This window comes from Mauremys mutica, chromosome 4, assembly GCF_020497125.1.
Source record: "Mauremys mutica isolate MM-2020 ecotype Southern chromosome 4, ASM2049712v1, whole genome shotgun sequence".
NCBI lineage: Eukaryota > Metazoa > Chordata > Testudines > Geoemydidae > Mauremys > Mauremys mutica.
In genome coordinates this window covers 83,465,720-83,537,808 of record NC_059075.1, presented here as the reverse complement: position 1 = coordinate 83,537,808, position 72,089 = coordinate 83,465,720, and the positions used below count along the sequence as shown (strand labels likewise).

Genomic DNA, 72,089 nt, shown 5'->3' with positions numbered 1-72,089 from the left:
ACAGACACAAACTGGTCATTTAAACTTCATTATTACTTTTCCACCTTGGACATACTAAGGGTGTGACTGTGAATTCATGTTCTTCTTTATTGCCCCCTTTAAAAGAAAAAAGGAAATAGGAATCCCAAACTTGCTACTGTCTGAATGGACTCATTAAACTTACACAATTTTGGCCATTTTGGGGGATGATAATTATGCAGAAACTAATAAACACTGGAGCTAATTCACTGTGACTGTGTATATATATACAACTAAATTTTGATGTATCAAATCTTCAGACCTGTTTAAACCAACAGAAGCCTCTCATTTTTAAGTATACCTAAGAAAACACACTAGTGATTTGTTTGAGTGAACGGATCAAATACTATCTCTGGGATGCATTTATTGGCAATGGTCAAACTGAATCTATTTAGATATCTTTGGGGAAAGAGTTGGGGAGAGGTAGGGAAGGGAAAGAGGTAAGTTAGACCTATTTCAGATATGTCAAGATGTGACATGAGTTTAGATACAGATTGGCTTTTAGCTGGCAACATAGCACATAAAAAGCCCTTCCATACTTAATCACATCAATTTAATTTTGAAGGCACTTTCAATTTCATAGAGCTCTGGGCAAATTTCCCTTTGGAAGGTGGGTATGGGATAGGTCGGGTACAGATGGAGTGGCAGAGATATAAACCCCAAAATGTACCTATAATACCTACAACAATAGGTGATTATATACAGAGAGAGAATCCTGATGCGTAGTTAATAGTTAATTAAAGCCTTTACACAAAAGATATTAAATCATAAAGGAGATGAATAATTTAATATTTAAACTGTTTTGTAGAGCTCAATCTCCCTCCCCTCCCGCTTAAATTTTTCATGTCTTTGATTTAATTCAAGGGTTTGACAGATGGTTTATATTTATATAGCAAGGGAGACGTTGTACATTTAATAATAGGTGAAGGAACGTATCTCAAGTTATTGTATATAAGGTATCGTTTCCCTTTTCTCCCCTAAAAAGTTAGACATTTACTAGTACCACATTGCTTTTCCTCCTAATACTTGGTCTAGGGTGCACTTTGCCATGAATCAAAAATCAAACACATTCCTGTATAGCAGAAAGAGCATTAAAATGTGGATTATTCCACATTATTTGCCCTTATTAAAAAAAAAGGGGGGGGGGAGGGATAACATTCTAATGGCAGAGATAGGCCCCTCAAGGAATCATGGGAGTGGCTTTGTAGAGAGACCTACAGCAATGCAATCTGGAAGGGGGCCCAGCCTCTTGTCAGCATGGTGTCACATCAGAATGTAACTGATTGTCCGCCAATTCTTGGGACCCCCGTCACTTAGTTATGCCACATTTACATTAAATCCCTGTTGCCAGGATGGATGGCAGCGACTGACGAGAGACTAGGTTGAGACAAAGCATTTTTAAGATGAAACCTTAATTTAAATATGGAATATTCACCTACTGACAGGTTTAAGCAGTCTCAATCCCTTTTGTTTTTGCTTTTGTTTTATATTAAAATTATACATTTCTCTCTTTCTAACATAATTTTAAAGGTTTATGTTTTAAATGGTATATGATTCAGAGACTGCTTACATCACATAATGCACCTGATCTTGCAAATGCTTTAAAATGTGAATAGCTTTACTTGTGTGAGTAATCCTATTGATTTAAATGGGACTACTCACAGGAGTAAAGTATATTTATAAGTGTTTTCAGGATTAGGGCCCTAATACCCTAAAAATCCCTCAAAGGAATGATTAGCCTTTCAGGCCTTTCTCTAAAAAGTGTTTCTCACTCAGGTAAAGTTATTCATGTGCATAAGTGCTTGTGGGATTGGGCCCTATAATTGCCTATATTGTTAAATTACATTAGGAGGAATCTTTGTTTACATTCCTACAGCCTCTTAAGACTTATTATCTGGCAATCATATCTAACTCTTAGGCGTGACACAAGCAAGCTCATCCTAAAGAAATCAATTCTCTTTCCCCCCCCCTTCTCTCTTTAAACAGATGTTAAGTTTATTTCAAACCCACCTTCCATGATCGCAGCTGGGAGTGTGGTAGCAGCTGTGCAAGGCCTTCACCTGGGAAACACTAACACTTTCCTCTCCTATCAATGTCTCACACATTTCCTATCACAAGTTATCAAATGTGACCCGGTAAGTGATTCTTTCAATCTCTCTATCTTAGAGTTTTTTGAGTGCCTCACTGTAGTATATGATTTGACAGTAAACGCTGATCAAAGTACAAGTTGGCTGTGGTTTTTCAAATGTATTCTCTTTTGTTCTTCCCAGTGACTATTAGTCATCGTTATATACATTAAAAATCAGAGATTACGGTACTGCAGTTCATTGATATGAATACCATGACCAGTTCTAATGTTGTTAAGACAGACATATCAACAAAGCAAAGGAAACTCTTAAATTGGTTGAGGACAATTGCTGAGGCTGTATTCGGTTTGCAGGTTATTAAACCAGCAGCCTATGTAGAACAAAAACCTTCAAAATAAGACAATGAAATAGTTACTAAGATTGCAATAAATAGACTTCATGGTATCTCTGACCTTATCTTTGACCACTCCTGAGACCCTTTATTGTGCCAAGTGGTGTGAAATGCCTTTTTTAAGGGGGTTCTAATTATCTAATTTAGTTTATTACGTGCTAGACCTGCACAGTAGCTGGTATTGAATTCCCTTTTGGAACAAATGTTTGTCCCACGACTTTCTGACAAGGTAGATGGTCCTCACAGGACTCTCATTTTGCCCTGCAGCTTCCAGGAGATGCACATCAGTAACTAGTGAGCAATAAACCTTTCATGAGTGAATGGGCCAGGAAGGGAGCCTACAAGGAAGACCTAAAGTCAATGATCCATGTCATAATGGTGTGTGAAGTTGGGGCAGAGTTTAGCTTTGTTTTGTAACAATGTGGAAGACCAATAAATAGATGCTTTAAAAAGGTTCTTGTGAGGTCTCCAAGCTCTGGACAATGACTCAAATAAAGACAACCCTGTGGTTTGCAATAGAATCTTTGAGATGCTGTAAAACCCTTCATTTTATGTATTCATAAACTGAAGGTATATAATTATTCTAACAACCAAACAACTCACACCCAAGTTAATATAAGGGGCAATGATATGTAGAATTTTAAAGATTGTTAGCAAATTGTGAAAGCATTGTAATGATTAGTTCCCATATAAGGGAATATTTTTGTGATATTTGATAGATTTAGGTGATGCCAACACAGACAAATACTTCACTGCTGCTTATTATCTGCCTATCCTAACTAGTTCAAGATACTATACCACACAGTTCAGCAAATTATTTTTGCTCTAAGTATTACTAGAAGCAGAATTTAGTAGTACTGATTCAGTGCTGAAACGTTAAATGCTCTTAAGTTCTACAGATGCTTTAAGTATCCCACTGCTGAAGTGGTATGTACCTGTAATACTCTGGCTTCTTTGTTAGGACCATGCAGGTGCTTAAGTGTATACCTGAACTCTATCCAATTCAAGAAATTTGAATCAGGAACTTAGGAAGAAGCAAGCGACCTGCTATCAGCACCGATAGTGAATGTCTGATTTAAAAGAAAATACTATTTATAATTTTTTGATCTATAACCTGAATTAGATTGTATCACATGGCAGAACTCTATATCATGTAGAACTGCAACATGTCCTTACATGACTTGACTTGGTCAATGTCAGAGCTCTTTGAAACAGGAAAGTACTTTTAATTAGAAGTAAAAGCACTTTGGACACTGAGTTTTATTATTCATAAATAGTCTGCAAGGCCACAGTCTGTATGAACTGAACTTAAAAGGAAGATCTTTAAGGTGAGTGGGAGGGAAACTTTTTGGATAATTATGTTTATGTCTTAAAATAACAATAACTAGACATTAAGATTTTTACATAGTTTTCTAGCTAAAATAAGAAATATCATAAAGTTATATGTAAATTTTTTAAGGACCCTCAAAAAGGAAAGATCACCTAAATCTTTGTTGTTTCTTTCTTTGTCTTCTCTATTAACATGATTTCTGTTCCCATGTTTACAATAAAGGTGAAATATCCTCTGCTAATAATTATTCTGTGAATTAGACAATTACTTGATTGTCTACAAAGAGAGATCTCTGGCCTTAGAGCTTACTACACATTTTTTATGAAACAAATTAACTTAACTGATGGATCAAACACTAATCCTGATCTTGAAAGTTTTCTTAATAACTTTGTTTGGGTGGCTGATCCACAAGTGATAGCACATATTGCCATACATTTAATATCATGTGGATTCGGTTGTTTTGAAGTATTTACTAGACTGATGCATTTTGACAAAATGGTTAACACTTTTCCTGATTGTTTGCTAGCTGGAGCAGATGGTCTGTTGGATTTCAGTTTTCATACTGATAGTTTTTACCTTAGTCTCAAGCAAGTTGAGTCTAAAGTAAAATGAATATCACCTGACTGAAATTCTTTTATGGTTCATGTTTATGTTGGTAGGAGTCCAGTTTCCCATTTTGCCTTTGATCAGTGGTAATTAGAAGTCAGATAATCACAATTAGAAGTCTTGGGCTGTCTTCCATCATTCTGTTCCTGACCCCATCATCCAAATGGTCTGAATTTTGCCTGACATTCATTTCCAGGCCAGAAATTTGCTAAACTAGATTAGATTGGGTTTCCATGCTGGCTGTTAATACACTGGAATTTGCTTCTCTTGCCTGCCCACACCAGAGACGCCTTCAAACATGTGTCTTTTATTCTTAATGAACCAGGCAATAACAAAGGATTTCCAAATAGATTTTGTTGTTGTTTGTTTCCTTTAGATCTGACCTTAAGTGTTATGCTGTACTGAATTTCAATCTGATCATGTCCACTGTGTATGTTAAATAAAGGTATTTGACCACATCAGTAAGCTAGTAGGCCTTTTTTTTTTTCTTTTTTTCACTGAGAAGCTTAATTAATCCAGGAAGGGCTTATGACCTTGAACAAACTGTGGGCATTGAAAATTTGGGTAGTGAAGCAGAAAAGTTGTTGGGAGAAGTTATCAGACTAACACACAAGTTTTGTATTTGCTCCCAGTATTCAGCAGCTGTGAGTAGAATGGAAAAACAAAATAAGTGTAACACTGGGCATCAGTAATGTTATGCTAGTGATGAAAATGTACACAGTAAGTTTTTTTTGTATGTAGCATTTTTGAGAAATGTAATATCCTTGCAGAGAAGCTGTTCATTTAATATCAATGTGAAAAAATAATTTGAACAAAAACATAAAACATTTCAAACATCACGTTGTTCATTAAATTGCAATTTAGCAGACAGCCTGTTTACAGTAAGCTGTAAAGACTGTATGTTATTTAACAACATACAATCCGAACTCAATCCACTCCTGCAGTCTCAGAGTGAAGATTTTTATCAATACCCAAAAGGAAAAGAATAATCATTTATAGAAACCCCTCCTGAACTGTTTACAAAACATATTCATTGCTTGTTCAATTTTATGAGTAAAACTAGTTCACATTTCAGTTTTCAGAGTCAAACATGTATGTGAGAGTGTTTCCAAAAAAACAGAGCCAGTGTTGGAATTACTCTGAAACAACTGTGCATTGGCTTTCAGTGAGAAACTTGCCACCTAGTTATGGCTGAGTCAACCTGAAAGTGCCTGAACTTTTTGGAAGCGAAAAAAACCCCTGTGTCTACTTATTATTTCTATATATCTATTTATGTGTGTCATGGCATGCGTGCTATCAGGAGTTAAAATGGGTGTCCTGTGGGATCTGAAGTCAGAAATCATGTGTCATATCTTGGGGAGTCTTGTTAGAGATCTCACTGGAGAAGGCCAGAGGTATGTAGGAGTCAAAGGCATGATGACTTTAGGATATGAGGCTTTTCTTTTTGTCATTTAAAATAGTGTGTCTCTCTGTCAAGAGGAAATATTACACTAGGGTTTAAACCAGAAAAGGTCATAGGTTATGTGTTTTCAGTGAGCTGTAACTGATGGTCTGATCTGCTTAGAGGTAGGATTAACCTCCCCCTCTCTCAGAAAGGAGTTGCAGAGAATTGTTTGCTTGGGTTTCTAATCTTATTTTACCCCAAATGCCATGTGCCCTTATTGGTGGCAGAGAAGGTTCTTGTGGTAGTGGAATCAGTGAAAAGCTGGTAGATCACACAAGAAGCTTCTGAATGAAGGCAGAATTGAAACTGGGAGATAAAGAAAACAGCAGGCAGGTCACCCTCTCAGGAAAACAACATTCATTCTCAGTCATGCACATCCTAACACTTTTGACAGCAATTTATCATGGAAGACTGGGTTCACCGCAAGGGCTAACACATGTCATAGGTTAAATCAGAAAAGGCAATACTAAAAGAAAACTTCAAAGTCCTTAATACACAAAGTTAAATATGTTGAGAAAAGCTTATGATGTTCGTTATAAATATATGAGTAAATAATGTGCTGGAGGAATTTTGGCAATATGCTGCGTGATTGTTTTGCTTGTTTAAGGCACTCCAGGTCTATGCCCGTGCAATGGGCGTGCATGGCACTAAAGAATAGCTAGTCCTGCATTTGCAGGAAGATAGACTGGATGTTCAAACAGCTCTTTTCCATCTCTAATTTCTGTGATTTTGTGAATAAATAGATTTTGGATGCTTGATGTGCCGATTCCTAACTGTACACTTAGATGCCCGGGGGCGGGGTTCTTTTACCCATATGAAGTTTGAACCTGTGAGGTGCTTCGTGGTCTTAATTCCCATTGAAGTCAACGGGAGTGGAGACTGCTCAGCACCTTCCTGGAGACATGAGACGCTCAGCACTTAGCAAGATCAAGCTCATATTGAGCCATGAGTCAGAGAGATTTGTCTCACTCTTAGTTGGTCTCTCTGTCTGTGACGGTGAGTGCAGTGGCAAGCTAAAAGGTTGGCAACACTTTCTAAATCGTTGCCATGAGGTTACTGGCTGTTTGATGGTAGGTTGTGAAAGACCTGCATTCAGCAGAAAGGCATCCATTTTGGTCTTTTGGAATGCTGCATTTTTTGTTTAGACATTTGCAGAGTTAGTAATCAATTAGCTAACGTGATCAGGCCATTGCTGAATATAATCAGAATATTAGTTATTAATACTTTGTGTTTATAGAGCACCTTTCATCTGAAAAGCTCTTCTTAAAATTTTTTTAGCCATTCCTTAGCTAGGAAGCCATTGTTTATGAAATGGCCTATATCACTTCTATTGGATTGTAGTACCAAGGCATTTCTGTTGTAAAGATCGAAATTACATAGCACCACAGTCTTGGGCCTAATTCTTGATCTCACTCCAGTTTTATGCTCAGTAACTGCATTGACTGCAAGATAGTAACTCCTGATTCACACTGCTATGAGATCAGAATGAGGCTATTAGAATTTTTCCAGAAACACGGTGCATGAAACTCTCATACTAATGAAAGATGCCCAATTGACAGCCTTGGAGACAGAGCCCTCTACAGAACACTTATAGTACAGGCAGAAGTATCATAAGCTTCAACACATTGTCCCACCAATGTGACTTTAGGGATGGAGGCACCATTACCAGTGGTGACATTATAGTTTAGTCTCCATGGCCCATTCAGTCATTGGCTTCTTGCTGAGACTGACAACATTGGGCCAGTTAAGATTAGCTGTGGTAGCAATTTGTTGAGATGCACACTTATCCCACTGGGAGATGAACTGAGACTACACTCTCATTTGACATAATCCTCTGAATACCAGATGGCAAAAACCTGTAGCCCAGCCCCTTGAGTTATCCAGTCTTCATCTCTCTCTCTTTCCTCCCCCCCATGGTGATACATTTTTATTTGCCTTCAACAAAAATAGTATTAGGCACATGGTTTTATATATTTTCTAAAGGTTTATGTTCCCCCTCCCCTTTAATCTTCTCTAGGATTGTTTACGAGCTTGCCAAGAACAGATTGAATCCCTCCTCGAATCCAGTCTACGCCAGGCACAGCAACACAACATATCTTCAGAAACAAAGACTGTTGAGGATGAAGCAGACCTTTCCTGCACGCCCACCGATGTGCGAGACGTGAACATTTAAGAGGACTTCTACAAATCGGTTTGTTTGGCAATGAGAGCAGACAAAGAAAGGGCATCTGAGAAGGAATCACCATCAGGATCTCTCCCCCAGAAACCCTTTTCTCCAGGACATTTTTATATCAGAAGGGAAAGCTTCACTCTTGTTATTTTTTTCCTTGCTCTTTCTCCCTTCCATCTGTGACTTCAAACAAACAAAAAATACCCCAAAACTGTCTTAAAAAAAAAAAAAAGAAAAATAATATTTGCATGACCCCAAGGGGTTTGTGCTACAAAAAATAGAGGATTTTATACAATAATAATCAACTAGTTTTATGTTAAAGTGTTCTTGTCTGTATGTTGTAAAAATAGACATTAACACACAAAATGTCTCCAGGGGAGGTATTAGATTTGATTTCTTACATATAAAACAAACAAAACCAACCAACGAACCATTTTTAAAGTAGAAGAGGGTTTTTTTAAATAGAAAATGACATATTCTTTTTGTTTTTTTCCTATAAAAAGCATAGCTTTAACGCAGTTCTAGGCTTTTCTGTATCTTGCTTGCTTATGCATTTAGTCACTTTATAATTCATCTGTAAATGTTTATTTTATTTTCTTAGGTTTTTATCCTCTTCACCTTATAAATGGTTAACGTAACCCATAAGTTAGTGTATTTTAGTATACTGCATTATTATATGTTAATCTTTTGTACCTGTGGATTGCCTGTGCATAAGGCTTTTGTAGGGTTCCAGCTTAGCATTGTCGGGGAAGGGCCAACGTACTACTCATACGATACTCTATTATAAAGAGAAACCGAAATATTGACATAATATATTATATTTTTGTAATCTTCATATTTTTGTAGTTACCTGTGTATAAAATGCTGGTCTGACCCAACAGATATTCAGCCTCATTATGGTCAGGTTCAATCCACAGCCTAGTCTTTTTTTTTTTTTTAAATATTCTAAAACCATTCCATTCAAAGCACTTTCAGTCCATTAGATATAGGAAATACGTTCTTTTATTGTGGGAATTTTTTTTTAAATGGAATGGTTTGGAAATATATAAGTGCTTGTGCGCAAACTTTGAATTGCAAAGCAAGTGCATTTAACTATGGTGTTAGAGGAAAGGTGATTTTTTTTCAAAGGTTGTGTTTCAGTGAGAGAAATTGCATTCACAAATTGCCAGGATATCTTCCTATCCTTTTCTATAGAAAAGTTGAAGTTTAGAAATCCTTTGATGCCAACTCATGTTTGTAAATTAGGGGCCTTAAAGGTTCACGTATAGGACACATAGTTTAAGGATTGTCTCTAGATGTTTTACAACTGAAGGTTTTTAAACACTAAAATATATAATTTATAGTTAAGGCAAAAAGAATATTTATTGCAGAGGATGTTCATAAGGCCAGTATGATTTGTAAAATAACGCAATCGCCCCTTGATTAAAAAAAAAAAAAAAATCTTTCTACCCTTGATGTTGCAGTTTTAACACAGCTTATTAAAGAAAAAAAAAGACACTCTTTTCAAAAACAGTGTATTTGGCCCCTTCTTAGACATTTCCAAAAACTATCTAACCATGAGAAACGCCATAGTTAAAAAAGAATAGATTTGGTGTACTTGAAAGGAGTTCTTATTCCAATATATCCCCCAGTTGTTTTTTTTTATTTAGCTACAAATAGAAAATTTGCACATCTTGGCTATGTATCTTTTTATTATTATTTTAGAAAGTAGCTGAAGGGACGTGGACATAGCTGTTGAAGTTGATGCTCGAGGAGAATGTGATGGTGAAATGTATGTGAGAAAACTGCCGCTAAGGTGTTGATTGTAAAAAAAATTTAAAAAAGAAAAGAAAGGAAAAAAGAAAAAAAAGGAGTGGATGCTCCATTTTTATTGAGCTGCTATGGATAAATTCCCAGCATGGTTTGAAAAAAAATTAACATTGCTTTCTGTATCTTTGTCATTGTGTTTTGCTGCTATTTTATGGATCAGTTTTTTTTGTTTTTGTTTTTTGTTGTTATACAATGTCATATACTGCCATGTTATAGGTTTTAATTTTCTCATAGAAAATTATATTATTGACATCATTTTTTGTAGATTTTTTATGTGATCAATTTTTACTTAATGTGATTATTACTGCTCTATTCCAAAAAGGTTCCTGTTTCACAATACCTCATACTTCAGTTAACCATGTTTAGACCAGGTTTTAATGTTCGTACACAGTGCCTCATAGTTCTACTGCAAACTGAAATGCATTGAACATTATTCTGAATGGGTCTCGCGATTCGCAACTAGGTTGCATTAATTTAAAAACGACAGACATTTCAGAAGATCAAGTAATGTCAGTTTTTTGTTATGCGTTTTATAAAGCTGGATTCTTTGTCTGATCTGGGGTTTATTATCATAGTAGTTTTAAGATGTGTTATTAGCCACATTGATATATGAAAGGTGCATTATAATATAACTCTTATATGCCACTTGGTGTTGTTTCCCATCAGCTGGGACTCATCATTTGGTGTGATAGGTTATCTTCTGGAACTCTAAGTATTTTGTGTGTTTAATCTGTTATAATATACTAGGGGTTTTTGTTTTGTTTTTTGTTAATTATAGCATAATGCTAATTTAAAAAAGCCTGTAAATCTCATAAATAAGCCAGCTAACAGAGTTGTATGCTGAAGAATAATCTAGCTGTTGCCTGTATGCTGCTAAACCAAAACAGAATTAGAACTCATTTTGAGGGCAAATGCAGTTAAGATCCTACATAGTGTATAAATAAAGCATTGCAATGCTACTAGCAGTCGCAGGACCCAGGAGGACTGGATACATTCTGTCCAAATTTCAGGAACATTTCTTACTGCTTACCTCATGAACACTTCTGTTTGTGGCATCTCTGTGTCTCTGAACCAAACATGATTATTGCATTAGTGATTGTTGGTTATATGTGTTACACTGAGTGGCAGTGCATACTGCAAATTTCTTTAAATATGTATGTACTCAAAGGCCAAATCCTGATAAACAGGTTCATGTGCCAACAGAGATGCTTTATTTGTCACATTATTATAACAATCTATAGTAAGCAAGCAATTCAGATTTGTACATTTTTTTATATTGTACTTATTGGCATCACTGGTCTGAAATGCACATTTTCACCAACAGACCTGTAACAGACAAGTTTCCAGCAAAAGAACTAAAGTCTAGAAATAAAATTTGTAAAACCCAATGCCTGTGTGCTGTGTTTTTTATTAGCTTCATGAATGTAAATTTGCAGTTTAACAGCACACAGCAGTTTTTAATCAACTGGAATCTGATGTAGTGGGCAAACCATGTGGCATATTCTTGTGTTGACACTCCACGCTTTAAAGTTTGCAGTGTTTAAATAATTCATTCTTCAACATCTCTAGGAAGTGACAGGTATTTTGGCAATGGGTCAGTCAGCACAAATTCATAGAGATGTATATATTAAATGTCACCCTTTTTTTTTTCCTGGCTTAAAGATTTTCTTTTATGCCTCTGTCTCAACTAACCAGCTGTTTGGTAGATATTTTCAATAATAAGTAAAATAAATTGGGATTTTGATGCTACAAAATTATTTCTAGCTTTTAAGTTTACCAGAGTAATGGAAATGTCCCCTTTAGATAATGACTAGTGTGTTTCCAAGACAGTAGTGTTAGATTTTTATTTCCCACCTGCCTCCATTGTGTATTACTACTGTTAGTTCAAATAAAGTAGTAGGGTATAAAAGGTAAAAATACATATTTTTGTTTGCAGAGCTTAACACTAGTAAATGGGCAATATACAAAATAGGAAAAGAATTGAACTAGGCTTGAAAAAATAAAACTGGTAAATATGTGCTGGATCATTTAGCAAGTTAAGTGTGTGTGTGTACATCCAATGTATTGTTTATATATATATATGAATACCAAACTAAAATTAGGTTGAATTATATATGATCATTTCCCAATCTGAAGTCCTAAAGGAGAGTTCTTTTTATCCCAAATCTGTGTTTTGAAAATTGGGGAAGTTATTTCTCACTTTAAAAAAAATAAAATTGGAGATATACCAATCTCCTAGAAATGGAAGGGACCTCAAAAGGTCATTGAGTCCAGCCCCCTGCCTTCACTAGCAGGACCAATTTTTGCCACAGATCCCTAAGTGGCCTCCTCAAGGATTGAACTCACATCCCTGGGTTTAACAGGCCAACGCTCAAACCACTGAGCTATCCCTCCCCTCTAGCTACAGCAGTCAAAGGATCCAGACTAAAAGCAGATGTACATTTTCCCCCATCCCATCATGAAAACTTCTAGAGCCTGACTCATAAGTTTCCTGGGCAACTGGCATCAGTGCCAATTAGACTTCATAGCACACTACAGGTTTCATGCAATAACTACACCAAAACTTTTAAGAGGTGTAAGAAAGTTGTCATCTAATCTGGTAACCTGTTGCAAAATGATTTGGTCACACTGCAGTTACCCAATGCACAGGTATCCCCATCACAAAAATTGTTACAAGTGTCACTAGTTGGTTCCCTTACTGGCTCCCCTTACAGAGGAGAGACTGAATTATGTGGTCTACACTAGCACTTTCCTCTAGAAAGGGTCCCTCCTTAAAAGGATTAAGGCATGCTGATGGGTTGGTGGGGGGTATATTTGCATGATGGAAGAAGAGAAGACCTAAGCTAAATTCAGAATGAGTTTAAATAGATCTGAAGGAATCTAAACTAATGGTCAAACAGTACCTATTATTTTTCACAGGATTTTTTTTATCCTAACTTAATTTACACCACTTACATTCTCACTACTTAGAAAGTAAGATACTAAGTACATCTTAGACTCCCTTACACACATCAGCAAGTGGGTGTAAATGGATCTAGGTGTCTAGCTGAGTGGGAAGGAGTTAATTTATAGCACCTTCTATATTGAATCTGAATTTGGTTTAATATCTGTCAATCTACACTTAAATGCACAGACACTATTAAAAAGCATCTATTGTTAAACAGCAACTATCAAAGTTAAACATTTTTAAAACTGCAGGACCAGATAACTTGCACCCAAGAGTATTAAAAGAATTGGCCCAGGAGCTCTCCAAACCATTAATGTTGGTTTTTAACAGATCTTGGAACACCAGGGAAGTTCCAGAGGACAGGAAAAAAAACTCATGCCACAAAAGGAGTAAAAGGAGTAAATGAGTAACTATAGGCTGATTAGTCTGACATCAAACCCTGGCAAAATCATGGAAAGGAAGGTCTGGGATACAATGAGTAAAGAATGAAAGGACTGCAGTGTAATTAATGCCAATCACTGGTTTATGGAAAGTAGGTTTTGTCAGACAAACGTGTCATTTTTTTTTATTAGATCACAAGACTGGTTGATAAAGCTGATCGTGTTGACATAATATACTTAGATTCTTGTAAAGCATTTGACCTAGTCACCAATGACATTTTGATAAAAATAAATAGTGCTATCCAAAATCAATGTAACACATATTAAAGGATTAAAAAAAACAAATAGGCTTGATGCAGGAATTACTGGGTGAGGTTCTTGGACCTGTCCTGTATGGGAGGTCACATAAGATGATCATAATGATCCCTTCTGCCTTTAAAATCTATTGAATCTATGAACTCTCCCCATGAAAACCTAGGCTCAAATCGTTGGCCCTATTAAGGTCATTTTACATTGGCAGTGGCACTGACTGTACTGACTTTACTGACTGTAAAGCTGTGCTAATTGTAAAGATGTGTCTCCCCTGGTGCTGGGAATGTGTCCGAGTGGGATGATGAGGTGCTCCATTGATCCATGATCAGGAAATGACCACAGGGGACTGTTCTACCCAGCACAAGTCAGAGCAGCCCAGTGAGTGTTCTAGGTTGTGTCGAAAGCCAGTTCAATCTTCAGGTTGAGTTCAATGGGAGCAGGATCGGGTACCACTGTCACGACCCATGCTTCTCATACCCAGGTCTGAAGAGTTCCTGGGGGTCATCATACTCCAACCTTCCTTGCTGGCATCAGCTAGAACTGGGACTCCTTGAAACCCAGCTTAGATAGGAGACTCCACCTTGGGGCCCTGATTGGTGGAACACCGATGTTCATGACTCGCCTGCTCTCCCTACTTAAACCAGAAGAAGGAACATGAAGTCTGTAAAACTGGACTCACCATGCTTTGGACTGCTAACCCAGTGCAACTTGCTCTGGTCTTTTGGTTCTGATCTCCATGTTCCTGGGATCAGACTCGTGGTCCCTGGTCTCTTTCTCGCCTCCTAATCCTGACCATCCTGGTTTCTTGACCTGGCCTGATTCCTGGTATCTGTCTCTTGGTTCCTAATCTCAGCTCTTAACTCTCTGGTTCTGAATTCTGACTGTCTTACGGACCTTGCACTAAGCACTAGACCTGGCCATATATGTCCCAGTCCTGACAGTTTGTATGGACCATATAGTAATCCCCAAGAGGGTGGACACAGTGTGAGAGGTATGGAACCAGCAGCCCAACTACTGCCGCCCACCTCCAGGCAGATAACCAAGTCATGCAGCATACTTCTGAGGGTCGGCTGTTGAGGGATCAAGTAAGCCAACACTGCTTTGGACTCAGGCTACTGTGCCCTATCCTGAACAGGGGCCTGTGATACCTCTTTCAGAACAATTCAGTGGGAATTGCCAGCAGTTCTGGAGCTTCATGAACCAATCCACCTTCAGTTCTTGTTGCAACCCCCGATCCAAGCCTCTGACTCAGCCCAGGCAGGCTTGGTAATCAGCTGACAGGGCAGGCATTGGACTGGGCCTCCCCCTTGCTGGAAAGTAAACAGCTCAGTGGTCTCAAATTAGAATGCCTTCCTCCAACCTATATCAGCAATCTCTGGAGACCCGCATCATGCATGTCTGGCTGAGGCTGCTCTAAGCAAATTCTGGCAGGGGCAGGGTACTGTTGCTTCCTACACCGCATTTTCTGCCATCTCACGGTGAACACAGGGTGAAATAAGGCAGTGCAGCAGTACCAATTCTGGTGGGGTGTGTGGGAAGAGATCAAAGATGAACTGGCCCACATGGAGACACCCCCGGATCAGGACACCTTCATTGATCTCATCATCCACATAGATAATTAGGGGGATGGAGGGAGGGAGAGGGTCCCTAAAACCAACCTGTCCACATACTGTTACCTTGACACAGGTTCCATTCACTGAATCAATACAGCTGGATCTGTCTCATTGACAGATCACTCCTTAAGAAAAGGAACAATGCCTTCGGCATCAGCTATGCTTCCATTGCAGTGAACTTGGATACACTATTTCTATCTTTCATACATGAGCCCCAAGGAACTTGGGAAATGAGTTGTCTCCAGTTCAGTAAGGGGAACTGGGTTGGGCTCTGTAAGAAAAGAATTCCCTCGCACTTCAGTCCAGCCTGGGATATGCAAGGAGCTGCATTTGGGGGCTTCCCACTTGCAGGTGCCTATCCAGCTGTGCATCCCCAGGGAGCCTGAACAGATTCCCATCCAACGGGCCTTCATCGATTCAGGAGTGGCCAACAATTTCATAGATGCAGTGGCATCTTGGGGCCTGCAGATTTCTTTGCAATGCAAGGCAACTCCAGAACTAACGGAAACTATTGATGGGGCATCTCTGTCTTCATGTCCAGTAATCAAGGATACAGTTCTCCTGGAAGCTGTTATCCAGGGGCACCAAGAAACATTGTGATTCGGCATGATTCGATCCATGCACAGCACTTCCCTCTGATTCGTGGAATCTGCTGGCTGACCCTTCATAATCCCCTAATTCACTGGCAAAAACAGGAGGTCAGTTTCCCTTCAGAATTCTGTCAGCAGTATTGTCAGGAACAAACTAACATTGCCCCAGAACCTGGACCCCAGAGGGCTCAGGCAGAGATGATCACTCAGGCAAGGACACCTGCTGAACCTACATTGGAATAAATATCTCACCTATGTTGATGTATTAAATATCCCTTAAATATCTCACCTATGTTGATGTATTTAAAAAGAAGAACACAGAAAACCTCCCTCTGTGCTGATACCACAACTGTGCTGTAGAATTGCAGCTGGGAATGCACTGGGGTGGATTTATGCCATGTTGAAACCCAAGCTGGCTGTACTACATGAATGCCTCCAGCAGAACCTGGCCAGAGGGTTCATCTACAAGTCAACCTCACCAACTGGAAAAAAGATGGCAGACTCTGACTCTGTGTCAACTACCAAGCCTTAAGCCAGATAATGATCAGGAACTGGTATCCACTACCCCTGATTCTGGAATTATTGGACCAAATAGGAGCCACATGTATATTCAACAAGCTGGACCTCTGGGAAGCCTACAACCTCATGCACAGCAAAGCTGGGGATGAATGGAAGACCACCTTCTATACCTGCTGTGGCCACTTTGAATATTTAGTCATGCCTTTTGGGCTGAAAAATGCCTTGGCAATCTTTCAAACATTTTATTTACTTTGTATTAGGAGACATATTGGATCAGTATGTGGTGATCTATATGGAGAATACATTGGTCTTTTCAGACAACCCTCACCAGCATACTATTTATATCCGAACTGTCTGGAGCGGCTACATGATCTCTAGCCAAGCTCAAGAAGTGTGTGTTCGTATGAAAGTCTCTGCCAAAAGACAGAATTTTGCTTTTTCCAAAAAGCAGAGTATTGTAATGAGTTTTTTATTCTTTATATTTCTCTAAATCTCCTTACAGAAGCAGAACATTAAATCATAGTGCATGGAACTGGTTTGTAGATTAACCTTAAGTACCTAGGAACGTTAAGTTAAGTACATTTCTTTGTTAAAGATTCCTGAATAAATGCAATAGAAAATGGTGTCCCCAATTTATCCACCAAACAGGTTCACCATAGACAACAACATTGCAAACTTCTCTACCAATATGTAGGCTACTTCACTGAACATTTTTTGCTTCCCTCCCATTTTTGCCCAGCAAGAACCAGCCTTTTTATGGTAGGTGCAATTTTCCTCTGAAGCTCATGATATTTGAAAAAGCTTTCCTTTCTTATTGATTCTGTGTTCAAATCTCACCCCAAAAAAATGCTCTTATTTTTTAACCTTTAACTCTTGATTTCTCTCTTTTTCAATTATTATTTCTCTAACAGTATTATTTGATTCTTGTAAAGCGTGTTGTTGTAATATAGTTTGTACAAAAGACCTTATACAAAATAAAAATGTATTATACAGATATCATGGGCCAGATCCTCAGCTGATAAAAATGGTCATATTTCCATCAACTATAACTACTGAGGATCTGGCCCAGCACTTCAATTTATATAACCTGGTGTCTTTCATCCTCATGCCCCGACTCATTTCTGCCCTCACACCAAATCCTAAATTCCACTCATGCTCTATTCTCCATGCTACTCAGTTGTTCTAAATAGGTAGTACCAGAAAAATGTATTAAGACAATACAGATTCCTGATGAGTTTGACCCAAATTGAAGTCTCACAGACCACATCACACTGGAGGTTTCATTCAGGTAGCAAATACACAGCAGATGTAACTTCAGATTATTTTAAAAGTGGCACCATTGTCTATTCACATAGATCTGTTATTTGCATTGGACAATGAAGAATCCAGTTTTCCATTTTTTTTAAGTTTTAAAAAACTGGCAACTGTTTACCATGAATGAGTTGTGGTTTGTTTGGTTTCTTGTAAAGCAGGTAAAATAGGTCTCAAAAAATTCAGTGTGTCCGCACATATATTGTAAAAAATGCCAGTTAGAGAACAATGTAGGCATGTGTTTTTAAACTACCATTCGTGCAGTCTGGTCAGGACTGTGTGACACAGTATACAGTGTTTTGTCATCCAAGGAATGTCTTTGATCAAGAGTTTATGCAAGAAGGAAAAAAAAAAGCCATGAAAACCTAATCCGTTCCCACAGTCCAGTAAACGTGAGCTGGACAAACACTGGACAATAGCAGTAAAGCTTGCTGCTAGAACAATAGCTGCAACTAAAAAAATTAAAGGGCTGCTGACTCACAGTTCCTACATTCAAGAAAGATTCTATGCAATGTTGATTATTCCCTGGGATCCTGAAGATTAAATTTTCATTATATATAGTATTTAAATAAAGCAGTAAGATATGCTGGTATTGATCCTGTTTGGTACAAAGCCTAGATGGGGACCGTGTATAGGCATAATTTAATCTTTTTCTACCTAAACATTTTGCTAAACATGTGCAACCTAATTTGAAATTATGTTACAAACAATAATTGTCACTTTGATTATCTCTAGTGTCAAACTGTACAGTAAGCCACTGTCTTAGTTGCAGAGCAAATTCTCTATGAATGAAGTGGTACTTTCTACCTTTTCAAGACAAAAGCTACATGCTGCTTCTATAAAGTACCCTGAAATCTTGTCAACTTAATTTTGAAATGCCGAAGTGTGTGTACATGTTAGCAACCATATTTGTTAATTGCATGAGTACATGAAAGCCACAGAACATTTTAAAACAAACTTTGTATCATGCATTTTTAGAATCAATATATAATTAGTATGGCCTAATTTTCACCTTTCACACATTTCAGCTAAGAATGTGATTCCAAGTACTACCTGTTAATGAAAAACTTCCAAAATCTGTGTCTTTACTTCACACTTTTTTAGTCATGTCTCAGAGGAGCTTGGTGAGTTCTCCCCCCTTCCCACACTGTTGTATAGTGTGCTATGCATCAGTTGATTGAACCTCATGCTTCAAGGTTTAAACCAATCTCCAACTATTAGCGATCAGGATGAGATCGAATGTTGGGAGCAGATTACTTCACATCTGTGTACCACAAGGTTCTTACACTTTCATCTGGAATGTCTGGTACTGGCCACTGTCAGAGACAGCATATAGACTGGATGGACTAGTCAGCTCCAATTTGGCAATTCCTATGTGCCCACATATTTTTAACTATACTGTAATTCTAAACAGTATTTATAGAACAAACATCAGCATCACACCAAAATTATCAATGTAATCATGGTGGAAATTGTTTTGGGAGTAGTCACAATGATAAGGAGTCCCAACCCAGTACTGATAACCATCATCTTCATCTCCAGAAAATGCTGTTCATTCAAATCTTCACCATTCCCTTTTAAGTACACTTCAATATGTAAGAATTAAAACAACTAGTCAAAAATTTCAACAGGACATCTAGAATAACTGCACTACAGTACTGTATTATATTTTGGGAAAGAACCTGGAAAAATAACTACTACACCTCTGCCCCAATATGATGTGACCCAATATAACACAAATTCAAATATAATGCAGTAAAGCAGTGCTCCGGGGGGGGCGGGGCTCCGCACTCTGGCGGATCAAAGCAAGTTCAATATAACACAGTTTAACCTATAACGTGGTAAGATTTTTTGGTTCCCGAGGACAGCGTTATATTGGGGTAGAGGTGTATTAAATCACAATTTTGAAGTACTGTATATAATAAAAGATGTAGATTTAATTATTTCTTGTGTCACAAGGCCAGTATTAGATCCTGACATTAGTAGCGTAACTTTTATAAATATAAATTGAATTTAATACTCCTTTTTTGATATGCCTAAGTGTGGAGTCTGATATTATTTAAGTTTACCTTAAACTGCACACTGGAAAGTAAATTCCACATTTCGCATGGCAAATTCAGATGCACACATTTGGCATTTAATTCAGATGCACACAGAACAAAAGGTGTTGACAGTAGAATTTATGGATCTAAAATTTCAAAAACCTTGCAAATTCTGATCAATCTAATCTCTTTCTTAGGTGTAAGTCATATCCTTTAAAGGGTATCAGTTTTTTCCTAAAGCACTTTGGAACATTAGGGTGTGAGTGGATTTATTATTGATTTATCTCCATTTGTTCCAAAGGTGGACAGTGTATTTACAGATGAACTGTAAATAAGTACAAATACACTGTAAGTCTCTAAAGAAAATATATTTTAGTGCTTTAGAATGAGGATTCAAAAGTATAGCAGTCTTGATCTATTGTTTATAGAAACAAAGTTCAATAATTGTATTTCATAAGACCTTATAAATGTGCCCAATATATCTAGAAATAAAGTAATCAAATAATGATTATTTTTCTAGACATTCTACACAAGTGGTTCCCAATATGCTTGTTTATTCACCCAAAATACCCACAACAAACCCAGATATTTTAAACCAGAAGTCTTAATTTTCTTCTTCCAATAAGATGAAGTAATTCCAAAGAGCTAGGGATGTTAACTGACCAAGTTTCTTTTGCACAGGTTCCATGGATTTTCTTACTAGAATTTACTGCCCCTTGAGTTTTTACTTACTAGTAGTAATTTAATTTCAAAAGACCATGAGATAGAAAGCAGTATGATTGAACTGGCATTCTAAATTTTACTTACAAACCCAAAAGTAAGTTAGCATGATAATGCCAAGAGTTGTTAGCTTGTTTCAGATAAGACTGATTGGATCTGGACCAGCCTGGCCACTACTACTGTGATGCCCAGGAAGCAGGAAGGAGGAAGCAGCTTGCAGGGCTGGCCTTACCATGAGACGAACTGAGGCAGCCGCCTCATGTGCCAGACTGGGGGGGGGGGCACTAGGACCCAGAGTGTAGAAAATTGTGTCTGCTGCTGGTGCATATGTATTCTCTCTGCTCTAGATGCACAGAGATGGTGGAGTGCTGCGCTGGAGGAAGGAGGGCACAAGAGATAAAAGGAGGCAGGATAAAAGGAGAGAGGGAATAACAGAAAGCAGCAGGAGCTGCAGGGAGAGAGAGGAGGGGGAGCTTCTTATGTACCTTTCTAGCACCTCCAGGAGCCTGCACTGATTAACACCAGCTTCTCAGGGAGCTTCCGGTTTCCTGCTGCTTCTCTGAACCCACTTGAGGAGAACAGGCAGTCAACTGAAGTAGTAGGAGCCACTTAGGCCCTTAAGACGCTGATATCTTCCCTCACTCAGGCCCTGCTACTGCCTGCTTATTTGTTCCCTTCAACTAAATGTTGAGAGCCACTATAGCTGGCACAGAACAGCAGTCATGAGTAAAAGAAGAAAACACCCCTCTGGGGCAGCAAAAATGTTCACGGTGAGCCTTCCAGCCCCAATGAGGATGCGAGTGGTGAAGAGATGCCTGATCTTCCAGTTAGTCAGAGTGCAGGTGACTGGGCAGCTACTGCAGCATCCATATCTCCATCTCAAATGGCTGTAACCATGCACATTCCTGAAGAAAAGTGTAGATCAGAGAAGAGTGTGGTGGAGGTGCAAGAAACAACCGCTGCTGAGTTTAGTTCCTTAAGTCTAGATGATCAGGGACTGTGGACCCACTTGAGCAGTAGCCTGAGGGACTTCCTTGTACTGCATGGGCCACAGTAAGTGAAAAACTTCATGTTCCCCAAAGACAATGAAAATAGAAGTTTCCATCCAACACATTATTGGTGTGAAATCCCCAATGGTGACAAAGTGGAGAGGCCATGGCTTATGTACTCAAAAACCCAGAATGCTGCATACTGTTTTTGTTGCAAACTCTTCCAGTCTAATGTTCCAGCCACATTGGGTTCTACAAGAACAAAGGACTGGAAAAATCTGGCTAGAAATCTGGCATGCCATGAGAAGGCAGCAAATCACCAGATAGCATTCCATAGGTGGAAAGAGCTTGAGATGAGACTAAGGTTAAAGGCCATCATAGATGATCAGCATCAAGAGAAGACTGCATCAGAATCTCTTTACTGGCAAAATGTTCTGAAAAGGCTCATTGCCATTGTGAAAATGCTTGCTACCCAAAACCTAGCACTGTGTGGCACTTCAGATCAGCTGTATATGCCAAACAATGGAAACGTCCTTAAAATTGTGGAGCTGATGGCTGAGTTTGATGCTGTACTCCAGGAGCATCTACGGGTACGTCTACACTTACCTGCCAGTTCGACGCGGAGAGTTCGACTTTTTGGAGTTCGAACTATCGCGTCTGATCTAGACGCGATAGTTCGAACTCCGGAAGCGCCGCGGTCGACTCCGGTACTCCACCTCGGCAGAAGGAGTTGGCGGAGTCGACGGGGGAGCCGCGGAGTTCGACCCCGCCGCGTGTGGATGGGTGAGTTGTTCGAATTAGGGTACTTCGAATTCAGCTACGCTATTCACGTAGCTGAATTTGCGTACCCTAATTCGAACCCCCTTCTTAGTGTAGACCAGGCCTAAGAAGAGTCACCACCCAAGAAATGTACACACACCACTACCTTGGAAAAACAATTCAAAATGAGATCATACAGTTACTGGCAACAAAAGTCAAACAGAAGATTGTGGTAGATCTGAAGTCAGCAAGATATTACTCTGTTATTCTGGACTGCACACCTGACAATAGCTATATGGAACAAATGACTTTAATGGTGCGTTTTGTAACAATAGAACCTAGTGAAAATGTCCCTGCAATGGTGACTGTCAGAAAGCATTTTCTAGAATTTATTGACATTGATGATACTACAGGAGTTGATATGACAAATGTGCTTCTTAAAAAGCTGGAAGATACGGGAATTGCTATAGCTGACATCAGAGGTCAGGGCTACAATAATGGTGCCAACATGAGAGGAAAGAATAGAGAAGCGCAGACACAGATCCGAGAGTTAAACCCTCGAGCATTTTTTGTCCCATGCAGTTCTCATTTACTGAACTTGGTGGTCTGTGATGCAGCATCAGCTTCTAGTTTGAATTTGTTAATGTAATTCAGAGCATCTACGTATTTTTCTCTGCATCAATTCATCACTGGCAAATTTTGAAGCAACATCTGGGAACATCCTCTCTCACACTGAAACCACTGAGTGCCACATGATAGGAAAGTTTAGTAGAGGCAATAAAGCCTATCAAACACCAAATTGGGAAGACAGATGATGCCATAGTTGCCATTATGGAGGATAATGCTATGACAGGAACTGTTTGTGGGAGAACATGGCAGAGGAAAATGGAATCACCAGAAACATACATAACTTCAAATTTCTATGTGGCATGACATACTGTTTGAAATAAATATTGTAAACAAGAGACTCCAAGGTGTTGATCTTGATATATCTGGAGCAATGGAACAACTGGACAAAAAAAGTCATACCTACAGTCTTACCAATCAGATGAGAGATTTCAAAACATTCTGAAGAGCGCACAGAAGTTGGCAGAGGAACTTCACACTGAAGCTATTTTCCCACCCATTCAAGAATACAAGAGTCACTGAAGAAGAAGACATTTTGATTACAAGGCACGGGATAAGATCCCAAACAACAATTCAAAGTTGAATTCTTTAATCAGGTGCTAGATTGTGCAATACAATCAGTTGAAGAAAGTTTCATGCAGCTCAAGGAACACAGCAGTATATTTGGGATGTTGTACGATATTCCAAAACTCCTCATTATACCTGACGAAGGCCTACACCAGCAATGCAGGGCACTAGAGACAGTGTTGACAAATGATGACATGCGCAGTACTGATGCAAGTTATTTAGGTGATGAACTGAAAGCCCTTTCAAGATACATTTCAGCAGGATCAACTCCAAAGGCTGTTCTGGAGTATATGTGCACAAATAAGATGACCACCGTCTTTCCAAATGCTTTTGTTGCTCTGTGTATACTTCTAATACTTCCTGTAACAGTTGCCAGTGGACAACGCAGCTTCTCCAAGCTGAAGTTAATAAAAACACATCTACACTCCACAATGACATAGGAGAGGCTGGATCGACGGCCGCAGCTCCCCCGTCGACTTTGCTTCCGCCTCTCGCATTGCTGGAGTTCAGCAGTCAATGGGAGAGCGATCGGGGATCGATTTATCGCATCTACACTACACGCGATAAATTGATCCGCGATAGATCGATCGGTACCCGCCGACGTACCCTAAGGGAGCTCCTCCTTCCCCCTGGCTGTTTTGTGTAGAATGAGGTGGCATCTGATTGGGCCCCACACACAACTTAAGTGGTCAGTGCCCATCTTCCCCTGGTTTGTGAATCGCAAGCAGCCTGGACTTAGATGCCAAACTGACAGAGGGGTGGGGCTTAGTACCCTCCTCAGCATCATCTTCTATTGGCTAACTTAGGCAGCTCATCTGAGATGCTGGCTTTGTAGATCCCATTCTAAGGAACCTCTCTCTCCCATTTGTTGTATAGGGAGCCTAGGTACCTATCTCAGGCTTTGTGGATCACAGTATTCCTGTGATTTTCTAACCTAAATCCCCTTTGTGGATCCAGGGCAAAGATCCCAAAGAGCAAGACACATCTTGAAAAACATCAGAGGGGTAGCTGTGTTAGTCTGGTTCTGTAGAAGTAGCAAAGAATCCTGTGGCACCTTATAGACTAACAGACGTTTTGCAGCATGAGCTTTCGTGGGTGAATACCCACTTCTTCGGATGCAAGTCATGAAAAACATGAGTTCCAAGGGTCCAGCATTCCTTGCTATTTATCTCTGCAAATACCATGGTGCACAGGAACAGTAAGTTGACTTTTCCTTTTTTTTTCTTTTTTTTTTTCATACCACCAAAAAGAACTGGTTTCTGGATTTTTCATTGTGAGCATAATACAGGGATTGCAACCAACCACATTTTATAGCAGTCAAAATTAGTCACACAGCAAATGGTCTGCATCCTTTCATTCTTGAAGTCAACATGTAACAAACATGTAACAAACCTTTTGATTTGATTCCTGAAAGAAAATTGATTCACAGATGCAGTTTAAATTTTTTTTTTTTTACTGATATTGCAGATCTCATTGAAGTGGATATGAAGTTGAGATTTTATTTTCTCAAGAGTGATATTTTCCTTTCTCCCCAGTTAGTTTTGCTAATTTAATTTGTTTCTAATGCAGTGCTTCTGAAACTGTAGGTCAGGACCCCAAAGTGGGTCATGACCCTATTTTAATGGGGTTGACAGGACTGGCTTAGACTTGCTGGGGCTCAGGCTTCATCCCGAGCCCCAAAACCCTGGGCAACGGGGCTCAGGTTATATAGCCCCTGGCTTGGGCTTTGACTCATTCCCCACCTGGGGCAGTGGGGCTCAGGCTTGGCCCCCCAACCCAGAGCACTGGGACTCAGGTGGACTCAGATTTCAGTCCCCACTCCTGGGGTCATGTGGCAATTTTTGTCAGCAGGGAGTCACGGGGTAATGAAGTGTCAGAACCTCTGCTCTAATGTATATTAAAAGCTGAATAAATATAAGGTTAAAATTAAGCATTTTTCATGAGTTTGCACGTCACGACTGGATGTGGTTGCCAAAAGGCTGTTAGAAACTAAATAAAGAGGGATACCCTCAAACTGCTTGTCACAGAGTTTACTACTCATTGCTGACACACCTCCTTGTGGCTTATTTAGAGATTTGCTCCCAACCAGTCTGACACCCCTTTCTTTTGCCTCTAGCCCCTGGTCTCCCTCGGTCTTTTTGGAGTCAAGTTACATCCTCTCTAGGACTCAAGTTGCTCCCTCCTTGTGGCATGGCCCTCTGGCCAGCTCACTATAGTTCTCCCCTTCCGGGACATCAAAGTTTCTCTGGACAAATAGTCTTAGGCAGTCTTCTAATCCACTGCCCTGACTGTGCCATTTCCACAGTGGCTGGTAGGGGAACGAACACAAGCCCACCCTCTACTCCAGAGTCCCTATGCCCCAACAACCAGTCTACACACACTCACACCCTGTCACTGCTTCCCTGGGCTCCTTTCTTTCTTTTCTAGCTCTGCCAACCCCCCACCCTGCTTACCAGTGGAGCTTCCTCTGCTCCCTGTGACTATCTCCTCCACCCCAAAAGTTTTTGCCAGAATCTGTATTCCCAAGCCAAATCCCAGGGTTTATCCCCCCCCCCCCCCCGAACCATTCTTTGTCTCTTGCCAAATCTCCTCTAGGGAGAGGTTGCAGTGTTCCTTTCCACCAGCCTCTCCTGCTCACCTTGCTGGCTTAATACAAGCTTAGCCTGCCCCTACCCAGCTGGGCTTCATCCTCAATTAGTCGTTATCAGTCCTTGGCTCTCCTCCAGCAGCCTAACACATACTAAATTGACCCTTTTTACCTACTCAGAGCTTGTGTGGGGTAGTCACCCCATAACACTGTTTTATAAACCATTCTAGGATGGTACCATGCTTCCAAAATTTGTCAGTGAAAGATGCTGCAGGGCAACCAACCAAATACCCATGCAAAAAGCTTTTAATAATGTTAATTGCTGAACATGTTTAACATGCAGACCCCTTTTATTGATATTAACTGATCATCAATGTATTGTATGATAGCGCTTTCAATGTTTTCCATTGATCTGAAAAAATATTTGTTTTGAAACATTTACTTACATTCATAAACAAGATTAGACATACAATTCTTTCTGATAGGTTATAGTTATCTATTTTAGGATATTTTTCATTTTCTTTATGCATTAATTAAATCAATCCAAGCTGTAGCAGTATAAATACTTTAAGAAAACTATTTCAAAAGAAAAACTATTTTACACCATAATCAAAAATATTTAAAGATGAGTCACATGTATACATTTTATATAATCTCAATTTCAGCAGTGTGAAGATATATTTGTAATTTCTTGCACGTTTTACTTTTAGGTCTTATTTTTGAGTCGATGTAATATCTTCTTCCAGTAGGTGGCTCTAAAGCAGTTACTTTATATATATGATTTGTTGAAATGCTTCGCTATGTAAACAGATATTCAAACATGTCAAAATATGACAGTTATTACACGAAGCCTCTGTTTAGTGGCATATGTGTCAAAAAAAAGGTAAAGATTTGGTATATCACTTTTAGAATTCACCTTCTAAAATTGTAGTGCAATTTCCCCTCTTCATCTCTCAAATGTGAAAGCAGGATGAACACACACGTTAAAAGGAATGTTGTAATCCTCTTTATTTACTTTGTGTATTATGATGAATTTTGGTACAGTTGTATGTAGAAAAATTAATTAAAAAATGAACAAAGGAATGTTGCTCACTGACTTATAAATGAAGCAGCTCCACAGATATACATACACTACACTGTAGTGAAATTCTTTCTAGAAGTGATCACATTATATTCTATTTGTGAAAAGTTACATAAATATTCTAGCACCAAAATACAGAATATCTTTTGAACAAAATAATTTGTTTCTCTTAAACTAACATAGTTGAATATTTACTTACATATTCTGCCAGCATCCATTTTCTGAATGAAACTGAAAAATACATTTTCCATCTTGGAAACAATTTACCACTCAATTATTGCAGTATTTTTGGTCCCATGATGTGAGAGACACAAAGTGGGTGAAGAGGCCCAGTAAAAGATATTAGTTATTAGTTAGTTAGTTATTCTAAGCGGTAGATCTCAATCTTTTTTTTCTTTCTTTCTTTTAAATATTTTCTGCACTTTCAGCTGACAGTATATTTTTTCTGCACTGGATCAGACATCAGGTGTCAGAGCTCATGGAAATAATACAGAAAATCAACAACAGAGCAGCAATATTCTGTTTTGAGCTGTAGCTGTTTTGAGAACCATGTCTGTAATACACCTCCTCTTCACTCTTATCCCATCCTCTGTTTCATCCTTTCACCATCAAAAATAACATAGCTCTTTATTGTAAGCTCCTCAAGACAAGGAAAATATCTACCTATTTGTGTAAATATACATATTGTGTAATTTCGTAGTGATCAATACATGTTTTGAAATATCCATCCTTTGGATAATAAACAAGGGAGAAACATCATAAAACAAACCATCGTAGAAGCAACTGATTTTTTAAACAGGACATACACTGACTTTGCAATGAACAAATAAAACTGGGACACAGCAAACATTAAAGGGTGCCTTTCCACTACTGCTTAACTCTTCTACCCTCCTTTTTGTAAAATAAAAACCTGTTTATATTCTGACTTTATCTGCCTTTATTATTATTATAATCAGTCCCCCAGATATCTGTTCCTTAACGTTTCTTCTTTGTTCATATATGTTTATCTTCATCTGTTATGCTCAAAAAGTAAGTGCAGATCTTTCAGGATTGATTCTAAATTCAGATTGAATACTTAGCAATGAGCAAACCTAAAAAAAAAAAAATGAACACATAGGTGTTTTAAAATGTGTGTATTTCAGGTAAATTTGTAACAAGATACCCTCCCCATTTCTACTCTTTTCTCCTCTCCCTTCCACAGCTCTCTCTCAAGTCAGTATTAAATGGCTTTTTAGCCTTTTTCCTTTAGGATGAGTTTATTGCATTTGCTATGGACCGGAGAATTCAACTTATTTTGCACCCCCGTGCTAAGTTAAATAAACATTACATTTGTAACTGGTACAAGTAGCCCAGAAAGATTACATAAAAATAATTACTCTGAACTGCATAACTGCAGCTTTATATTACTGCCAATTTAGACTGCAGTCTTTCTGGAAATTGCTATTACCTTCTAAGATGACAACTAAATACTACAAACCTGTTTAAATTTTCCTCTGATTTTTTCCAAATCTTCATGAAGTTTGTCATAAGTGGGGTCTTCATAAGGGTATTTCTGAATCATTCCTATTAATGATTCCAGGGCCTTTATTTTTTTACTGCAAAAAATGAAACATTTTCTTATGGAGGTTCTGTTCAGCAGAAATAAGATTGTTTCAGTTGCCACATGAAGACAACGCTGAGTATTTAATATTAAAGTGTTACACTTCAAAATACATGACCAATCCTGCCACTGTTTTCTCACACAATGTTCCCCATTTCGGTCAATGAGACTACCAATGTCAATCATATGCTGTATCAGTTTTTCAATATACACACTGTGTGTACTTTGTGTTAAACGCATTTGTAAATATCCTGACAAAGATTTTTCCTTAGACTCATTAGAAAATATAGTATTAGGAAATATTTATAACATGTTTCCAGACCAGTGGCTGGAGGGAACTATGAAAATGCAATGTATTATTAAGCAGATTGCCAAAATTTCAAAGTTGCGTATGTGTGGTGGTGGCTCTTTAAGGTACCTTTACCACAACCTGACACTAGAAAATGTATAATGACCTATGGATATACTGTAACTCCTCACTTAAAGTCATCCTGGTTAACAATGTTTCGTTGTTACTTTGCTGATCAATTAGGGAACATGCTGGTTTAAAGTTGTGCAATGCTCCCTTATAATCTAGTTTGGCAGCCGCCTGCTTTGTCCACTGCTTGCAGGAAGAGCAGCCTGTTGCAGCTAGCTGGTGGGGGCTTGGAACCAGGGTGGACCAGCAGCCCTCCTATCAGCTCCCCGCTAAGTTCCCTGTGCAGCAGCTGCCCAGCAGGCTACCAATGGCAGCTATCCCTCCCCTCACTGCCATGTGCTACTCCTGCCCTCTGCCTTGGAGCTGTTCCCAAGCCTCCTACTTGCTGTGCAGAGGAGGGGGGAGAAGGGCGGGGGCTAACGTCAGGCTGTCCCCTTCCCCCCTGCTCCTACATCCTGCTTACCCCTTCTTCTCCATATAGAGCAGGGTGGGGACACAGATGGAGAGAGACAGAGAGAGCCTGGGGCAGCAGCTGCTGGTCTCAACTTCCTGATCCACTTAAAAAGACAATGGAGTGGGTCAGCTTACTTAAAGGGGCAGTGTGCATTTCTCTCTCTCTCTCCCACACACAAGGTGCGTGTCTGTCTCTGTCTGCTATGCTGTCTCCCCTCCCTCATGTTTGTGCTGCCTAGTGTGAGAGGCTACATTAACAACCTGTTAACCCTTGAGGGCTCAGCCCATGCTAGTTCATCATTTAGTACAGGGGTTCTCAAATTGGGGTCAGGAGCCCTCAGGGGGTCATGAGGTTATTACATGGGGGGGTCACAAGCTGTCAGCCTCCACCCCAAACCCTGCTTTGCCTCCAGGATTTATAATGGTGGTAAATATATAAAAAGGTATTTTTAATTTAGGGGGGGGTCACACTCAGAGGCTTGCTATGTGAAAGGGGTCACCAGTACAAAAGTTTGAGAACTACTGATTTAGCAGCAAGGCATTCCCTGGGAAATATCCCACCCTCTAACTTCTTCACCTCAACCAAGCTTCACAATCATCATAGCTGTGAACAGAATTGTTTCTTTAAAACATATAGTGTGTGTGTGTGTGTATTTTTTGTCTGGCAAATTTTTTTTCCCTGGAACCTAACCCCCCTCCCATCCTTCTTTACATTAATTCTTATGGGGAAATTGGATTCGCTTAACATCATTTCACTTAAAGTCGCATTTTTCAGGAACATAACTACAACATTAAGTGAGGAGTTACTGTACACATGGCAGAGTTAAAAAAAAAATCTACTTCCCACTTGGCAGGATAGGCACTAAGAAATTCAGACTCTTGTATCAAAAAGATTTTGCAAAGCATACTTGTGTTGCAGTAAGGAAAAAATAAAAGTAATTAAGGCATTCTCCAGGTAGGGCAAGAAGAGATTGCAGGCATTTTGGCACTACTTCTGGATCATTCATGAAATAGTACTGATGCCCTTACATCTCACTGGCTTGAGAAAATGATTCCTGACAGCTAAAGATCGCATCTAAAATGGAAACGGGAGCCTATAGTCATCGTTATTACTGACACTGTGTTCTAAAACACTCAAAAGTGCAATAGAGTTGTGGCATTCACATTAGACTAACATGCACTGCGTATGTCAGGTGAACAAGACAGCTGCAATTGGGCATCTGCGCAAACCAAAACTAATTAGGAGAAGCTGATCAGGGTTTTAGGTTGACTGGGTTTGTATCCACCCAGGTCTTCAAATGTTCTGGTATTGAAAGAAATATTACTCAGCATCTTTTTATAAATTTTATTAAAATACTTTAAAAATATCACCAAAGCTAAGCTACTATTACTATTAAACTACACCATCAAATTAAGAAAATAAATTAGTCACAAGACAGTAATGGAATTAAATAATCAAATTAATACTAAATTCTTAAAACCCAAGGAGGTGTCTAAAGTAGCAGCTGTTTGGTTATGAGTCTCACCTAAAGAATTTTACTAAATTCAACCACTGATGTTATAGATTTGATTACGTATTTTAATACTGAAACTAAATAATCATCTAATGTCTGGACCACAGCCTCAGAGCAAGTTATAAAGTTTCCATCCCAGATTTCAATTCTGATGTGGCGTCTAACCCTTTCCTCCTCTCTTCCCCCTCACCGCCCACCAAGGATCTAATAAGAGACTTTAACAGGACAATCTTGATCAGCAGATGTTAAACAACTCTTATTTACCAGAAATTATAGATGACACTCTCAAAGTCTCTTAGGACTTTTAGATGGACACAGAACACACTTTAATAATTTTTTGAGACAATATATGAGGCTGTTTAAACCTGGGGAACTTTTCTTTCAGGCACCTTCGCTGTGTGGACTTTATGGGTGCTCTCATACAAATGTGAATGCACAGCCACACATTTACTTCCACACCCAGAAAATAAAAAGCTAGGGTGTCTCCCAACAAATTAAAATAAAAAACAAACAAAAAAGATAGATAAGAAAGGGGATGCACACTTTTCAGCTCTTAGTCTTCTTGTCTCTTCTAAAATAGGATCTGGAACTGCAGTAAAGGAGATGGTGATGTTTTGCTGGCACAAAGCTTCTCACTAAAGGGGCTTCTTACAGTGCAAGGAGAGACTGGTCAAAGGCTGGAGCAGCCTGGTTGTTGATGTTGTGACTTCCTCTCCCCAAGGTGATCAGTCTGGGAGATTCTGGAAGATCAGTCCTTCTCGAGATGGCTTGTTGACCTGAAAGCTTCTCAGACTTCCATTTCATAGAATATTAGGGTTGGAAGAGACATCAGGAGGTAATCTAGTCCAATCCCCTACCAAAAGCAGGACCAACACCAACTAAATCATCCCAGCCAGGGCTTTGACAAGCTGGGTCTTAAAAACCTCTACAGATAGAGATTCCCCCACCTCCCTAGGTAACCCATTCCAGTGCTTCACCACCCTGCTAGTGAAATAGTGTTTCCTAATATCCAACCTAGACCTCCCCCACTGCAACTTGAGACCATTTCTTCTTGTTCTGTCATCTGCCAGCACTGAGAACAGCCTAGCTTCATCCTCTTTAGAACCCCCCTTCAGGTAGTTGAAGGCTGCTATCAAATCCCCTCTCACTCTTCTCTTCTGCAGACTAAATAACCCCAGTCCCCATAGCCTCTCCTCGTAAGTAATGTGTCCCAGCCCCCTAATCGTTTTCGTTGCCCTCCAATCATTTTGATTGTATTGGTTTAGAAACTTTGCTTTGCTCTGCCTTGCAATGCCTTTCCAGACAAATCAGGTGCAAGACTTAACTTGAAACTTGGCCCAATCAGGTTCAAATTAGGTCACCCTATAGCAAGCATCACTTTGGAAAAGTCATATTAAAAAATATTCTGTGTTTCGTATTACAGAGAGAGACCATTCTTCCCAACCCCTCCTCTCCCCAAAATAAATATAAACAATCCAAATACATGAGACCACTTTAGAGGGAGCTAGCATGGTCTTATCTGAGAGCAAGGTCTTAAGATGACATTATGTCACCAGTTTACAAAAAGTTCAATATAAAAATCTTTTTAAAAACAGCACCATTAAAACAGCCAATTTAGCAAACATTTAGCAAAATTACAAATAAATTCAAACTTATGATCACTTTCAACATCTCCATTTCTTCAACCAGGCAATTTCAATACCCTCCTGTTCTGAAACTGGAATATAGCTCAAACAACTTTACCTTCTGGAATCTTCATCTTGATAGAGAAAAGTTACTTTAAACCTTATCAAGAGAAAACCCATTTGAAATATTATACTTTAAGTTCTATATGAGGTCTGTATTTCCACATAAGCTATTCCCCTCATACACACTTAAGGTAAAAATCAGTTATGATCACAGCTGATACCTAATTTAGTGTCAGCCCTGATCAAGAATTATACCTAGTATTTGAACAAATGTTGAATGTTACAGTTTACTGAGCTAACTGGGTAACACAGGATGGATGGTGGAAAATCCATATTCCTGTTGTGTTCACTTCATTAGCTGTCTACATGAATGTGAACTGAATTTAAAATTATCTCTAAGAGCTGGTCTACACCAAAAACTTACAACAATATAGCTATGCCAACTTAACCCCAGATGTAGACTATGTTAGATCAAAAGAAGAATTTTTCTGTCAACCTACCTACTGCCTCTCAGGCCTTGGCTACACTTACAAATTTGCAGCGCTGCAGCAGGGTGTGAAAACACACCCTCTCCAGCATCGCAAATTGCGGCGCTGCAAAGCGCCAGTGTGGTCAAAGCTCCCAGCGCTGTACGTTATTCCCCACAGGGAGGTGGAGTACGGACAGCGCTGGGAGAGCTTTCTCCCAGCGCTGGCGCTTTGACTACACTTAGCGCTTCAAAGCGCTGCCGCGGCAGCGCTTTGAAGTGCAAGTGTAGCCAAAGCCTCAGAGAGATGGAGAACCCCTCCAGTCGCTGTAATGAGTGTCTAAACTGGCGTTTTAAGTGTAAACATAGCCCAAGGCTCTTCACTGAGGGGTTCCTAAATATCCCTTTACACCATCCCACTCTCTTAAGTCTACTCTTAAATATAGATTTTCTGAAATACAAAAATTCTGTATTTTGGCACCTGTTGCTCCAGTACTGGAATATTCCTACCCCACCACACATACTTTATGACAAGAAGACAACAGAAGTGGCTTATTTTAAAGCAAGTTTAAAAACATTTATGTTTAAGAAAGTTTTTGAAGCAACACTGATTTTATTTATGATTTTACATAGGTTTTAATTGTTTATACCTTGTATATTTATAGTGATTTGTTTTTAGTTGTATTGCAAAGTGTCTGTGATACACTGTTAGACAGGCATTACATGAATAAAATTATATACACAAGACTTGGAATAAAGACACCATATAAAATTTCTCGATACTTTAAATGACTGCTTCAAGGAGCAGCTGGTACGGGAACCCACAAGGGGAGAGGCAACTCTAGATTTAATCCTGAGTGGAGCGCAGGAGCTGGTCCAAGAGTTAACTATAGCAGGACCGCTTGGAAATAGTGACCATAATACAATAGCATTCAACATCCCTGTGGTGGGAAGAATATCTCAACAGCCCAACACTGTGGCATTTAATTTCAAAAGGGGGAGCTATGCAAAAATGAGGGGGTTAGTTAAACAGAAGTTAAAAGGTACAATGACTAAAGTGAAATCCCTGCAAGCTGCATGGGCGCTTTTTAAAGACACCATAATAGAGGCCCAACTTCAATGTATACCCCAAATTAAGAAACACAGTAAAAGAACTAAAAAAGAGCCACCGTGGCTTAACAACCATGTAAAAGAAGCAGTGAGAGATAAAAAGACTTCCTTTAAAAAGTGGAAGTCAAATCCTAGTGAGGCAAATAGAAAAGAGCATAAACACTGCCAACTTAAGTGCAAGAGTGTAATAAGAAAAGCCAAAGAGGAGTTTGAAGAACGGCTAGCCAAAAACTCCAAAGGTAATAACAAAATGTTTTTTAAGTACATCAGAAGCAGGAAGCCTGCTAAACAACCAGTGGGGTCCCTTGATGATCGAGATACAAAAGGAGCGCTTAAAGTCGATAAAGTCATTGCGGAGAAACTAAATGGATTCTTTGCTTCAGTCTTCATGGCTGAGGATGTTAGGGAGATTCTCAAATCTGAGCTGGCTTTTGTAGGTGACAAATCTGAGGAACTGTCACAGACTGAAGTGTCACTAGAGGAGGTTTTGGAATTAATTGATAAACTCAACAGTAACAAGTCACCGGGACCAGATGGCATTCACCCAAGAGTTCTGAAAGAACTCAAATGTGAAGTTGCAGAACTATTAACTAAGGTTTGTAACCTGTCCTTTAAATCGGCTTCCGTATCCAATGACTGGAAGTTAGCTAATGTAACGCCAATATTTAAAAAGGGCTCTAGAGTTGATCCCCGCAATTACAGACCGGTGAGTCTAACATTGGTAACCAGGCAAATTAGTCGAAACAATAGTTAAGAATAAAATTGTCAGACACATAGAAAAACAAACTGTTGAGCAATAGTCAACATGGTTTCTGTAAAGGGAAATTGTGTCTTACTAATTTATTAGAGTTCTTTGAAGGGGTCAACAAACATGTGGACAAGGGGGATCCGGTGGACATAGTGTACTTAGATTTCCAGAAAGCCTTTGACAAGGTCCCTCAACAAAGGCTCTTACATAAATTAAGCTGTAATGGCATAAAAGGGAAGGTCCTTTCATGGATTGAGAACTGGTTAAAAGACAGGGAACAAAGGGTAGGAATTAATGGTCAATTCTCAGAATGGAGAGGGGTAACTACTGGTGTTCCCCAAGGGTCAGTCCTAGGACCAATCCTATTCAATTTATTCATAAATGATCTGGAGAAAGGGGTAAACAGTGAGGTGGCAAAGTTTGCAGATGATACTAAACTGCTCAAGATAGTTAAGACCAAAGCAGATTGTGAAGAACTTCAAAAAGATCTCACAAAGTGATTGAGAAACAAAATGGCAAATGAAATTTAATGTGGATAAATGTAAAGTAATGCGCATTGGAAAGAATAACCCCAACTATACATACAATATGATGGGGGCTAATTTAGCTACAACGAGTCAGGAAAAAGATCTTGGCGTCATCGTGGATAGTTCTCTGAAGATGTCCACGCAGTGTGCAGAGGCAGTCAAAAAAGCAAACAGGATGTTAGGAATCATTAAAAAGGGGATAGAAAATAAGACTGAGAATATATTATTGCCCTTATATAAATCCATGGTATGCCCACATCTCGAATACTGTGTACAGATGTGGTCTCCTCACCTCAAAAAAGATATTCTAGCACTGGAAAAGGTTCAGAAAAGGGCAACTAAAATGATTAGGGTTTTGGAGAGGGTCCCATACGAGGAAAGATTAAAGATGCTAGGACTCTTCAGCTTGGAAAAGAGAAGACTAAGGGGGGATATGATAGAGGTATATAAAATCATGAGTGATGTTGAAAAAGTGGATAAGGAAAAGTTATTTACTTATTCCCATAATACAAGAACTAGGGGTCACCAAATGAAATTAATAGGCAGCAGGTTTAAAACAAATGAAAGGAAGTTCTTCTTCATGCAGCGCACAGTCAACTTGTGGAACTCCTTACCTGAGGAGGTTGTGAAGGCCAGGACTATAACAGCGTTTAAAAGAGAACTGGATAAATTCATGGTGGTTAAGTCCATAAATGGGTAAGAAATGGTGTCCCTAGCCTCTGTTCGTCAGAGGATGGAGATGGATTGCAGGAGAGAGATCACTTGATCATTGCCTGTAAGGTTCACTCCCTCTGGGGCACCTGGCATTGGCCACTGTCAGTAGACAGATACTGGGCTAGATGGACCTTTGGTCTGACCCGGTACGGCCGTTCTTATGTTCTTATGTTATGTTCTTATAAATGGAAATTTATAAAAATCTAGCAGGCCTGTCAATCATGTCATATTAAGAGGACCTGAATATCTAAGACTGCTGGCTAAATACAACTAGATGTATAGAACTTACATGGTTCATGGATGGCACAATCAGCAGATCCAAATCATGGACCTCACCAGATTCATCATGTACTAAAAGGAAGCCCTGGGTGGGCCAACACCACAGACTCCTTTCCTTAGAACCAAGATTTCAGCTCTGCGTTCCTCCTGTCACTGAAATTATAAATGCTGCAGAAGAACAGGCAATGGTAAACACAGGCAAGAAGGGATTCTGCCATTCCTCTGTGGCCTCACACTGATCGTAGCAGTCGCATATTGCCCCACAGCTGGGCAGAGAATTCTCCCAGTGCAAGCATGGTGTAGGAGGGCAGTACGACATCCTACTCGGACCCCCATCACAACTTCAGTATAGGGAGAGTGCCATGGCTGAAGGAAATGGACCTAAGAGATGCTGCATAGACTCTGACCCTCAATCTTTAGCAGTAAGAACTCAGTACACTTGCAACTAGTAGTTTCATTCAAAAATAATGTCTACAGTTATATCAATAATTTATATTTTTCTCAGCACCATAGCTGTGAAGAGGGCATCCTTGAAGGTATGATACTGTCATGGTTTCTACTTTGCTTCATTAAAAAAAAAAAATAATAACTACTCTGCCTGCAGTTGGCAAGTTTGATTCTTGTAATGCCAAGAAAAAAGACAAACTATCGGTTGTTCCTCCTGTATATTTCTTAAAGAAATGCCGGCCATTACTAGGGCACCTATAAAAATATTTTAGCCTCTCCTTAGAGAAAAGAAACTTAAATGCAGGGCAATATTAATAAATACTATTTTTTTTAAACATACCTGGGCTTTTCTTCTGCAGATCTGTGAAGTAGACGCTGCCATGTCAATGCAAACCCAAGATAGTATCCAATCTGTGAATTTATAAGAATTCAATTTAAAAAAATCCCCTTTATCTGTATTCATTTAAACAATAAATTTTAAAAAATACATTCTAGCTAAACACTAGCACATGACAAACTAAAATAGAAACATCTTGCTATGCTACTTCTAAAATCTGTTTTGCATCAGAGTGTGCTGAACCTCTTCAATTTAAACTGCAATGGAAGGTGCAGTTTTGCAAAACACCCCACCATATTTCATCTGCATTGATCCCTCAGAAATTTGTACCTCTATTGCCACACTTCTGTTTCATAATTACAAATCCAGCTGCATGGGGGGAGGGAGGGAAATAATGGCACTGAACTTAAGACACGGGTAACATTTTCAAAAGCGTACATTTTCAAACGTGATTTAGGCATTTAGGAGCCTAAGCCCCACTGACTTTCAAATGATACCTAGGGTCCTAAGTGCCTAAGCCACTTGGGTGTTTTTGAAAATTTTACTCCCTATAAATACCTGAGAGAGAAATTTGACAGGATATCTGTATCTAGCATCTTTTAAAATGGTTGAGCAAGTTCTGAGAGCTTTTGCATGGCTACAATTGTCTTGACTATCACTCTTTCGGTAGTCCTTTTTAGTCCTCTGAGGCAAGCCCATAACATGAAATCAGAAAGTTCTGCAGCCAACACTGAAAGATCAGATTCTTAGTGTAGTTAACTGTTTATTATATTGAAAGAGAAGGCTACCACTTTCAGTTCCATAACAGTCTTCATTCTAATGCCCAGTTTTCTGTCACTCAGTTTTCTGAAACCCTGATCTTCGGAACTGAATAATTCCTGAAAGTGAAATTTGAGCAAAAATGGTTAAAGCTTTCTTTTAATAATGAAAAAGAGGTGGGGAATACATAGCTCACATTATAAAATAATTACTGCAATTTTTTTTTGGTAAACATTCTACACCTAACATGTTGAGAGGGAGAAAGCTGAGAATTGGGGTGGATCCTTCACTGAGTGCATGGGAGGGTAATTGTTGTTTTTTCATTTGATTGAGTTATTCTTTCACAAAATGTATGTCCCAATCTTGCACAGAAATCCACCTGATCTCAATGAGACTGTGCAAGCAGATCCGGACCTTTAACTGCAGAGACAAGGTAGGCCGTACGGTAGTCTGGTTAAATTAGCATTACAGTACAAAGTGTGCTAAAAGTGAAAAACAAGTAGAAAGGGCAGTTCACTTTTTTTAAGGTATGCAGGTGGGAACCTAGATCCTGCACAGCTCCTGGGATGCACAGGAGTGGGTTTCTCCTCTTCTCTATTAAGATGCATAGAATATGATGCCCAGGTGGCATCTAGCCAAACTGCTCCAGATTTTGGAAATTACATCCTCTTATTGCCAATATGTACAAGCCAGAAGAGTTTTAATGTTGAGAGTAAAGGTCCTTGTTATGTTTTTATTTTTCTCTTTTTCTCGTAAAACAAACAATACAAACATATATTGAGAATGTTAAAGCTTCATGTTTAGGCACTTATGTGACAAAATACCTCCTTTAAGTGAATTTCACAGACGTTGCCTGAAATACAGAGTAGTGCATAGTAGTAAAAGACAACACATGTATATCTAGGATTGAAGGAAAAAATGTGAAAGTGTCTTATTTGAGGAACAGGATGTTATTATGTAATTAAAGACTGCACAACACACATGCACGTACAACCTCAACTGTGGCATCTTATGAATTTCAAGTGCTTAACCAAGCAATGCCGTGTTTTCTTAATATAGGTTTTTGTATGGGATTAAATGGTAGATTCACAACAGTTTACAAATCAGTTTTTTGTGTGTTCGTGGAATGAAGGCCATGGAGCAATACAAACAATACAAGACTTAGGTCACATGCTTTGCTCAGGCACTACTTCAGTACAACACCATCTAATCTCAGCAACACATTGATTTTTAGAAAGTTTTGACATTTACCTCGGACCCAATCTTGGCACCATGTAGTGCTCCATACCTCCTTCCCTCAATAACACCAACATGACTTCCTTCAGCATAACCTTCTTGATACCCTTCACCGTGAAATCTGTAAAGGGAAAAATAGATATGATTTTATTAGGATTAATTTTTTATATCAGCAAAGGCATAATGCAGAAATACTAGGCCATAAAAATACTGAATATTTTATTATTTTTACTGAAATATTGTCTTCACAATTCCAACATATTTCAAAGCAATTTCAGATGGTTTATTCATGAGACAAAGTGGAGTAACAATTACACCACGCTAACTGATATAAAGTGGTATTAGAAAGACAATGTAGGTGAGGTAATACTTACTAGACCAACTTGTTGGTGAAAGAGTTGTTGTTTAATATATTAAAGAATACAATTTAAAGATGACAAAATTTCTGTTAGATGATCCAGCTCTGGCTCAAATGCTTTGTTTCTCTCACCAACAGAAGTTGGTCCAATAAAATATATTACCTCATCCACCTTGTCTCTCTTATAGCTTGGGACCGACATTACTACCACTACACCGCATACAGTAGTATTTTGCAATATCTGATGTCTTGGTTAAGGTAGAAAGGCTGGGGAAGGGAAAGGAAAATCTAAAGGGGAGACTCTCAGGAATTAGTGTTAAAACAAAGCATTCAGATATGTAACATGGATGGTGGTAGACATCTTGTCTGCAATAATGGGGGCCAAAGTTTAAATCCCAATCAGTGCAGCACGCTCTTTCCAGCCCACACTTGCAAAGAAACTAACATAAAATCTTAATTTCGATGATTCTTTAACCTAATACATTAAAAAACAAACTCCCCTGCTTTGGTAAGGTAGGTGAGGAAGGGAGAGCTGCTGCTGCTTTAGGTATTGAGAACGTTTCCCCCTCACCAGACCTTCAGATCACACACGCCAGGGCAACACAGTCAGACAAATCTCTTCCTTACTGCACCTTCCCAGTGGGGCGAGCGCTAGGCCGAGCTTTTCACAGCTGTGCTTAACACGGTTTGCCGGGGCCCCGCAGCAGGCAGGTGGGCTCCTGGCTCGGGGCCGCCTCCAGCTTTAAACGCCAAGGGCTGCCGGCTCTCACGCACCTCCCCAGCCTCGGGCTCCGCCGCCTTTCCAGGCCTTTGTTATTGATCCACCTTGCACCGGAGCCGGCCGCAGCCCCGCGCGCAGCCCCACCTCAGCCGCGGGAGCGGCGGGGAGGGAGTCGGCGCGTGCGTGCCGGGCTCGCGGGAGCGGAGGTTGCGGCGGAACGGTACCGTAACCACACGCTACTTCCGGCCAGCTGAGGGCGGCTTCCCGTCACGGTGCGGCCCCCGCCCAGCGTACTGCGGCCGCGTCACGCGAAGGGGGCTCGCGCTCCGGCTCGGAGGGGAGGGGCGCCCGCGCGCGGCCGCCTGTAGCCGCAGCGGGCTAAGTTCGTTCCCCTCCGGGGCAGGGGGGGCTGTTCCCTCCCCCTCCGCCAGCCCCACCTCTCCTCGGCCATCACGATGGCGTCGAACACATCCGAAGCGCCGGCAGCCGCCTCCATAGCGCCACGAATCTCCCCGAACTCCCGCCGGGCGCGCAGGCTCCGCTCAGGGCATGCTGGGAAGGGACGGCGAGCCGAAGGACTCGGGGCCGAGGCGCTTCTAGTGCGCAGGCGCGAGGCGACGAGGCAGGAGCGTCCCTCGCTGGCCTGTCCCCCTCCGCGCCGCCGAGGCTAGTGGGCGTGGCTTTCTCCCCAGGCCGCCTCGCGTCGCTCGCGCTGCCCCCCCCCCCCGTAGGGGCCCCGAGCCCGTGGAGATCCCCGCAGCCCCGCCCCTCGGGCAGAGTGTTCGCTGCTCGGGCGGTGCCTGGCGCGGCGGAAGGGGCCGGCGGCCGCTCCCATGGTTCGGGCCCCGGGCTGGGACCCAGGAGATCCGCGTCTGCAGGCTCCCGCAGCGATCGCCTCGGGGGTCCCTTCCCAGGGCTGCGGCTTGGATGTTTCAGCCCGAGCCCTCGGGCTGGTTGGTAGAGCTGTGCTAGCCGGGAGCGTCTCCCTCTGTGCATGTGCAATACCCTGGGGTTACTTGGGGCCGCTAGGCACCGCTGTAACATAAATAAATACTAGTTATCACAACGGCTGGATCTCCCTGCGTTGCTTCTGTGCCTGCGCAAAAAGATCGGAAACACTTTAATCATTTGAGGATTATTCTGTTGTGTGACGCATCCACCTCCTTCCCTTTACTGCACAGCCCTGGCTTTAAGGGAAAAGCGATGTGGCCACAAAACACTGTTCTGGCAATTCACATTTGATTAGATGGCCTCTTAGGGACCATTATCAGGTGGCATATCTTTAGAGCAGCCCCCCACCACCCCCCCCGGTGCAGAAACGGCCAGCTAATCAGGGTGCTGACAATCCCCATCCGTACTGTACCTCAGTCTTGATTGCATTTAATTGCATTTGCCATTAGTTTAAAATTTAAACTAATAGCAAATGCAATCCTTGGGAGTCAGAACACATAATCACTAATATTATAATGAACGGAGTTGGCACATAATCGTCTTGTCTATTGTGTTAATGGCTTGTATCTTTTGCTTAGGCAGGCAATATTTTATCTCTCCTGTATATTGGAAGTGAGTTTGTTTGAATTTGGCTGTTGTCACTGCAGTATTTGCATTTGACTATTGTTAGTTAATTTTTTAATTTTAAGAAATTGAGTAACAAGACAACCACATCTACTTTGACAAATGGAACTCCAATTGCTGCAAAGGCAGGAAAAGGTAGCTTAGCTGACAAGAGATACAAGATGGGGGGAAAGTGAATTAATGGCAATTGAAGTTCACCTGTTAAAGTAATCAGTGGACACTAGGTGGCACAATAAACACCGGTATCTATCTTCACATTTCTTTTCTATTCGCTATCAGTTTTGTGGTTAACCACTAGAGGGTGCACGGGTGCTTTCCATTTATATAAATTAAAATATAAAGCAGTAGCACAAATTAATGAAGAAACAAGATTAAAAAAACAAAAGCAATAAACACAACAATCATGTTCAGATTATAAAAAGGGGCCATATATCCATTGTGACATTGGTAGTTAAGCCTAGGGTGTTTTATTTATATTTTATCTACTTTTTGTTTTGTATAAACTGCATCCAGAAATTAAAAATCAACCAAAAATATTCAGATTTCCAGCTGTGGGAAATTTTTGTAATGAAGCCCCAAACCAGTCATTACAAATCTGAAATTGAGTCCAGATGGGTTTAGATTAGCATTTGGTATTTTGTATTTTTAACCAAAACTCTGATATCTTGCAATATCAGGCAATAGTTTGGTTACTATTTTGAACTGGTTGAAAAATTGCCATCACCATGAAAAAAATCAGACAAAAAATGGTCATGAACATTGTTTTCTTGTTTTTCAGCTAGGAAAGAGATGAGTTACAGATATATGGTTACATGAGAGGTCATCTAAATTTTGTGTTCTAAAGTGAAGTTGAGTATTTCTGAGTGAACGTGTGTTTATTTATAGTTGCCAGTTGAATATGTACAAGACTCACAGAAACCAACACTGAATAAAAGATTTATCTGAACCCCTACAAACCAAGTCTTCATCTCTGCAGTCAGATTCACATGGGCAGATCTTCATGCCTACATGAAGCCAGCTTGAATATGACACCACCTTGGTGTAAGGATCTTCCCATGTAGATCAATTTGCAGTATTGGACCTGATTAGGGTCTCCTGGCTGCCCATTAGCACTCTCTGCTAGTCAGGCATCACATTGCCACCACTCCCTGTCTCCGTTTTCTTCCCCAGGGTGGAACTCCTTAGCTCTCCACACACTACTCTGTGGCGGAAATGACTTAACCCTTTCCAGGGTAGCAAAAGACCAAGTAAAAAGTCCCAGTAAACAAAGTTCTTCTGCCCTTTGGGGGCTTGTCTTCAACCTATCCTCTGGGCCCTGTTCCCAGCCCCTTCCTGAGCTACTTTGAGAGTCACTTTGGGATAGAGCACAAGCTGGTTCCCTTGGCATACCATTCTCAGGGTCTTCCATCAAAACCTACCCACTACTCTCAGACTGAGTTCTCTCAGCCCTCATGCAAGGCCCAAATGTTCATTAAACTATCATCTGATTCGCCTTAATCTTGCCCCCTCAATCTGGGAGGCAGCTAATTAGTTTTGCTACAGGTGGGCTGGCTGCCCCATCTCCCCTTAATGGGGTTGGTCACACTGTAACAGCCCTCCCCACAGAAAAACATAGCTCAGTTTTGCATAATTATATCTGTGAGTTAACTGGACAATTTCACCATTGATCTTGCATTTTTGGCTTTTTACACTGATGTAATCAGGGCCGCCCAGAGGATTCCGGGGGCCGGGGTCTTCGGCGGCGGGGGGCCCTTCCGTTCCGGGACCCGCCGCCAAAGTGCCCCGAAGACCCGCGGCGGGAGCCCCCCGCCGCCGAATTACCGCCGAAGCGGGACCCGCCGCTGAAGCGCAGCCCGGTCTTCGGCGGTAATTCGGTGGCGGGGGGGGGGTCCCCGCCGCGGGCCTTCGGGGGACTTTGGCGGCGGGTCCCGGAACAGAAGGGGCCCCCCGCCGCCGAAGACCCCGGGCTGCGCGGCGGCGGCGGTGGCGGGTCCCGCCCCCCTCAGCCTCTTACCCGAGCGCGTCTCCGGCGGGGCCTGAGCTCTGTCCCGCTCAGAGCCGCGTGGTGAGGGGGCGGGGCTGGGAGCTCCACGCCGAGCGGAGGCAGCTGCCCCGCCCCCTCCCCACGCCGCTCTGAGCGGGGCGGGGCTCAGGCCCCGTTGGAGCTCCCAGCCCCGCCCCCTCACCACGCGGCTCGGATCGGGGCGGGGCTCAGGGGCTCGGCCGGAGACTCGGCGCTTGATGCGCTGAGGCTCCAGGAGAGGGGCGGAGGCGGGAGCCTCCGCTCTTCTCTTGGGGGCCCCTGCGGAGCCCGGGGCCTGGGGCAAATTGCCCCCTTTGCCTCCCCCCTCTGGGCGGCCCTGGATGTAATGCTGTGTTGAATCATGCCACTAGTGTTCTTTTAATGACCATATATAGGCTTATGCTATATCTCATTTTAGACACTAAAAATTCTATTAAAATTATTTTTAATGTATAAAGCTAGACCAAGATGTATCAGGAATGTAATATTCTTTATAACAAACTCACAGACTACTGCTTTTATCTCCTTTCAGCTTGACTACTGTAACTCCTCCTTTATGACTCTCTCAAGTTCGGTTTGCCAGAAATATGGAAGCTGCAATCCATCTCCTTGCATGAAGTTGGTAGAACCTCACATCCATTATCAGAAATCTTCATTGGCAGGCTGCCCATATTGGAGTCCAAAATAACATTTCCATCTTCACTATTTTCCATGGAATTACTGTCTTCCACTTCATATCTCTCTGATTTCACCTATTTCTGTTCTGCAACCCGTTCCCTTATATTTTGCAAACACAAGATTTCTTCCTACAGGCTCCATGTGGTATTATTTTAAAGTTTCCATTACTAAGGGTAGGTCTATACTTACCGCGCGGGTCGACGCGGTGAGTTCGACTTCTCGGAGTTCGAACTATCGCGTCTAATCAAGACGCGATAGTTCGAACTCCCCACGCGCTCCAGTCGACTCCGGAACTCCACCACCGCGAACGGCGGTGGCGGAGTCGACCTTGGAGTCGCGGACTTCGTTCCCGTGGCGTCTGGACGGGTGAGTAGCCCGAACTAAGGTACTTCGACTTCAGCTACGCTATTTGCGTAGCTGAAGTCGCGTACCTTAGTTCGACCCCCCCCCCCTTAGTGTAGACCAGGCCTTAGGCTCCATTTTCCCTGTCCCTTAGCTAGCTAGGATGCAGAGAGTGGTGTTAATATCACCCCTTCAGCAGAGCTACTATGGCAGTAGAATTCTATTTGTTGGTTGCCCTACACTGTGAAAATAATTCCATGCTCATAACTGATGTAAACAGAATTTGATAATAGTTGAACTTGATAGCCTATCAGGTCTCTTCCAACCCAGACTTTTGTGATGCTCCTTTTGATGATCAAGCAAAAAAAAATAAATACAAAAACACTAACCAAAAATCTAGCAGCTCCCATCTCAAGCTAGGTGATAATAATAAATATTGAGCAAGAACATTGAAAATTAATCTTTATCTAAAACATATTTAATATAAAGCTACTGAAAAAAAATGAGAGCTGATCTGTTGGCTCTGGTGAGATCTTGTAGTTGTATTGAAAAGGAACAGAAGAATCTCTTTGAGGTAGAATCAGACATGATTAAAGACATGGAAGCATTCAGAAGAGTCTTGTACATTCTGAAATTTAAAAGATTAGGTTTCTTTAGGGCTAAATAATCCTCAGCCCCTAAGCAAATGTTTGAGGTCAGGAAAGGGGAGAAGTCAAAATAAGCCTCATCTTACCACGCTCCCCTGTTCAAAGACTAGGGACAATTGCTGTCCCTTCACTCTGAAGCTCAGAATCTGCTCCCTCTGTATGTCCCCAAGCGTTCATAGTGTTCCAAAATGGGCAGGGAAGAGGTGGGACAATGGCACCACCCCACCAGTCAGCTGAACAGGACCCCTGGAAAGTACATTGCACCACTCAAAAGAAAGGATGTACAACCTCTGGACCACAATCTCTCTCTCAGATCTGCAAGGGGTGAAGCACCCCAGCTCCTCCTCCAGTACAGGCCTTTGTATAAATCAGCCAGTCTGGCTCCTGGTCATTAAAAGAGAATCATAGCAGTGACATTATACAGGTGTACACAATTATGAGTAAAGGAGCTCAGTCAGGTGCTGCTGTTTACTTTTTCCCATATGACAAGAGGCCACTCAAGGAAATTAAGTTAATACATTTAATATGGATAAAAGGTAATGAATTTTTACACAACAAAAATTGTACAACTCACTGTCAGAGGCAACAATTGAGCCTCCTCAATGGTTTTGATTCACAGCAGTGTTAGATATTTAAAGAATAGAAAAGAAGTTTTGTTACTCTACTCAGGATTAAAATTGGAAGGTCTGTCAATCTTCATGCTCAAAGGAATAAACTAGGGTAAAGAAAAAATAGCACTCATAAACATGTAGGAATTTAGGATCTCTGCTCTGGAGCACACTGGGCCATCTAGTCTCATTTCATTTGGCCTATGCTGCACATATCAAAGGAAGGCAAACCTTCCTTAGTATTGCACAACGTCCAGAAGAAATGTCTCCTTTGCTCCAGTATTGCATAAGATCAGAAATAAATTTTCCCTTTGGTACAATATTTCATAAACTCTGGAAGATATTTTTCCCATGCTATAGTATTGCATGATTGTCAAGGTCCATGATGCAACATAGCACCTTCCTTTGAAGTATCCAGCATAAACCACATGACGCTTGACTAGATGGATGAGTCTGTTCCAATGTGATGATATCTATATTTCTATGTGACTATCTGAGTCATAGTTGATTGTCCCTGTATCGATTATAAATTAAACAGACTTCAGCACACTTAGATAAAAGCAATTAATTTAATCATTTACAACTGAATTATGAACTACTGCTTTTTGTAGCTGTCATGAAGCTTTCTGATATAGGTCTCACGTATGCCAGAGACAGTTTCCCAAATGTTATCTGCTCACCTCCCTTAAGATCAAAATAAGTAACAGGCTTTCCCTAAGGCATTGGTCCACTTCCTCAGCTAAGGTTCTGGCCTATGTTTTGAATGAGGTGGGGTGGGTGTTTGTAGCTATGTCATTATGGATTATGATTTAGTTTTCTTGAGCCTGCAACATTAATTGTCCTAAGGCAGCACTGTTTTTTGGCATCATCTGAGACACACTGCACTGTCTCTCATATAGTCATTATTTTTGTCCTTTTTTTGTTGTGTAGTTTACCTTAAATCTAAAATAAAGTCATTTAAACTGAAAGCCTAGGGTTACTCTTTGTATAGAGAAAAGCATAACACCAGATTTCACAAGGGTTAGGGGTAATGAAGGAAATTGACTTCCTATTGATGCACCATGCACAGGATACACTATTATTTTTATTATTTGTATTACTATAGCGCCTAGGAGCATAGGTGCTGACTTCCTGTGTTCCTGGAGGGGGCTTGACCCCAGCTCTGCCCCAGGCCCAGCCCACACTCCTCCCCTTCCCCCAAGTCCCCACCTCGACCCTGCCACTTCCCACCCCCGCTCCACCCCAGCCCCCAGCCCCACTCCACCCCTTTCCCTAAGCCCCCATCTCCGGAGCACCCATGGGAAGTTGGTGCCTATGCCTAGGAGATATAATGGACTAGAACACCATTGTGCTAGGCACTGCACATACAAAGAACAAAAGATGGTCCCTGCCCCAATACTAGAGTGAGAAATACCCTAAGGCAAAGGCTTTTTATTTTTTCTGACATGGCTGAATGTTTAGTAGTAGGCAACAGCATAATCAATGATGCAGTTAGCTATGTTCTTAAACTCTCACAAGGATATTGTCTTATATATACTAAAACTGGGTAAACTTCTTTATTATGTAATGTAGCTCAACCTGAAATTTGAATGATGTCATTAATTACAGTAGTTCACCAGTTCTCCTGAGTTTATTTCATAGGAAATATTACAAAACATAAAACAATACATTAAACTTTGTTTTAAATCGATAGTATATCAGGCTGGTATAATGGACCAGATTCTGATCTCCTTTACACTGGTGGAAATCCTGAGTAACTCAGTTGACATCAGTGGCTATGTCTACACTGAACACCAGTATTAGCGGCATGTAGGCTGGGTAGTTACACACTGCAGTGAAAACAAGCTACATCCACACTAAGGTGTGTAGCTACACATCAGTGAAAGGCTCTGGTGGGGGAGAGCGTGGAAAAGCTTCAGCGGCTCCCTGTTGCTGGACCTTTCCTGCCAGCCAGAGCCTTTCTCCGTTGCCAAAGTCTTTCACTGGAGTGAGAAAAGCCCCTGGCAGGGGGAAGTGCAGGAAAAAGCTCCAGAAGCAGGGACCTGGAAGAACATTTCCCTGCTGCCTTCCCACTGCCAGAGTCTTTCACTACATCAGGGAAAGGCTTCAGGAATGGGAGAGGCAGTAAGACACTCTATTGCTAAAAACAGCGGTATAGCCCAGGGATGCACTGCTCAGGCATGTAAAGAAGCATGTAGGATATATGCCTGGATACATACCTACAGGCTTCAGGCATGTCTTTGCTCTACTCACCTAAGCAGTGCCTCACCATCTACACTGCTATTTATACCTGCACTAGGGGGGCTAGCTGTGTATGTACGCTACACAGTGCCATAAGAAGTGTGCAGTGTACCACCTAATGTGGGTACTTCGAATTTACACTGGCATGAATGAGGTCAGAATCAGATTCAAGAAATGACAGTCTCAGGCCCTGCTCCAGAAAAGATATGTACATATGCTCACCTTGATTAACTGTGAGCAGCTTAATTGCTTTCAATAAAAAGGTTGAACTGTTTTAGCTGAACCTTTCCAAAAAAATCCAGACTGAGGCAGATACCTGTTCTGAAAAATTTCAGTCTCAACAGTTAAAGTTTGTCAAAGTTATAAGAGGTTGAAAACAGAGTCACATAATAGAAAGTGTTTGGTATGCTTAATGCTACCAGCACCATCTACAATTATTAAATGAGCAGGAAAGAGGGAGCGATCTGATTGGCTAATGAAGTTCTAACCTGTATAATTGTGGGTCAATAACTGAAAGATGTCAGAACTACTTAGACATATCACAATAGAGAAGCACTACACGAGTTTTCTTTGCTACAAACAATTAAATAAATAAGGCAACTGTGCCCAGACAAAATGGCAATAAATAATTCACATTTTCGTATGGAACCTATCAAGTACTTTTTTGTTTGTCAGTAAATGTAGTACTCAGGACTGGCACACCATTGTCATTTGTCAGCACAAGGTTCCCCACCAATCCTCTGCCAGTGTTGACTTCGAGAGATCACCAATGGAGGCAAGAGGGTAGTTCAGGCTCCATAGCAATTCAATCATTGGCATCTTTCCGAGTCTTTCAACAAGGGTACAAATTGAGATGGTGATTTTCATGGTGTCAATGCATGTCCACTGGAGTCAATTACATTCATTTCTCGCAGTCCACCGAACATCCATAAGCTGGTAATAGTTTTGGGACACTACTGATCTGGGCTGTATTGGTTTAAAAAGAGATGTGCTTCCCCTGCCCACAGTGCCACTCTTAAAGTGTCTATTTCTTCACGGAATTCATTCTGAAGATTTCAGAAGGTGATTTAATACATCTTTTTTTAATATCTTTTCTTAATCAAGGCATATCTCCCAATAATATTATATTATTTTTCATAATAAAGGGAGATTATTTGTACAGCCATGTTGGAAAACAAGGAGATGGTCCAGAAAACTATGTATCTATCTGTATGTGTATCTTAGGGTTTTTGATAGTGCTCATCACTGTGCTAGCTAGGTGCTTGGTCTTTAGGGCAAGATCTGGACTTGATGAGTCTTTTTCTCTTTTCCTCTGATTGGGATAAAGATATCTTTTTTTATTCTCTTCCCAATTCCCCATTAATTTTACTACTCTGTAAAAGAAGAAGGTCTCATAACATGCCCTGAAAGTGGTCAGACTTTTCTAGAAAAAAAATTAAGACCTTGGAGTTAGGATTTTTAAATTTTAAATCCAGGACTGTATGTCAACAGTTGATGAAGGAAGCCTAACCCAGTTAAACATGTAGGAAATCAGCCTACTCTTATCACAAATATTGGGGATATTACTGCATTGTTGGAAAATCTTGACTAATCGTAAAGAAGCTAATAGCACATTCAAAAGTATCTATGTAGATCCATAGAAATCTAAGATACTTCTTAGATTTATGTGAATAAAAGAAATTTGATACATTTGCACGGTTTAAAGACTATCAGCGCAGTCACCTGATAGTCAAAAATCAATATAATGGAATAAAAGAGTTTGCATAAATGTCCATCAATAGTCTTGTCATAGGTAAATCAGCAACATCTTAATGTCTTATGAAATTTTATAAGACTTACAAATATTTTCTGACTGGAAATATTGTGGTAATTCTCAGAATCTCCAATCAAAAATTATAGTTCTACAGTATTTTAATTTTACAAGATTCTTCTGCATGTAATGCTGGAATGTTTTTTGGCTGGGTTTTTTTGGGGGGTGGGTGTATAACAAAACATTTCTGAGTAACTCTCTGAAAGATACCAAGTGACTCAGCTTTATTTATGGTTGTCCTAAATAAATAAATAGCTGAGATTTTCAAAGCTGCTTAAGGAATTTGGGTGCTCAGTTCCCAAATGGGAATTTGATGTCCAGAAACTTTAAGCACCTTTACAAATCTCAATCTATGTAACTAATTCAAATAAATCTAGTCTTTTGGCTTGGTTCTTCTCCCCTGGAAGTAAATGACAAAATTTCCTCTGATCTCCAGGGTTGTTAGATTGATCCTATACATCAAAATTACTGAATAGTTTCTCCACAGTTCAAGACTACAAAATATTAGCAATATTTTTGACTATATCACTCTATTCCTTAGCTTAAAGAAGAGGTCCCAGTCTGATGGGATTTATGAAAAAAACTACACAATGGATTAAATTTATCCCTAATGCAAACAAGTGCATCTCCTGTTGACTTTGGACTCTCACTGGCTTCAAAGGGAGGTGCATTTGTTTTCATCAGGCCTGAATTTGCCCAAAGTGAAAGCAATTTTTATGAAAAAATGGATTTAGACCTTCCCACCATGCCTTCTCCCTAGAGGCACAGAACACTTGTGGCAAAGTATACAGTATCTCAAAGGACTTTGCAAATATTTGGTCTTGGTACTGTTTTCTCAAACATCCATCACTCTAATATTATGGTATTCGCTTGAAAGGCATTGTTCATCCTTCATGCTTTGCAAAGACATCAGATAGAAATGTCCACTGTCTCTCCCTTTCAACAGTTTACTCATAGTTTGAACAACTGTAGCTTCTAACTGGGATTCACACTCAAACATCAGACACCAATCCTTTAAAATATTTTAGGGCTGTAAAATGTAATTATAAATCTAAGGAGAGTGCAAACAATTTACCATATTTGGCAAACTATAGTCAGCCTTTGGCTTATACAGTGCAGTTCATGATGGTTGTGTTGTGTATATTCCCACCATCAACGCAAGACAATAACTGTTTAAATGTTTTGCATACCAAGTTCCTAACCTAGTCAGGTGTCTAGTAGTAAGAAAAAACATTTTCCTATCATCATTCCATTTGAGGCTGTTTTATTGTCAAATCTCATAAGGAAGCAGTCAGGCCTAGTCAATGCTTGGATGGGAAACCTCCAAGGAAAAATTAAGTGCTACAGAAAATGGTGTTGGTGATTCAGTTTCTGGCATTCTTCTCTCTGACTTACCATGCTGTACTGCTGGTGTGAGATATAAAACCAAAACTGTCCGCACATGGACTCAGTGAGATCTCAGAATCCTTTTCACAAATGTAAGGATGTTAACCCCTGTGCTCTAGCCAAATACTATCTGAGTAATTACGTTCTGTCTACCTGAAATTCCATGTGTAGTTTAATTAGAAAAGGTATACAAAAAAAGGGGATAGAGAATAAGACTGAGAATATATTATTGCCCTTATATAAATCCATGGTACGCCCACATCTCGAATACTGTGTACAGATGTGGTCTCCTCACCTCAAAAAAGATATTCTAGCACTAGAAAAGGTTCAGAAAAGGGCAACTAAAATGATTAGGGGTTTGGAGAGGGTCCCATACGAGGAAAGATTAAAGAGGCTAGGACTCTTCAGCTTGGAAAAGAGAAGACTAAGGGGGGACATGATAGAGGTATATAATGTTGAGAAAGTGGATAAGGAAAGGTTATTTACTTATTCCCATAATACAAGAACTAGGGGTCACCAAATGAAATTAATAGGCAGCAGGTTTAAAACAAATAAAGGAAGTTCTTCTTCACGCAGCGCACAGTCAACCTGTGGAACTCCTTACCTGAGGAGGTTGTGAAGCCTAGGACTATAACAGTGTTTAAAAGAGAACTGGATAAATTCATGGTGGTGAAGTCCATAAATGGCTATTAGCTAGGATGGGTAAAGAATGGTGTTCCTACCCTCTGTTCGTCAGAGGATGGAGATGGATGGCAGGAGAGAGATCACTTGATCATTGCCTGTTAGGTTCACTCCCTCTGGGGCACCTGGCATTGGCCACTGTCGGTAGACAGATACTGGGCTAGATGGACCTTTGGTCTGCCGTTCTTATGTTCTTATGTTCAGTCAGATCTCAAGTGTTGTTTATATCCTCATTGTTGGCAGCCAAAAGTTGACCTATCTGATCCCATCAGCCACACATTTATTCTCCAAGTTACGATTCTAATCAGACTGCCTTTTATTCACAGGGTAGCCCATGAGATCTTTCCTCACATTAAATGTGCTCTTGGATCCATTTTTTGAACCCCTCTCTGAAGAGTCACTATATTTCCTGACAATTAAGGTCAGCTTTCTAGTAGCTGTAACACTTCTCCTAAACTGTTTTGTAGGGCTGGTCAAAACTTTTTCATCGACATTTTTTTAAATGAAAAATTCGGTTTTTGACTAAACAATTTTTTTGTGAAATATCTGCTTTTCACAGAAAATGTTGATTTTTTTGTTGAGAAACTGAACAGTCAAACCTCAAAAAGTTTTGTGCTAAATTAAACATGAAAAACTGGATAATATCTCTCATGATGCACTATGGCCAGGAGACTCACAGGATCAACAACCATGGCTCAGCAAGTGAGGAGACCATGGGGCACCATGGAGTTGTAGTCCACCCCAGAAACTTAGTTAATAGAGGAGAGTGGGGACCTAAGGAACCTGAACTTCAGTTCCCATGAGCTACTCTGGGAGCTTTTCCAAACTGAAATGTTCAGTTTTTAATTTCTTGCTGGAAAGTAAAAATTTTCTCCAGAAAAATAACCCATTTTCTACCTTGCTCTATTGTTGGGTAGTGTTGTAGTTTTTCTATAAAAGGCAGAACACTCCTCCCTAGAGGTGTCTGCATTTCACAGGTGGATGAAGTGATCTTTATATGTTAATACATAAATCCATTTGTAAAGTTTGTAGAATGGTTTGGGGGGGGGTCTTTGGATGAAAATCACTACATACATTTTATTCACTGTCATTTCATGTCTGTTTTAAGGGTACAGATGCTATCGTGCACACAGACTAGAATACCCTTTGTCCATGCTAGGAGTTTTGCCAAACTACAGCCATCAGTGGCCAGAAACCAAAGTAACTGCATCTGTGCAACTCCTTTGTGCATACCTATTTGCACCTGTGCAGTTTACCCTTGCTTGAAACCAAGTGGTTCAAATCACAGCTTATACCAGCTTTGCCAGTCTACAATAAGGATTTCCAGCAGTGCAACTGCTCCAGTATGTGGCTGCTGGAAGAAAGGCAAATTATCAGGTATATAAGTCCCTAAATTGTTTATGGAAAGCTACTGCACACTTTTCAACAGTTTAGAAAGGGTTTAAGGACACTACTGCAAAATTAAAGCAAGCAGAGCTTTATAAAATGCCCCTGAATCCATGCTCATGAGCATTTTTCTTTCTTTTCCTCATAAAAGGAAACACAGAGTTTAAACTGGAGCTTCAGTAAGATGTTATGCCAGAGAACCAGAACTTGGGGCCTGACTCACTGAAGTCAATGGGAATTATGGGGATGGAGAGAGCTCAATATACCCCAGGTCAGCCACTTAGTGAACAGTCTCCTTCCTGGACTTTTTCCACAAGTACAGAATCTCCCCTCGTTTTAGAATCGTATCTGGCCTGCCTTGCTTCTGTAAACTGTGTTCATCAGATTACATTTAATTTGCAACAGAGACATTTTTGACATCCTGAAAGCAGCACTCTAATCCTGCCTGTACAGATTCCATTTCTAGCTCTGTTACTCACTGCATGAGTTTGGCCACGTTGCTTTGTTTCTCTGTGCCTCAGTTTCTTCATCTACAGCATGGGGATAATAACACTTACCTACCTTACAAGGGTGTAGTGAAATTTAATCCAATAATGTATATAAAGCTCTTTGAAGTCTTTGAGTAAAAGGTGCCGCATAATTATTGAAACAGAGTCAGTTAGATTTTATGTTGGAGATGATTTTTTAATTACAAATTTACACACTAAATTACTGACAACATCACAGAAAATTTAAATAAAAGTTATATTTTCCTTACGATTTCATGATTACAAAACTTCACAAAATTTGTTAAAACTAAAAAAACTTCATGAGTACATAAATAGAATTTTAAGTATAAATAACAGTAACAAAATAAACAGATGTATGTATTCAATAAATTAATTATAAATATTGCATTGGTAATGAAGTGCTAGGTCAAGAAAATACTAACATTTCCAGTACAGTTTTCTGTATAGAAATACCTATTATAAATGAAACTTTGGAAATGGGTAATTTTCCTGGACCCCTTGTCTCACATTCCTTTTGTTGTTATTCTCTTGCTGGAATGCTAACATAGGAGAACAGGACTGAAAGCATCGTATATACATTATCGGCCATATACTACCAAGAATCACTCCACCACATATCAAAGGCAGTATTTGCCCAGTTCTGCAACATTGAAGTCAATGGGTGCAGGATCAGGCCTATATGGCTTCGAAAGAATTGCTGATGCTTTAAGGAAAAATATAAAAACATATTTGGAAGCAATTTGACCTAAACAACATTTATTTTCTGTCTTTTCTTTTAATTGCTATGGATATTTATATATAACAGGACCTTTATGACCTGAAAGTTAATCTGTTTCTACTGCTTGTTCCCTACCTGATGAACATAATTATGGATTCTGTACAGTCCTCAATCTATACATAGAATTCCCACTAACATTAATGAGAATTCTACCTCAGACCAAGGATAATACAGCTCCCAAAGAATTCATCAGCAAACATAGGTGAGCCCATAAAGAATCAAAGATCTGGTTTTCCAGTGTGAGCCCTTAGCAATAATCAAAAAAGGGAAGAAAATGCATACTATACAAGCAGAATTGTTTCTCAATGCAATGTTTAAAATGGAAAGTTGTCCCAGAACATCAGCAGCAGTTTTTTAAGAGATAGATTGAACCCTAGTTCACAGGGTAATGTTTGTTAGGTTTTGTAATCATGTTTTATTACAAATGTTTGTCTTTGAAAGGCTATGAAGTGAAGAGGTCATTAACCTCCCTGTGAATGAAAAGCTTTTGCTGCCTTTGCTCGTATCAGCAGGAATCTGAGGTGAGCATAAGTAATAATAAGAGTGGTGAAAAATGTTAGTGATCTTATCACCCCAGCCATCACCAGACGGAAGGAATTTCTACATGTTCTGTATTTTTGTCAGAGGTGAACCAGTTAAGCAGTTGTTTAGATTATTTTTTTCTAAATGTGATGAGACAAAATGAATAGGTGGTTCTTAGGATGTAGCCTCAGAATGGTGCTACTATTTTACAAGTTTAGTATATTGCAAGAACAATGCTAGCACCATACCTTAAATGTTTACATATTCTACATATTACTACTGGAAAAACTAAATAATAACCTGGTTCTGGTATTGTTTCTTTAAAACCATATTTAAAATCAGGAGCATTAGTTATTTCTGAAAGCTGGGGCTCTTCACTGGAGATATTTTAGAGGTGATTCCAAAGGGGTCCATGCTGTCAGTTTCAAGAGGTGAAGAGAATAGATCTGATTCAAAAGTATGACTATAATCACCATATTCCACAAAATCCATTGACTCTACAGGCACGGTGTTGATCATAGGTAAGAAGTGAGACAATGGAAGAAAGTCTTTCCCTTTGAATTGTTGTCTTTGTTTGGCACTACTTAAAGACACAGAGACTCCATATTTCTTTGATTTATATACATTGTAGCCATCTGGGCGTATCTCCTCTTCAAAGGAGCAATCTTCTGCAGCATACCTGAGCTGAACAGTAAGGAGTGAAGACAATTACAGATATGTCTATGACACTTATCAGATATGATATAAATCTTGTATGTGCTTGACCCAACTCTCCTTGATGTGAGAGAGATTCAAGCCCTCTGTATTATACACAGAATACATAACAATCTCCGGGGGCATTAAAAAGTCAACATAGGCCTGATCCACACCGCTTTGAAGTCACTGGGAGTCTTTTCTTTATCCTCAATGATCTTTATTCCATCTATTACCACACAGCTGCTACAAACTGCCCTATTTTGATTTTAGGGGAAACTTTGGTAATCTTTGGTAGATACCTCAGTTTTATAAATTTTGATGAATGCTGATGTTTTAATTACAACCACGATAGCTAAGGGCCCAATCCAGCAGTCCTAATGCATACAAAACTCAATTAGAATCCCACGAGAGATTTGCCTGTGTAAGGGCTGCAAGGATCAGGTCTGCAGGAAGGCATTTTTATAAAAAACTGTGTTAAAATAAAGAAAATTAATGAATAAAAACAACAATAAAAAGGGCAAACTGCATGTTTTTTCTTGTCATTTTATTAAAACGTCTAAAAATGTATTAGTACAGTATCTCTTTCTCATCAGGCATTAAACTTATCAAACAGTTCTACTGTGACACCAATAAAGATTCTATATAGGATAATGTATTTTATAACCTGCCTAGCAATTTGTAGAATTCATCTTAGACATAGTTTATAATGTAGATATGGTATGTTGAGATTTTGTGTTATCTCAGACTTTTCCAGATCCTTTAAGTAATCACTATTTTCCTTACAACTCTGGTGTTATTTCTGTCTCAGTCATTCGAGGTGACTGAACTCTGGGCCAATAAAGGAGAATTGCTGGTTATGTCTAGGTCTTTGATGATAAAAAAAAGCAGTGTTCCTGAATGAACTCTCTACCTGTCAAAATATAACCCAGAGCACATTTGACTTTCTTTTTCAGTTGTAAAAAATCAAGCTTTGTCAAATACCAACAACAATGTAGAATAAACTGTTGTGTGTGCTATGGTTACCTTTTAAAAGTACTTTTAATGTTGAAGGAATAAAGCAAAACTTTTTGCTTTTCTCACAGATTAGGACTTGCACTATTTATCTCCATATATTCTATCTCATAGAACTGTAAGGGACCTTGAAAGGTCATTGAGTCCAGTCTCCTGTCTTCACAGCAGGACCAAGTACTGTCCATGACAGATTTTGCCCCAGATCCCTAAATGACACCCTCAAGGATTGAATTCTCAACCGTGGGTTTAGCAGGCCCATGCTCAAACCACTGAGCTATCCCTCCCCCCAATCAAGCTGGACATCATACATTTTGAATGAATGTATATCAGGGCCAGCTTGTGAACACTTTACTTCCACAGGTGGCCAAATTATTCACACAAGTAGTCTCACTGAAGTTAATTGAACTACTCATGGAGTAAGGTACTAGTCAATGCCTGAGTAAAGGTATCATCCTGTAACTCACAGTAGATCCTGCTTCTGTACCTCCCGGTTCATCCCAGCACACCACCTCCCAGCTCATGCTGAGTAGTACATTTTCCCATTCATTTCAATGGAATTACCTTCAGAGTAAGGTACTAACCAAAATAAGTAAGGGGAAGAGTACAAATTTTCCACTAGGCCCTGCAGAGGCTACTAGGATGGTGGGTCTAGGTGCAGAGGAGTCAGAAGACATAATGCATCAATTGCTTCCCTGCATCACTCCGGAACAGGTGGGTTAGGAGTGGCCAGCACATTTTAGCCAGTGTGGAAGTCCATAATTTGCTGTTGGCATAGGCCAGTAGTAAATGACTTCCTCTTCCATCCCTCAATATACACATACACCCACAAGGCATCTGGAGCAGAGTGGAAACAGGGAAAGGATAGTGCATCTTGGAAGACAAATTTTCTCTGTGGGCCAAATTCTGCTCACCTTACTTGTGTGAGTATTATTACTGAAGTTAATGGGACTTCTCATTAGAGTAAGACATTCAGGATTTGGTCCAGTACATATACAAGAGTTTGCATGGCAGTATGCTAATAACTGTCAAACATGTACCTATTCAGAATATGAATTAATATAATGAAGTATTGCTATAGTTCAATAAACAGTCATTCAATAAACAGTAAATTAAGGGCTGTTCATTTTTTTTCTCAAAGATTATTACAATAATGCACAGTGCAACTACAAAGAGCCTGCTTCTGCTACCAGGGAAATCAATGGGAAATCTCCCACTGACTTCCGTGGAAGGAGGATCCTATCTATAGTTATAAGTCACTGAGTATTTCAGTTTGGACATGCAATAAAAACTTCAAACTGACATTTTCCATACATGGTAGTTGGAGCCCAACACCAGATCACCTCCCTCACCTTTTCAGTTTATTGAAGGTCTGACTTTAGACAATAAAAGCAAGGAAATTCAGACTTGAAAGGCAAATTCTGCCCTAGATACTCAAGTAAAAATTTTATTCAGACTGATCCTTTTCTTGTTAAAGCTCATGGATGTTTTGCCATTGGGCCCACTTCTCCTGTTGAAATCAGTGGGAGTTTTGCTAAGGAAAGTAGGTTCAAGCCTTACATTTGCATTCTGGGGAAAATGCACCTTCCTCCCATGCGTCTCAGGTAGCTACAATGGAGTTACATGGCAATGAATTTGGACCTTTCTCATTAACTCATGCCTTTGAGTAGGTATTGCAGAGGTCTCACAAGAGCAGGACTGTATTTCTGACGTATCTAGCTGATATGCTGAAATACCTAGGCAAAAAGGCATGAGTTAACAACACCATGTCAGAGAATCGCTATAGTCCTCAGGCTCCCATAACCTTACAGGTGCACTGTTGATCACAAGTAAGAAGTGAGACAGTGGGAGAGAGTCCTTTCCTTTGAATTCTTGTTTCTGTTTGGCATGACTTAAAGAGATAGCAATCCCATATTTCTTTGATCTATACATATGGTAGCCATCTGGGCGTATCCCCTCTTCGAAGGAACAATCTTCTGCAGAATACCTAAGCTGAACAGTAAGAAGATAATTACTAATATGTCTGTATCATTTACATTCCAATGTAATGAACATGTTTTCATTTTATTGCAGATAAATAGCCACTTATCAAATAGGCATTATTGGGTCCTCTGTTCTATTTTAACTAAAAGTGGATAGAAAATTGTAAGAGGGAAAATGCAATAAAGAATGAAAATGGTCGATTGTCCTTATTTTTATTTGTATTAGAAATTCTGGAAAGTTGCTTTCTCATTTGACACTAAACTTAAATTTCTACTAATAAACATTACAGTTTCATTAGACACTAATAGGGACAAAAAGTAATTAGAGAGTAATGACAAAAAATAAACAGCTCATAGTTCTGTCTACATTTTATCAACTCTCTATAGTAAAAGAACTCAAGCATTTAATCTTACACATCATTTTAGTTTAGGAGGCTCTTAGACCTATTAAAATGAAAGCTTGCAGTAAACGCATCCTATTTATCTATTTATGTTGTCCAGTGTTATTTGTGTTATTGCCCAGTGATATCTATAAACTGCCTCGTTATACATTTCGATTTCATTGCTCCTTCGCGGAAGTCAGACCCTTAATGAACTGCTTGGTGGTGGAGCTAAGATGTGATCGGCTTAAGTTGTTTTATCTGGACGCTTCCAGATAAAATCATAACAAGCCCTGAGAGCGCCTGCAACCATTCCCCCATTTGCTATGGACTTTCCCATGCCGATTCAGTGCCGCCCCCTCCAGCTCAGTCTCCCTCTCCTGTAACTTACAAGTCCGTGCAGCTTCCCGTCTTCTTCCATGCAGAGGTACCGGGAACTGTGGACGCCCTTGATCGCCACCGTGCGAACTGCCACAGCCCTGATTTCCAGCAGACCTATGCAGCAAAACCAAAACAAGCGTTCAGATGAGGGCGGGGGGGAGAGGATCGCCGTCTCCAAGCCACACACCCCCTCACCCCACCGCCTCTCAGGGCTAAATTTCACAGGTAATCGGAGGTGAAACTCATCCTGCTTCCTTCACAAAAGAGCCCTTACTGTCAGGTACCCAAGCGCACGCTTTCCGATTTCCAGTGCTATGGGAGAATTCAGCCTCATAAGCTCACTAAGGGAATCCAGGGCGTGGGGCTCCATTCCTTTAGCCGAAATCCTGTTAATAAGTAAGACGGCAGCTTTCCCTTGTACTTACTGTGGGGACTCTGAATGCTGGTGCCATCCACTTTGCCATCACTGTTGATCCTGAGGAAGTAACTGAACAGACCATGTTTGCTGGCTGTATATAGGTGCCTTAATCTAATAGGTTCCCCCCAGCCATAGTTCACATGTGGCCCTGCATCAGAGAAAGGCAGAGATCTGACGACCATTGCAAAGCAGAGTCCAAGCAGAGCCAGGGACGTGTAAGGTTTGCACAGGCTCCTCCACATCTTTTCCAGGTTATTTCAGTTGCAAGAGGGCTCCACGCACACCCCCCACACGCATACAGAGGCGCAAGTGCCACTAAAGGAAAGGCAGTGGCTTGGTGCTTTTTGAGCTAAATGCTTCGGGGTTGTAGTAAATGCAAAGCCAATCCCCCTGCCTTTTTATAGGTCTCTGTTATCAGCCCAATCGATACGGCTAATTCCAATTCCAATATAGAGACTTTCATAGAAGGAGTTAGTCAGAACAGTCACAACTCCCCCGCCCCCCAAGTATTGATTGGATGACATCATTTCACAGGGGACACCCTAGGGTGTTGTTTCTCTCCCCTCCCCTTCTCTCTTCCCTAAAAGCTTTATCCAGGAATCTCTCTCTTATTTGGAATCTAGCATTTCTTATGCCTAGCAAGGCAGAAATGTGCATTCGGGTGTCAACACATACTGTATGAGGCTCACATACCAGTGCAAACCTATGCAACGTGGGATCGGCGCTGACAATGCAAGTACTGAAGCTAAAGTGGGAAAACAAGAAAGACGGTTTTCAGTCTGTGCGGGACAACTTCAGAGTCTGAAATGTTCTCTTGCCCACACAGAGCCCACGTTTTAGAACTGGGGGAGGGGGACAGATGTGGTTGTGTATAAATCAAAATCAATCAATCATAAATGAAGGTAACCCTAGGGACATCTTTTGTGGCCAAAGGCAGGAGTCATATACATGACAAGAACGATTTGATTAAAGATCACAATGCCCTAATTTACCCATGAAAGCTCAAATTCTTTGTTAAAATCAATCAGCTGTTTGGAAGGGATCTAATGCCCACTTTCTCCTGTATTTCCCTTTCAAAAAGAAAGTTAATGTCCTTAAAAATGTTTTTTTTCAGTATTAAAGATACAGTATTAAAGGTATTAATACTAAGCAAAACATTAAATGTTAAGAAAGCTCCCCTTTGTTTCTGACACTACAACACCTTTCCGCGTTCATATACCACTTCCCCAGATCTCCCTAGTCAGTACCAGGAGAGACTGCAGAGTAGGTGAAAAATAACCTTTATCCAATTTCCCTGGCGAACATTACGCCAGAGAAGAGACTGAGGAGGATGTGACCTTACGTTATCTCGGTTAGCACCCACTTTTATAATTACTCACCCTTTGCCCCAGAGGCAGGTGCAGATGGAAGAGTATGCAAAACATCCGGAATCGAGATGAATAATAATAATAATAATAATAATAATAATAATAATCTACAAAGCAAGGGTCAACTTCACAGCTCATCAGCCGCCCAGACAGGATCACCCGCAGTTACCAGCTAATCTTCCCACCTCCTGTTACATTTGACCAGGAGAGAGGTGCTGCAGATCAGGGAAATAATATTAATGTAACCGTTATTATTCCAATTTGTGGGTGGCCCAGCTCTGGATTCCATCCATACAGCAAAAGGAAGCCAAAGCAAACCGAACCAACAGGAGAAGAGAACACCCTGTAATGTTTTCCCCCGGAGGAGAAATACTAACAAAGAGATGGAAGCCCTCTCCACCTGCTTTCCCCAGAAGTACGTTGCGGCCATAGATTATCTGAGACATAACAATAGCCTTCACAATTGATAACGTCAAGCATGCAAGTAATTCATTTCACACTCACTCTCAATCAAGTAGAAGCAGGATGAGTCACTGAGGAATACTCAGCAGCATTGTAGTTGGTGGCTGCTGAACACGGGGCTCAGTTCCCATTCTTTATATTGGAAATGTTCTGAATATGCAACCTTTAATGGAGAGTGCTTGTGCGGGACAGGAAGCCAGTTTTTGACCTACGTATGGTCCATAATTAACCGCCACCTGTCAGGCACTATACAAATCACGTGCATTGGACTTTAATATCTGTACGTCATTATCTTCTTGGCCACTAGATGGAGCTTTAAACCTTAAGTCTCAGTTCTCTCTCACATACTTCCCTGTTAGGGGTAAATCTGGGGGTGAAGTCTTGACTCCATGGAAGTCAATGAGAGTTTTGCCATTTCACCCATATTTTTTAAATTCTATATTATGTTACTGAGATGGAGCTGTTTTGTATTATCCTGGTTATAAGGTTAGCAAAAGAAAATAAATAAAAATATATGTAGTAAAACTGTATTATCCCCACACCTCTCTGGGCCCCCAAATTAAAATAAATCCTCTAATATTGTGCCTTAAATGATATTTCAAAAAGCTACAGGAAATGGAGAATAAATCTGTGTGAGGCCTTGATCATCTGTGAAGGAACTCTAAGCTCCACCATCAGGGGCGGCTCTAGGATTTGCAGGGCGGCAGGCCACGGGGGGCGCTCTGGCAGTCGCCGGTCCCACGGCTCCACTGGACCTCCTGCAGACGTGCCTGCGGACGGTCCGCTGGTCCCGCAGCTCCGGTGGACCTCCCGCAGGCACATCTGCGGGTGGTCCACCGGAGCCGCCTGCCGCCCTCCCGCGGGCGCACTGGGGTCTGGAGCCGGCCCTGCCCACCATTCAAATCTCCACAGTGTTCTTAAAAGAGCCTCCTTCTTCCCCTATACCAAATGCCATCTCATTCTCCTCCTTTGAGTCCCTCCTGAAAATTCACTTATTTCAGCCTGAGGTTCACTACTACCTGTGGCACAAGCAGTTGGGTCACTATTATTACTTGCATCCGAAGAAGTGGGTATTCACCCACGAAAGCTCATGCTGCAAAACATCTGTTAGTTTATAAGGTGCCACAGGATTCTTTGCTGCTATTATTACTATGTTTTCTGTGTTCTGCCTCTTTAATGACTAGGAATCTAGGCTCTGCAGAAAGCAGCTTCCATTTTGGGAAGTGGAGCAGATGCAGCATGTTACAGAGGAGACACAAACACTGTGCTCCCTCATGGAGTCCTTACGTTTGTGTTTTCTTATTTAGTTAACCTGAAAGAATAGGATTGCTCTTTGTATATGGAAAAACATCACTAATTAGCGGTAATGTTGCTTTTTTATTTTATCTGTGCTTTACTGTTTATTTGAGGTTGGGGGGGGGGTTGTTATACTTTGCTAATTTTCTTTTGTTCATGTTTATTGCACTTTTAAATAATTATAAGGGGTGTCTACAGTGTAAGATAGGTACCCCTAGGATTTTATAACCCTAACTAACAAATAAACATTTTTTCCCAACCACAAGATACATTTAAAAATACAAATAAATATAAAAGACAGACTATCCCCTCTGAAACTATACAGTGCTTGCCAACTCAAATAATGCAATATGTATATCTTTTGTTACTTTCTTACCTCCATTCCTCTGTCTGTACACTTCTACACCATCCTACAAACCCTGACTCAAGGGAATAACTTTACTCAGAAGAGAAGTCTTATTTAGTTCAATTACACTACTTATGTGTATAAAATTATTCACATCAATATAGTTTTGCAGGATCATGTCCTTATGCCTCCATCCTGCAAATGCTAATTTACATGCTTAATTTTACTACTGTGAATAGCTCACAGAAGTATAATTGCATAAGTGTTTGAATCATCTGGGCCTTAGATTGTATGGTTGGCACAGCATGAATCTTGTCTTCTTATATTTGACCCAGATTTTCAAAAGTGACCAGTGATGTGGGGTGCCTCAATTTTTGGGTGCTTAACTTGAAAAGGAGCTGAACTTTCAGTGCCTGGGTACTCAGTAATTTCTAATAATCATTCATCTCCTGCGAGATATTGCCAGCTGGGCACCCAAAAACTCAGACACCCAAATCACTAGTCTCTTTTGAAAATATTGGCCTGTAAAGCACTTTACAGCACTATGGAAATAATAAATAGTAACAAGAAGTAGAAGAGGCTCATTTTCTTCTCTACTGGTTCTCCAACATTATGACATTACCACTACAAAGGCAGTTCACTGCTCAGCAACCCTGGGCCCCACAGCAGTTGTGCATGTTACTCACCCCAGCTACATGTGCATGATTCAAGGAATAGAGCACCTATCACACAAAGAGGGTACGCACTGAAATGAATTGGAGAGAGGGTTTTTCAGCCATTTGGTATGCATTTCAATAAACTGGAATGAAATAATAATAATGATACTAATTTGGCATTTTCCACCTGAGGAGCTCAAAACACTTTTCAAACATTAATGAATCAATGCTCACAACTCACCTATGAATTCAGTAAGTATTAATATCCCCATTTAAAGATCAGGAAACTGAGGCACAAAGAAGTAAAGGAATTTGCCCAAAGTCACATTCCAAGTCAGTGTTACAGCTGACTAAAAGCCATTATCATTCAACGGCTGTTAAGAGGCCTGTGTGAAATTAGTTTATTAATTATTAATTACTACTACTATTATTATTTTTATTATTATTTAGGCTGGAATTTAAGTATCCAACTCCCACTGAAATTCAGTTCCAATGGGAGCTGGGGCATTTGACTCCCTTAGCCTGGTTTGAAAATCTCAGTGATAATGTATATTGGCTAATCTGGCTCCATCAAGAGATCTTTAATGACCTGAAAATCAAAAAAAGCAATCCTACAAGAAGTAAAAATGTGGACAATTTGCTAAGGAGAAGGAGTACAAAAGAATAACACAAGCATGTAGGAACAAAATCAGAAAAGCTAAGGGTATTTCTTCACTAGCAACGTTAAAACGCTGCCACGGCAGCGCTTTAACATGGCTGTGTAGTCGCGGCACCAGTGCTATAAAAACCCACCTTCACGAGGGGAGTAGCTCACAGTGCACTGTCTACAGTGCCACTTTACAGCACTGAAACTTGCAGTGCTCAGGGGGCTGTTCTTTCACACCCTTGAGCGAGAAAGTTGCAGCGCTGTAAAGTGCCAGTGTAGACAAGCCATACGGCTCAAAATGAGTTATGCCTAGCAAGGACATAAAAGACAAGAAGAAGAGGTTCTTTAAATACATTAGGAGCAAGAGAAAGATAAAAGAAGGTGTAGGTTCTTTACTTAGCAGGGAAGGAGAGCTAATAACTGATGATATCAAGAAAACTGAAATGTTTAATGCCTATTTTGCTTCAGTCTTCACTACAAAAGTTAATGGTGACCAGATATGCCACATAATTAATTTTAACAAGGAGGAAACAATGCAAGCCAAAATAGGGAAAGAACAGATGAAAGACTATTTAGATAAGTTAGATATATTCAAGTCAGCTGGTCTTGATGAAATTCATCAAAGGGTACTTAAAGAACTAGCTGAAGCAATTTGGAACTGTTAGCAATTATCTTGGAGAACCCATGGAGAATGGGTGAAGTCCCAGATGACTGGAGAAGGGCAAACATAGTACCTTCATTAAAAAAGGAAATAAAAAGGATGCAGAGAATTATAGACCAGTCAGCCTAACTTCAGTACCTGGAAAGATACCAGGAACAAGCTATTAAATGATCAATTTGTAAGAATTTGCAGGATAATAGGATTATAAAGAATAGCCAGCTGAGATTTGTCAAAAAAAAATCATGCCAAACCAAAGAATTTCCTTCTTTGACAGGTTTACTGGCCTAGTGGATGGAGGGAACTAATAGACTTGATATATCTTGATTTTAGAAAGACTTTTGACATAGTCTCACATGACACTGTCATAAGCAAAGTAGTGAAATGTGGTCTAGACTAAATTACTATAAAGTGGGTGTACAACTGGTTGACAGACTGGACTCAAAGACTAGTTATCAATGGCTTGCTGTCAAACTGGGAGGGAGTATCTAGTGGGGTCCCACAGGGATCAGTTCTGGGTCCGGTACTAGTCAATATATTTATCATTGACTTGGATAATGGAGTGAAGATTATATTTATACAATTTGCAGATGACATTGAGCTGGGAGGAAAGGATTAGAATTCAAAATGACCTTGACAAATTGGACGATTAATCTGAATTCAATAAGATATAATTCAGTAAAAACAAGTGCAAAATACTAGGCTTAGGAAAGAAAAATCAAACGAACAACTATAAAATGGGGAATCCTGGACAGGTGTTTTTTTAACCTGCTCTTAAAAATCACCAATGATGGAGATTCCACAACCTCCCTAGGCAATTTATTCCAGTACTTAACCACTCTGACAGGAAGTTTTTCCTAATGTCCAGCCTAAACAGCCCTTGCTGCAATTTAAGCCCTTTGGTTACAGGAACAATTTTTCTCTCTCCTCCTTGTAACAACCTTTTATGTACTTGAAAACTGTTGTCATGTCCCCTCTTGGTCTTCTCTTCTCCAGACTAAACAAACCCATTTTTTCAATCTTCTCTCATAGGTCATATTTTCTAGACCTTTAATCATTTTTGTTGCTCTTATCTGGACTTTCTCCAATTTGTCCACATCTTTCCTGAAATGTGGCACCCAGAACAGGACACAATACTTCATTTGAGGTCTAATCAACGCAGAGTGGAGTGGAATAATTACTTCTCATGTTTTGCTTACAACACTCCTGCTAATACATCCCAGAATGATGGGGGTTTTTATTTCTTTTTTTTCCTTTTTGTGTGTGTGCAATTGTGTTACGCTGTGCACTCATATTTAGCTTGTGATCCACTATGACCCCCAGATCCCTTTCTGCAGTATTCCTTCCTAGGCAGTCATTTCACATTTTGTATGTGTGCAACTGATTGTTCCTTCTTAAGAAGTACTTTGCATTTGTCCTTATTGAATTTCATCCTATTTACTTCAGACCATTTCTCTAGTTTGTTCAGATCATTTTGAATTGTAATCCTATCCTCCAAAGCAGCTTGGTATCATCCACAAATGTTATAAGTGTACTCTCTATGCCATTATCTAAATCACTGAAGAAGATATTGAACAGTACCGGACCCAGGACGGATCCCAGCAGAATCCCACTTGATATGTCCTTCCAGTTTGACTGTGAACCACTGATAACTACTCTCTGGGAACAGATTTCCAACCAGTTTTGAATCTACCTTATAGTAGCTCCTTCTAGATTGCATTTCCCTAGTTTGTTTATGAGAAGGTCATGCAAGACAGTATCAAAAGCCTGTATCCTGCTCAGTGGTGGAACAACTTTAGACTAACTCAAAAAGAGAGTTATGTCTAGTAACTTGTGATTTATATTTCACAAATGGAAAGGAACAAAAGGTTACAGGATTTAAAAAAAATAATCTTTATCTCCTTTGGCTTCCTTTGGCAACTCTCCAATAAGTTTAGGAGAGGACACACTTCTGCCGAACATGTAGTCCAGGTAAAGAAGCCTTGTCTATTGCTTACATGTTATTGTCTAACATGTCTGACCAAATATGGTTGGGCCTGATCCTCCTCAGCAGGAATTCTGTCATTAACTTCAGTGGGAACAGGATAAGGAAGATGTTACCAAGGTCACAGAAAGCCATGATGAAAATAAGGAAGGAAATGAGGGAAGGACAGAAGTGAAGCTATAATACACAATATTATACTGGTATTCTGAAATGCTGGATGCCATAATAAATAACCATAGCAGCCCAGCACAAGTTAGAACAGCCTACAATTACTCAACCTTATTCTGGGGACTACTCTAATCCCCAGCTGCCTCCAGAATCCAGGAGGCACAAAGGTGGCATAAATTCCTTCTGGGTTGTGGATAAGCTCATAATTAGATTCCAGGGATTTTGCTTCATGTTCCAGATGATGGAACCCTAATAGGAGACACAACTGTCCTCATATAAACTCTTTCAAGATGTCACAACTGTGGGATACCCTGCTGAACTAAAACCACAAAATAGCAAGATAAAAATAAATTAAATATCAAGAGTCCCAAATGGGCAAAATATGATCAGCCTCCTCATGTACTATACATCTTTAATCCCTCTGTTATAAAATTGCTGTACTAAAAGTAGGCCAATTAATTAGAGAAAGAGATGGTATTGCAATTTGTTGTTACATCTATTTTTTTTTAAATCAATACAATTATAGTACTTATTTCAAACATCTTTGACAATTCTGTTACATAATGGATTCTTAATCATTGCAGGCAGTGAACACATTCCTAAGGGAATTACTTCCCTTATGATTGACTTGATATTCCTGTGGTCAAATATTGTCTGCCATTTTTTCTATAGGCCTGATCTAAAGCCCAATGAAGTCAGTGTGAGAACTTCCATTGGATTCAAAAGCCTAACTGCATTTTCTTCATAAGGACAATAATTGTTCCATGTTTTGTTAAAGCTGAGTCCTTTATTCCTTGTGCAGCCATAATGCCCTGGGAGTTATGTCTCAAAAGTCCATGGGAAGCTTGCGTACATAAAGTAATAGAATCATAGAAGATTAGGGTTGGAAGAGACCTTAAGAGGTCAGCTAGTCCAATTCCCTGCTCAAATCAGGACCAACCCCAACTAAATCATCCTAGCCAGGGCTTTGTCAAGCCAGGCCTTAAAAACCTCTAAGAATGGAGATTCCTCCACCTCCCTAGGTAACCCATTCCAGTGCTTCACCACCCTCCTAGTGAAATAGTTTTTTCTAATGTCCAACCTAGACCTCCCCAACTGCAATGCCTTGTTCTGTCATCTGTCACCACTGAGAACAGCCTACCTCCATCCTCTTTGGAACCCCTCTTCAGGTGGTTGAAGGCTGCTATCAAATCCCCTCTCACTCTTCTCTTCTGCAGACTAAATAAGCCCAGTTCCCTCAGCCTCTCCTCATAAGTCATGTGTCCCAGCCCCCTAATCATTTTTATTGCCCTCCGCTGGACTCTCTCCAATTTGTCCACATTCTTTCTGTAATGGGGGGCCCAAAACTGGACACAACACTCCAGGTGTGGCTTCACCAGTGCCAAATAGAGCGAAACAATCACTTCCCTCAATATGCTAGCAATGCTCCTACTAAGTCCCAGTACTTCCTTGAAGGATCATTAATAATTCTTAGGGGTTTTGCCATTTATTTCCTCAAAAGTTCAAGGGGGGAATTTTCTTTTTTTCTATACATATAAAACTGGTAAAATGAAAGGGGTAATTTTCAGCATTGAAACATTTATCAGAAAATCTAAACCCATCTCATCCCATCCAATTCTTTTCTTTTCTTTTTCTCTTGAGGGTCAATTTCTATTTACATAAATGTTGGAAAGTTTTAACTTAACCAAGTATATTGACACACCTGATTTAATAGTTATTTATACTATATTAATTCAACATTATATTTGAATACTTAGAGGCATAAAAGAGTCTAGTAGTTTAAAGCTATGGCATCCAAAGGTATTGTAATTCAGCCACATTTTATATATATATTATTTTATATTACTCTTGTGTTTATACTGCCAAATTTATACTTTAATACATGTATGGGCAGTATGTAGCTGTGGCCACAATAATTTTGATTTTCCTGAATTATGTATATTGAAATTCTTTGCATTATTGTTTGTTTTAAACCAACCAACCAATAAATAAATAAATAAAAAAGGCTAAAGATATCTCAGTGAGCCAGATCCTCAGTTGGTTAAATCATTATAGGTCCACTGAATTGGGTGGATTTTATACCAGTTTAGGATCTGACCTGGTGAATGATCACTATTTTTAGTAAGCATGTACAGCCAGATTCTGACTGCATACCAGTGTAAATCTGGAGTAATGTCATTGCCTTCACTTTCTATCTGTCCACTCATCTATCTCCCAAGGATTCACATTCAAAATCCTGAGCAGTTTCAGACAACCTCCATTTTAAAAAGTCAATCTACCACAAAATGTTTCCTCCTAAATGCAGCATTCTTCCTCCCAAAAGATACCTTTTTGTAGACACGTAGGCCTGGTCTACACCTAAGACATAGGTGAACTTTGCTACATTGCTCAGGGCTGTGAAATATTTCACGCCCTGTGAGATGTAGTTAGGTCAACCTAACCCCCACTGTAGGCACAGTCTGTCTACCTAGCTGCTGCCATCACTGTAGCAATTGTCTATACTACAGTGCTACAGCTACAGCTGCTGTAGTTCTTGCAATGTAGACATGCCCATAGGCCAATAGGCATTACAATATTATGATATTGAAGTCCAGCATCTTGTTGTAGTAGTAGGATTTTATGTTTGTATTTTGTATAATTTAAAATAAAAAAAATTAAAGAATAATAAGATAATAATGTAACATGTATTAAATGTATCACTGTATGATTTAACCATATCCTGCAAGCCACCCTTTTTGAATAGCAGAAAGGAATGGCCTAATGTGCCATTGGTAGAGATGAATCAGCCAGAATCTGTGTCTGGGCTGATTTCAAGGCAGTAACAGACCTTTTAGGGTCACCACTTTGCTGTAGGTTTAGCATTTTAAAATAAGTAAAAGAAGCAACGATGGTTTTTCTTTTGCATTGCAACTTGATGTTCCTGTTCAAAATGTTCTGTGTAAATCAGTTCTGTTTTGTGTGTAAATGAGGAATGTGTGTGTTAAGAAATAAGTGTGAAGGCCATCACCGGACCAGATGTTCTAGGGAGGAACCAAAGACTGATGCAGAGGCACCAGGAGGCTGCAACACACCCCTATTGAAATGTCAGAAGAGGGTAAATTGATGACTCTAAAAATGAAACAGGCACCTATCAATGGGAACAAGATTGCTGCAATCAAAACCAGCATAGGATAACTCCCTAAAACACTTAATAAAAAAACAAAATAAAAAATAAAAAGGACAATTTAAAAAAACAAGCACTTGTCAAACAACAATTGATTATAGCATGATGGCGCAAAACTCATTAGTCCCAATGAAGGAAAATCACTATATAAACAGGGTGCCTTGCCATGAAACTTTGGGTTCATCCTGCCAAGACTTCCCTGCAGCATTGTGTCATGACCTATAGAACCCGGCTCCTACCTACCCGTGATCAACCTAGTAGGCCACTAGATTGATCCAGACTCTGGACTGGTAACTATAACATCGACTGGTGGGACAGTGTGTGTGTGTGGTGTGATTGAATGTATATGCTAATTGTTGTATCTTCAATAAATGTGGCATATTGCCTTTTCGCCTGAAAAAGATCCCGTGTGCTTCTTATAAGCATAACATTGTGACCCTACATTTTTATAAACACAAGCTTTATAACAGTGGTAGGGGAGATTCCCAGCACTCATTTTTATCCTTCTACTGCTTGGGTGATTTGGGGTGAGAGGGGAGAGAAAAAATAAAACATCTCTAAAAGTGATTTAAAATAGTATTCTTATGCCATAAAAGTCATGCTATAAAGTTAGTTATCTTGAGCCCCTCTGGCATAGCACCAGTGACTGAGAGTTTCTCTTTCCAGTAGTATGAAGCTCCTGTTTGTTGTCCTCTGAGGGCATTTGGATAATAGCTTTAGATAGTGTAATATTCTTAAATATAGAAAAGCTGTCACTGGCCAAATTTTGTAATAACTGTGATCCACACATTGTGGCTTGTGCCTATCCTAGTATTTTCCTACAGAAATTCTGGTAAATTAAAAAAATAACCCCTCAGGATTGTAGAATAGATTGAAACGTGACCTCTGCTTTTCAAGGAAATAGTCTCCTCCCTTTTGTGTTCTGTTCCCATGGTGTTTGTCCTAGGTATTTGACAACTGGATTTTGTTGGTAAACTTCCTTGTCAGTGAGCTTTGGGTTACATGTGCTTTTCTAGCT

At 40.1% G+C, this 72,089-nt stretch overlaps 3 protein-coding genes across 3 annotated transcripts in view; 1 reads left to right on the top strand and 2 right to left on the bottom strand.

Annotated features, from left to right (window-relative positions):
- The window catches only part of CCND1 (cyclin D1), an 18,090-nt gene extending 6,847 nt beyond the window's left edge, over window positions 1–11,243 (top strand). Inside the window, exons 4-5 of the mRNA XM_045015750.1 lie at window positions 2,005–2,153; window positions 7,894–11,243. Of these exons, the coding sequence (XP_044871685.1) occupies window positions 2,005–2,153; window positions 7,894–8,049 (305 nt within the window). The 3' untranslated portion in view covers window positions 8,050–11,243. The remainder of the gene's footprint in view (window positions 1–2,004; window positions 2,154–7,893) is intronic.
- Window positions 11,244–26,809: 15,566 nt separating this feature from the next.
- On the bottom strand, window positions 26,810–40,934 carry LTO1 (LTO1 maturation factor of ABCE1). The gene is made up of 5 exons (XM_045016388.1): window positions 40,712–40,934; window positions 39,211–39,316; window positions 37,204–37,274; window positions 28,377–28,494; window positions 26,810–27,990 (listed from the first exon to the last, which is right to left on the bottom strand). Exons 1-5 carry the CDS (start codon window positions 40,768–40,770, stop codon window positions 27,922–27,924), a joined length of 423 nt encoding a protein of 140 aa, XP_044872323.1. The 5' UTR covers window positions 40,771–40,934; the 3' UTR covers window positions 26,810–27,921.
- Window positions 40,935–54,571: 13,637 nt separating this feature from the next.
- On the bottom strand, window positions 54,572–60,567 carry FGF19 (fibroblast growth factor 19). The gene is made up of 3 exons (XM_045016589.1): window positions 60,333–60,567; window positions 59,918–60,021; window positions 54,572–56,144 (listed from the first exon to the last, which is right to left on the bottom strand). Exons 1-3 carry the CDS (start codon window positions 60,565–60,567, stop codon window positions 55,812–55,814), a joined length of 672 nt encoding a protein of 223 aa, XP_044872524.1. The 3' UTR covers window positions 54,572–55,811.
- Between the last annotated feature and the right edge of the window lie 11,522 nt (window positions 60,568–72,089).

Bases quoted from the DNA above. Each gene is read 5' to 3' on its own strand.
- LTO1 (XM_045016388.1), bottom strand. From the start codon at position 40,770: ATGGAGGCGGCTGCCGGCGCTTCGGATGTGTTCGACGCCATCGTGATG. The intron at 39,317-40,711 runs GTGGGGCTGGCG...TTCCCTTTACAG, and splicing joins ATCGTGATGGCCGAGGAGAG to ATTTCACGGTGAAGGGTATC. The intron at 28,495-37,203 runs GTATGTTTAAAA...CATTTTTTGCAG, and splicing joins TCTGCAGAAGAAAAGCCCAG to TAAAAAAATAAAGGCCCTGG.
- FGF19 (XM_045016589.1), bottom strand. From the start codon at position 60,567: ATGTGGAGGAGCCTGTGCAAACCTTACACGTCCCTGGCTCTGCTTGGA. The intron at 60,022-60,332 runs GTAAGTACAAGG...TTTGCTGCATAG, and splicing joins CAGCATTCAGAGTCCCCACA to GTCTGCTGGAAATCAGGGCT. The intron at 56,145-59,917 runs GTAAGTTACAGG...CTTACTGTTCAG, and splicing joins ACGGGAAGCTGCACGGACTT to CTCAGGTATGCTGCAGAAGA.